At 37.6% G+C, this 72,089-nt stretch overlaps 2 long non-coding RNA genes across 3 annotated transcripts; both read left to right on the forward strand.

The window, feature by feature from the left end:
- The first annotated feature begins 1,187 nt into the window (after positions 1–1,187).
- Positions 1,188–58,675, forward strand: LOC117098085. Of its 2 annotated transcripts, none has more exons than XR_004443167.1 (6): positions 1,188–1,244; positions 2,375–2,527; positions 21,283–21,322; positions 50,479–50,525; positions 52,824–52,944; positions 58,461–58,675. It is a non-coding gene; the product is annotated as an uncharacterized LOC117098085 (long non-coding RNA). The 2 variants fall into 2 exon arrangements; XR_004443166.1 differs by lacking the exon at positions 58,461–58,675 and adding an exon at positions 55,933–56,048.
- LOC117098086 lies at positions 28,762–29,658 on the forward strand. The gene is made up of 2 exons (XR_004443168.1): positions 28,762–28,927; positions 29,269–29,658. It is a non-coding gene; the product is annotated as an uncharacterized LOC117098086 (long non-coding RNA).
- Positions 58,676–72,089: the final 13,414 nt, after the last annotated feature.

Below are 72,089 nucleotides of genomic sequence, written 5' to 3' on the forward strand. Positions count from 1 at the left end.
ACTTGCTCAACAGTATTGTAAGGATTTAATTTGGAGGTCTAACTCCTAGAGTATTGCACTTTGTCTAATTTTCTGTGGGTTTAATTCCTCTTTCCTCCTGCCCTCAGCAATATCCCTGCCATTTATTACCTGTGTAAAATATACATAGTGATTTCCTGCCTGCCTCAATGGACGAATGACTCTTCTCATTTATTGAGTTTCTTTTCTTTTTCTTCCTTCCTTTTCTTTTCTTTTCTTTTATCTTTCTTCTCTCTTCTCCTTCCTTCCTTCCTTCCGTCGTCCTTCCTTCCTTCCTTCCTTCCTTCCTTCCTCCTCCCTCCCTCCCTTCCTTCCTTCCTCCCTCCCTCTCTCTTCTTTCTTTCCTTCTTCCTTCCTTCCTTCCTTCCTTCCTTCCTTCCTTCCTTCCTTTCTCTCTCTCTTTCTCTCTTTCTCTTTCTTTTTCTTTCTTTTGTTCTTTCTTCTTTCTCACTCTCTCTCTCTTCTTTTTTCTTGTCTTTTCATTTTTTCTTTCTCTTCTTCAGCTCTCTAGGCCTAAAAAGTTCATAACTATTTCTTATGTCCCATGTATGTTACTCATGGTTCGTGCTTTATGACAGTCAGTGGATGATTCTTCTTGCATTTCTAGGAAAGCCGTGTTGCCATTATTCTATTTTTAAATATCCGTGAGTGGCAAACTTGAACTACTGAAAACCATGTTACCTACCCAATTTTCTCCCACCTGTGCTAAAAGACGTTTAGGAGGTAGAATATATGTATCAACAGGTAAAAATGTTAATATCATGATTAGCACATTTTATATTGGCAAGATAAGCTTTATGAATACTTACATGCAGTCAGATAGTTAAAAAAAGGAATTAAAATAAGTCAGACAAAGCTTCCTGACACTGTCCTTCCTGATGATTTGGTCTATTTCTCTCATTGCATGTGTTTTTTTAAACACCTAGCTGCCACCAATAATGAATAGCCACCTCTTTTTGGCTAGACTTTGAATATATTGCAGAACTAAACACATCAGGGTAGCTCCAACCCTCACTAAATGGAATTGAAAATACCAGAAACCCAAGATAAGCAAGAGGATTACTAGATAGTAACCTAGCAACACCAGTCAAGCAACCATACTCTAGTTACTTCTTATGTTTGTTAAACCTCCTGTGATGTCATACATTCTATGAATCATGTTGTACATACTGAAGGCGTGCACCTGTATCGACAACATCACAAAGATTCTAAGAAGGAAATCAGAGGTATGTGGTTGCATCGTCATTGAAAAATCATGGGTATAATAGTGGAATTGGAAACAATACATATAATTGCTTCTGCTGCACATTAGATGTGAATGGCCCATGAAGCTTGCCTGTTTAAAAGGGATATTTCTTTCCTGTATTTCCTCTATAAACCCACTGAAAGTTTAGTTGTATTTTATTATGAGAAACTTTTTAAAAACAATATTGAGTTAAGTGCTGAGGACTCAGATGGACGTAAAATCATTTTCAGGTTTGCCAAATTATATAACATGACCTTGTTGGAAAGATACCCAACCATTTTCTACATACAGGAGCATTACTTGAAGAGAAGCAAATGTGAATTTGTGAAGTGCTTTCACCTCTTCATTCATTCCTTCAACAAATACTTTTAAAGCACCTACTATGTGCCAGGAACTATGGAGTACTATAGAAACACAGAAGAAAGCAAGAAAAATTGCTGACCCAGCTCTCATGAGGATGAGAATCTAGGGGAAGAAATAGACAGAAACTAAACCAATAATAAAATGGCAAATATGGTGAGTGGAAAAGCCCAGACAACTCTCAGAAAAGAGGAGGTGGTGTTAGGAGAGTCTTCTCAGAAGTAATGGTTGAGCTAAAGGACAAGTTAATACATGGTAGATTAAGGGAAGGATGTGTCTAATGGAAGAAATGATTTGTGCAAAGGCATCGAGGAGATAGCAGCACTTTTGAATTATTTAGATAGCATGGGAATGCTGGAAGGGAAAAGAGATGTCAGGAAATTAGACGGAGAGGTTGGCAGAGCCCACACTATTCAAGGATTTCCTCATAATCCAGAAAAGTGGAATGTAGGAAACTCTTGCCTAGAAACAGAAAATTTATATAAATCCACCCAGTATAAATATCTACATGCAGAGTTATACATATTGATGGCACATAAAAAAAATAATAATATCCATCTCACCTGTATCCCTCTTGTTATCTGTCTGGGAATTCTGGAGACCTGAGAAAGTCCCTATGCAAAGCAAGAATTTGGGTTGGCAAAAAGGGTGATATTACTCTACACATTTGCAAACATAGTCTGCTTACCAGCATCTTTACACAAGTTCACCCAGTCAATAACTATTTATTGTATTTTGTCTGTGTATCAGATATAGAATGAAAGAGCTCTGGGCAGAAGAGAGGGCAGAAGGAATGAAACTGAGGGGCAGACAGATGGAAACTGACCCTGATATTGATCATCTATAACTTGCCAATCATTTCATGTACATTAGTTTATTTCATATTTCCAGAAATTCCTTGTGGTGAGTATTATTAGGTAAATTTTAAAGATGAGAAAGTGGACATTCATCAAGGTTAAAGGATTTGTCCATGTAAGTTGTGCAGCCAGGAATCTGATCCAGTTCTGAGTGACTCCTAACCCATTTCCCTTTCCATTTGTTGAAATTTAAATTAAGTGTTTTAAACCAACAAGTAAATATTGTGTATATATGTATATATTTTTGTATTATACTTTAAGTTCTAGGGTATATGTGCACAACATGCAGGTTTGTTACACATGTATACATGTGCCATGTTGGTGTGCTGCACCCATTAACTCGTCATTTACATTAGGTATATCTCCTAATGCTATCCCTCCCCACTGCCTCCACCCCACAATAGGCCCCAGTGTGTGATGTTCCCCTTCCTGTGTCCAAGTGGCCTCATTCTTCAATTCCCACCTATGAGTGAGAACATGCGGTGTTTGATTTTCTGTTCTTGTGATAGTTTGCTGAGAATGATGGCTTCCAGCTGCATCCATGTCCCTGCACAATCTCAGTTGCATCCATGTCCCTACAAAGGATACGAACTCATCCTTTTTTATGGCTGCATAGTATTCCATGGTGTATATGTGCCACATTTTCTTAATCCAGTCTGTCACTGATGGACATTTGGGTTGATTCCAAGTCTTTGCTATTGTGAATAGTGCCGCAATAAACATACGTGTGCATGTGTCTTTATAGCAGCATGATTTATAATCTTTGGGTATATACCCAATAATGGGATGGCTGGGTCAAATGGTATTTCTAGTTCTAGATCCTTGAGGAATCGCCACACTGTCTTCCAAAATGGTTGAACTAGTTTGCAGTCCCACCAACAGTGTAAAAGTGTCCCTATTTCTCCATATCCTCTCCAGCACCTGTTGTTTCCTGACTTTTTATTGATGGCCATTTTAATTGGTATGAGATGGTATCTCATTGTGGTTTTGATTTGCATTTCTCTGATGGCGAGTGATGATGAGCATTTTTTCATGTGTCTGTTGGTTGTATGAATGTCTTCTTTTGAGAAGTGTCTGTTCATATTCTTTGCCCACTTTTTGATGGGGTTGTTTTTTTCCTGTAAATTTGTTTGAGTTCTTTGTAGGTTCTGGATATTAGCCCTTTGTCAGATGAGTAGATTGCAAAAATGTTCTCCCATTCTGTAGGTTGCCTGTTCACTCTGATGGTAGTTTCTTTTGCTGTGCAGAAGCTCTTTCGTTTAATTAGATCCCATTTGTCAATTGTGGCTTTTGTTGCCATTGCTTTTGGTGTTTTAGACATGAAGACGTTGCCCATGCCTATGTCCTGAATGGTATTACCTAGGTTTTCTTCTAGGGTTTTTATGGTTTTAAGTCTAACATTTAAGTCTCTAATCCATCTTGAATTAATTTTCCTATAAGGAGTAAGGAAAGGATCCAGTTTCAGCTTTCTACTTATGGCTAGCCAATTTTCCCAGCAGCATTTATTAAATAGGGAATCCTTTCCCCATTTCTTGTTTTTGTCAGGTTTATCGAAGATTAGATGGCTGTAGATGTGTGCTATTATTTCTGAGGGCTCTGTTCTGTTCCATTGGTCTATATCTCTGTTTTGGTACCCATACCATGCTGTTTAAGTTACTGTAGCCTTGTAGTATAGTTTAAAGTCAGGTAGCATGATGCCTCCAGCTTTGTTCTTTTGGCTTAGGATTGTCCTGGCAATGCGGGCTCTTTTTTCGTTCCATATGAACTTTAAAGCAGTTTTTTCCAATTCGCTGAAGAAAGTCATTGGTAGCTTAATGGGGATGGCATTGAATGTATAAATTACCTTAGGCAGTATGGCCATTTCACGATATTGATTCTTCCTATCCAAATGGTATGTTCTTCCATTTGTTTGTGTCCTCTTTTATTTCACTGAGCAGTGGTTCATAGTTCTCCTTGTGGAGGTCCTTCACATCCCTTGTAAGTTGGATTCCTAGGTATTTTATACTCTTTGAAGCAATTGTGAATGGGAGTTCATTCATGATTTGGCTGTTTGTCTGTTATTGGTGTATAAGGATGCTTATGATTTTTGCACATTGATTTTGTATCCTGAGAGTTTGCTGAAGTTGCTTATCAGCTTAAGGATATTCTGGGCTGAGACAATGGGGTTTTCTAAATATATAATCATGTCATTTGCAAACAGGGACAATTTGACTTCCTCTCTTCCTATTTGAATAGCCTTTATTTCTTTCTCTTGCCTGATTGCCCTAGGCAGAACTTCCAACACTATGTTGAATAGGAGTGGTGAGAGAGGGCATCCCTGTCTTGTGCCAGTTTTCAAAGAGAATGCTTCCAGTTTTTGCCCATTCAGTATGATATTGGCTGTGGGTTTGTCATAAATAGCTCTTATTATTTTGAGATACGTTCCATCAATACTGAATTTATTGAGAGTTTTTAGCATGAAGGTCTGTTGAATTTTGTCGAAGGCCTTTTCTGCGTCTATTGAGATAATCATGTGGTTTTTATCTTTGGTTCTGTTTATATGCTGGATTACATTTATTGATTTGCATATGTTGAACCAGCCTTGCATCCCAGGGATGAAGCCCACTCCATCATGGTGGGTAAGCTTTTTGATGTGCTGCTGGATTCTGTTTGCCAGTATTTTATTGAGGATTTTTGCATCGATGTTCATCAGGGATATTGGTCTAAAATTCTCTTTTTTTGTTGTGTCTCTGCCAGGCTTTGGTATCAGGGTGATGTTGGCCTCATAAAATGAGTTAGGGAGGATTCCCTCTTTTTCTATTGATTGGAATAGTTTCAGAAGGAATGGTACCAGCTCCTCCTTGTACCTGTGGTAGAATTCGGTTGTGAATCCATCTGCTTCTGGATTTTTTTTGGTTGGTAGGCTATTAATTATTGCCTCAATTTCCGAGCCTGCTATTGTTCTGTTCAGGGATTCAAATTCTTCCTGGTTTAGTCTTGGGAAAGTGTATGTGTCCAGGAATTTATCATTTCTTTTAGGTTTTCTAGTTTATTTGCATAGAGGTATTTATAGGCTTCTCTGATAGTAGTTTGTATTATGGTATGCAGCATGATATTTTGACATATATATATATATATATATAAAAACATTGTGACATGACTAAGTCAAGCTAATTAACATTTATTATTGTACATACTTATCATTTTTTTGTGATGGGAACATATACAATCTATTCCCTTAGCGATTTTCAAGTGTACAATACATTATTATTAACTATAACCCTCATGATATACAATAAATCTTCTGAATTTATTTCTTCTACTTAACTAAAATCTTATATCCTCGAATATCATCTCCCCAAACCAACCCCACCTCTGCACCCTACTTCAACTTGCTGCTGGTAACCACCATTCCACTCTTTGCTTCTGTGAGTTTGACTTTCTTATATTGCACATATAAATGAAATTGTAAAGTTGTATGCCTTTCTGCACTTCTTATTTCACTCAGCATCATGTCCTTCAGGTTCATCCATGTTGTGGCACATGACAGGACTTCCCTCTTTTTGACAGCTGAATAGTATTTCATTGTGTGTACACACCACATATCCATTCATCTGTTGATGGGCACTTAGGTTGGTTTCATATTTTGGGTGTTGTGAATAGTGCTGCAATGAACATGTGAGTGCAGATATCCTTTAAGCAAACTGATCTGATTTCCTCCCTTCCCAATGACACTGTGGTCCTGCTGTTGAATTTTCTCCAACCTTCTTAATTAGATACTAGGACAACAATCATGGGTGCCTCTTGAGAACATGTCATCGGGCCAACAATTTAACCTTGTCAGAGTCTGGAGCAATTGGAGAAGTGGGGAGAAATCATAGGGGAGCACAAACAAACAAATGTACCAGTGTAGGAAGTGAGCGGGGTGGAACAGGAAGAGAAAGAGAGGGAAGGTTGGACTTTTACAAACTTTATGAGCCAGACAATGCCTCATAAATTAAACATAATAGTCAGATAAGTATAACTGAACAGGTAAATGGGCCCTGGCTGATTCCACGTTATATGCTACATATCCCAAGTCCCTCAAGGAAAGATCCTGATAAATAAGATCACAAAGAAGAGATCAGAAAGAAGGTAAGGATCCACTGAAACACAGTGAGTGCAAGATGAAGGTAAAACTGAGACATCAACTCATCATTCAACAAATATTGGTAAGCAAAGGTGAGAAGACCATGGATTAAAGAGAGGGCAATAGACTGGATTAAGAAAATGTGGCACATATACACCATGGTATACTATGCAGCCATTAAAAAGGATGAGTTCATGTCCTTTGCAGGGACATGGATGAAGTTGGAAACCATCATTCTCAGTGAACTATCACAAGAATAAACCAAACACCACATGTTCTCACTTGTAAGTGGGAGTTCAACAATAAGAATACATGGACACAGGGCAGAGACCATCACACACAGGGGCCTGTTGGGGGCTGGGGGGCTAGAGGAGGGATAACAGGAGAAATACCTAATGTAGGTGACGAGTTAATGGGTGCAGCAAACCACCGTGGCACATGTATACCTATGTAACAAAATCACACGTCCTGCACATGTACCCCAGAACTTAAAGTATAATAAATAAAAAAGAAAAAAAAGTGAATGACACAAATTTTGAAAACAGAAAAAAGGGGGCAGAATTCCTCCTCCCTCATTCTTTCTCCTTTATATGCTTTCAGCACAAAACTGAAGTGTAGAACAGGAATAAAGACATTTGAAATCTTGGAGGACTGGAATTCCTGGAAGTGTCTCTGAGCTGGGGTTAAAATGCAGAAGATGGTTAGTCTCTTTGGCATGGAAAACTCCAAACCTAAAGGGCTGATAGAAAGGGTGTCGCAGTCACATGAATGCCTCTAGGAACAGCTGGTAAACATCTATATGTTTAGAAATATTTTTCTGTCTAACTTGGATAAAAATAATCAGTCATTGGCAGAAAACATTTCAATTTCTTTCTGATTTTGTGCAAGAATAGCTTGGAAAGGCCCACACACGTGCGTGATATCTGCAGTTTGTAGAAGCCTTTCTTCCACTTCTCTGATAAAGTGAAATAGCCATGGTGATGCATATTGTTTATCTAGTTGCCATAAAAAGACTACTACATGATAGGTGGTGAGGCCTACAGAACTCAGTAAACAGACACGACCCGGCCTTGTGCTGCTCCCTGCCTTCACTTCCTGATGGTGCTGTGAATGAATGGCTCCAGGCCACCAAGCGCAAGAGTCACAGCTGTCAGTTCCACCCAGGATGTTTCTACTGTCTCTTTAGCCAATGAGCTTGGAGGGATTTTTGTTTTCAGTGTGACATTTGCATGCCTGTTGTCATTTCCATTCCTTGATTCTGAATCATCTGAATTTTCTTCTCTCCTTGAAGAAAAATGTGTGGGACTGCTTTCCTCTGTGATGTGTGATGTCAGAGAGGACTAAACTTAACCAGGCACAATTATCCATTTTGGGCACAGCTGTTGGCCAAACCCTAAGGAATCAGATGGCCAAAATTGTCTCAGGATGCCAATATTGCCTCTGAGGATAGCAAACCTTACTTTAGCATTTTAAAATGTCCTTGAAGCAGAAAAGAACAATTTGTTCTCCCAGGTAGGAAAGTCCATCTGCAAAGTTACAAGTCTTAAATTAGTGAGCTTTCAAATGTAGTTTAGAGAACTCTAGATATTTCTAGAAGGAAGCTGTACAAGAACATCTTGAAAAACTACCCCTCAGATCCTACCTTAATGCCCCAGTAGGATTTAAGTTTTATGGGAATAAAACATAAGATAAAAAATATTTTCAAAGCTGCCTGAAGATCTCCGGAGCTTGAGAACATCACTTCTTCTGTTTATTTCTTACATAATTCTTCAGTTATCTCTTGTTCAAGGTTCAAATTCATAGATTAAATGGACTCATGGTGTTGTTAAAGGGAGAGTAATTATTATCCAAGAAATCTATGGAATGTCAGAGGCATGCAGGTAAAAACACAGTATTGAACCTGGTTCTTTGATTCATAGTCCAAATTCAATTATTATAATTGCAGAAATAAGGCTGTAATATACCTGGAGAAAAACAGAAAAATAGAAAGGCTGTTGGTGATACTCATCTTCTAAAAGGAAATGTGATTTAATACATTATAAATTAATGTATTCCACACAACAAGCTGAAATACACGAAAACTTTTTATCCACAAAAATGTTTAATGAGTTGTTATGATACAAAACAATTGAAAACTCTAAATGTTCATCAATAATGGAATATTTCAATAAGTTGTAGCACTTTTATATGTTGGAATATTATTCAGCAGTTTATGATGATGTTCTCACAGTATTTGTAATCACATGGGGAAAATGCTACTATGATGTTTTGTGAATAGAAGTAGGATATATATATGTACACACACACATATATCTCCTACTTTTATCCTATATATAAAAATAGAATTTCGCCCTAGGTACCTAAATCTGTACATTACAAAAAGTATTGAGTGTTAAATCCAACAAATCTAGTTGTATCTTTTATTATCCAATTCTTTGGGATTTCCCATAAGGCAGATATACTATAAAAATGACTTTATACTAAAAAACAGGATATATTTTAAAGCTATTAAACAGCACTTTGTCAAGTCCTTTGCTCTTTCCCCTGTTTCACTTAGTCATTCATCAAGTTCTAAAGTAAAACTGCTTTATTAATAAACAGAAATTCTATTAAATGTACGAGTTTTCAATCAGGCAGCATTTCCTTTTCTGATGACTTTAATGTCTATGCATACATACTCTTAACATTTTTATTTGTAGAGTCCTATATCCTTAACATCTCTGAAATATTCCTCTTCAAGCAATTGGCAAAGCTAAAGGTTTTTTTAGGTTTTCAATTAGGAGATAAAGATTAAACCTTTAGCTAGAGTAACTAGCTGTCTCTAGCAAGTGCATTACTGGGCTCAAATGACTTGCTTAGGCTGCAGATTTCTCCCTGGGCTGAGTGAATTTTGATGTTCCCCGGGCTGTTCCCTGGGTGGCTGGCTCCTACCCACTCTGGGTCAAAAAGAGCAGACCCTAATCAAATCAACATCAACTCTCCCTGGGAAGTGATTTTATGGCTTCCAAAGGTCACATAAATTAGGAGGTTGGCTGAGGCTTTTATGTGGAAAACGGTGATATAATTTGAAAGGTCATATTTTCTCTAACCAGTCACCTCACATAAAATGTGCTTTTATAAGCTCTATTATAAAGACCTTGTGATCCAGCAGCATTAGAACCAGGCCTGGGAATTAAAGAACCAGGACTTTCAATCTGCCATTGTGTTGCTGGGTGGGTCTGAGCAAATCTTTTTTTTTTTTTTGAGGCGGAGTCTCGCTCTGTCGCCGGGACTGGAGTGCAGTGGCCGGATCTCAGCTCACGGCAAGCTCCGCCTCCCGGGTTGACGCCATTCTCCTGCCTCAGCCTCCCGAGTAGCTGGGACTACAGGCGCCCGCCATCTCGCCCGGCTAGTTTTTGTATTTTTAGTAGAGACGGGGTTTCACTGTGTTAGCCAGGATGGTCTCGATCTCCTGACCTTGTGATCCGCCCGTCTCGGCCTCCCAAAGTGCTGGGATTACAGGCTTGAGCCACCGCGCCCGGCCGGGTCTGAGCAAATCTAACCATGAGCAGCATCTCAATTGCCTTTTCTAAAAAAAATTGACTTACTATATTGTAACTGATAACCAGTGAAATTTTTCCAAGGGCCTACAAAACATAGTCTTATATGAATGCTTTTTAATGAGTATCATCTATGCTATATATTTGACTTAAACCATCTTCTGAAATACTTTTATAATGCTGTAGATAGGACCTATTTCATAAAGAGCCATTGCTTTGCCTCAAAAATATTTTCTATAATTTGAGTGCCCAGGAAGGGTCACAGTACTTTGGAATTAAAATTTGGTGTCTTAATCAAATGGTGGCTCACTCCTCTGGTCCTAGCTACTCAAGAGGCTAAGATAGGAGGATTGATTGAGCCTGGGAGGTTGAGACTGAAGGGAGCTATGATGGTGCCACTGCCCTTCAGCCTGGGTGACAAAGCGAGACACTATCTTAAAAAAAATCCTAATTTTCATAGTTAAGATGCTGGAGCCATTTGTGCACTTAGGAAAGATGGTATACTGTTTCAGCCTTTGAATGAAATGCAAACAAAAATGAACCACACTTGAAATGTACTAGACTTTCCCAGTCAAATGGGGGACATTTAGAATACATGTTGTCCCAGAGTTAATGTGCGGTATCCAAGTTTTTTATCATTCAATGTGCAATATTCCCGTACAACATTAGCTTGGCAAATAATCAGAGCAGCTGGTTAATCATTAGCCAGTATGCAGGCTTTGACTATAGACCTGTGTTGAAAAACAAATATATTTATGAAAGAAAGGAAAGGAATGTTGAAAGAGAAAGAAAAACGTTTTGCAAAATATCCTGTCGAACCATTTTTCTACAGCATCTTGGTACCTCTACAATGTCACTATTCAAAATCATTTTCAATGTGAAGGCTTGCTCCTAGAAAGCAACTTCTTGCATTTGTCTAATCAGTGGATGAGCTGGAACTGCTCTATTGGCACAAGATTAATAAACGCTTCCAAAAAAAGAGGTCTTTAGAATATTTCTTAAAATTTTTGTTCTTACAACAAAAAATATAATGCCAATAGAGGAAAATATATGTCTACATATGTAGGATATGAGTTTGACTTAAAATATGTATATATCCATAAGAAAAGATTGGAATGGAATATTCAAAATGTTAGTGGTGCTTGTCTCCAAAACATAGAGTTTATTGATGGCGTTAATTTTCATTTTAAACCTCTCCGTGGGTTTTTAAAAATTGAGCTATAATTCGCATATCATAAAATTCACATTTTTTAAAGTGTAAAATTCAGTGGTTTTTAGTATACCCACAAGGGTATCCAACCATCACCTCTGTCTAATGCCAAAACACTTTCATCACACCAAAAAGAAACTCAGTACCATTTAGCAGTCATTCCCTATTCCTCCTTGCCGCCAAGCCCCTGGAAACTACTAAGTTACATTCTCTCTCCGTGGGGTTTCCTGGTCTAGATATTTTCTATAAATGGACACAACATGTCGTCTTTTGGGTCTGTTTTCTTTCACTTAGCGTAATGTTTCCAAGGTTTTTCTATATTGTATCATGTATCAGTACTTCATTACTATTTATGGCTGAATAATGTTCCATTTGGATATAACATATTTTGTTTATCCACTCATGAGTTGATGAATATTTGGGTTGTTTTCACTTATTGACTATTATGAGTAATGCTGCTATGAACATGGCATGCATAAGTTTTTGTGTGGACATAAGCTTTCAATTCTCTTGGGTATGTGTTTAGGAGTAGAATTGCTGAATCTTATTATTAAACTCTATCTTTAGTTTTGAGGACCTGCCAAATCGTTTTCCACAGTGGCTGTGCCATTTTTACATACCCACCAGCAATTGACGATGGTTCCAATTTTTTCACATCTTCCACAGCACTTACATTTGTTCATTTTTCTTGATTCTAGACATCCTAGTGGGTGTGAAGTTGTATGACATTGTGGTTTGCTTTGCATTTCCCCTAGAGATAATGATATTAGACATCTTTTCATGTGCTTATTGGCCATCTGTATATCTTATGTGGAGAAATGTCTATTCAGATCCTTTGCCCATTTTAAAATTGGATTATTTATCATCTTGTTATGGAGTTATAAGGGTTCTGTATATATTCTAAATATATGTACCTATTAGCTCTATGATTTGCAAGTGTTTTCACTTTCTCAAAGGTGTCCTTTGAAGCTCAAAAGTTTTTGTTTTGAAAAATGCAATTTACCTATTTTATTATTACTATTATTATTCCTTGTGCTTTTGGAGTAATAACTAGAAATCATTGTCTAATCTCAGGTCATAAAGACTTAATGCCTATGGTTCATTTGAAGACATTTACAGTTTTGTCACTTACATATAGAGTTTTGAATAGATTTTTCTGTGGTGTGAAGTAGGAATCCAAATTCATTATTTTTACACATGGATATCTAATTATCTCAGCACAATTTGTTGAAAAAATATTATTTTCTAAATCAATTGTCTTGGCACCCTTGTTAAAAAATTAGCTGTAAATGGACTGAGTGTGATGGCTCATGCCTGTAATCCCAGCACTTTGAGAGATCGAGGCGGGCAGATCACCTGAGGTCAGGAGTTTGAGACCGGCCTGACTAATGTTGTGAAACCCTGTCTCTACTAAAAATACAAAATTAGCTGGATGTGGTGGCACATGCCTGTAATCCCAACTACTCAGGAGGCTGAGGCAGAAGAATCACCTGAACCCAGGAGGTGGAGGTTGCAGTGAGCTGAGATCGCACCTTTGCACTTCAGCCTGGGCAACAAGAGCAAAACTCCGTCTTAAAAAAAGAAAAAAAAGCTGTAAATGTAGCAAGATTCTTTCTTCTTTTTCTTTCTTTCTCTTTTTTTATTCTCAATTCTATTCCATTGACCTATATGTCTATCCTGGACGAGTAACACACAGTCTCAATTGGAAATAGAAACAGAGAATTATCCAAATTTTTTCTTCTTTTTCAAGGTTGTTTTGGCTTTTTGGGCCTCTTAAATTTCTGAGTTTGAGTATTAGTTTGTTAATTTCTCTAAAAAAGGAAGCTGGAATTGTGAGACTGATTGAATTAAATCTGTAGATCAATTTGGAGAATATTGCCATTTTTATCATATTAAATCTTCCAAATTATGAACATGGCATGCCTTTCCATCTATTTATGTCTTTTTAAATTTCCTTCAAGTTTTTTTTTTAATTTTTCAATGTAGAATACCAAACTTTTTGTTAAATTTATTACTAAGTATTTTATTATTTTTGATACGATTACAGATGCAATAATAGCTTTCTTTCTTAATTTTTTTCAGATTATTCATTGCTAGTGTGTGGAAAAACAGTTGATTTTTGTATGCTGATCTTATATCCTGCAATCTTGCTGAACTAATTTATTAGTTCTAATCGTGTTTTTGTGGATTTTTTAAAAAGAATTTTCTATATGCAAGATTATGTCATCGGGAAATAGAGATAGTTTTACTTGTTTCTTTCCAGTCTGTATTCCTTTCATTACTTCTTCTTGCTTAATTGCTCTGGCTAGAATGTTAAATTCAATGTTGAATAGACATTATGAGAGGGGATATACCTGTCCCATTTCTGATCTTAAGGGGAAAGCTTTCAGTCTTTTACCATTAAGAATAATGTTGGCCGGGCGCGGTGGCTCAAGCCTGTAATCCCAGCACTTTGGGAGGCCGAGACGGGAGGATCACGAGGTCAGGAGATCGAGACCATCCTGGCTAACACGGTGAAACCCCGTCTCTACTAAAAAATATAAAAAATTAGCCGGGCGAGGTGGCGGGCGCCTGTAGTCCCAGCTACTCGGGAGGCTGAGGCAGGAGAATGGCGTGAACCCGGGAGGCGGAGCTTGCAGTGAGCTGAGATCTGGCCACAGCACTCTAGCCTGGGCGACAGAGCGAGACTCCGTCTCAAAAAAAAAAAAAAAAAGAATAATGTTAATAGTGGGTTTTTACAGATGCCCTTTATCAAGTTAAGGAAGTACTCTTAGGAACCTGGGAGACAGAGCTTGCAGTGAGCCGAGATCGCACCACTGCACCACTTCAGCCTGGGCGACAGAGCAAGAGACTCTGTCTCAAAAAAAAAAAAAAAAAAAAAAAGGATTCTTAGGTTCTTGTGTGTTTTATCATAAAAATAAAATGCTGTTAGGTGTTTGTCAAATGTCTTTTCTGTGCCCATTGCCCATTGAGATGATCATGTGGATTTTGTCCTTTATTATATTACAATAGTTATGTAATACATTACTGTGTCAAGCAGCACACCAACATGGCACATGTATGCATATGTAACAAACCTGCACATTGTGCACATGTACCCTAGAACTTAAAGTATAATAATAAAAAAGAAGAACTGAACTTAAGAGAGCTGAGCTGCAGGGTCTAGGTAGCCAATTAAAATAATAAGCCAAAGTGAAAGTAACAGTCAAACTTTTAATCATTTATGGTGATAATATAAGCGAGAGGCTAAACAGGAAAAAGTGCTGGCTCTCTCAATGTTCCCTTTTTCCCCCGTGGAATGATGTTGAGAGGAGTCAGATGTATCATTGCACACATGGGGATTATCTCATTGCTAAGGGATTCCTCCCAAAAAGGCTCCTGCTGTTTCCTGACCCAGGGGATGGAAGGGGAAGAGACAAAAAGGAGTGGGAAAGTACTTAATACTAAGTCAGAGTAAAGAAAAGTGTCTTCAAGGTCCCCCAGGCTTAGTAGATGCACCTGAAAAGACCTTGGTCAAGGGCCTCCTGCTAATGACGCCTTTGAAGGGAGGATCCTGAGCTAGGAATGGAAACATGCATAAATGCATGACTAGCCAGGGGAAACTGAGTCTTTGACTGCAATTTTCACTGGAGCCTGCAGTGCACTAGCTGTAGCTGTACTCCATGTCTTGTGTAGAGAAGGTGGCTTTCCCCCAAGAGGCCTGCCAGGTAAAGCTTTTGAAATTGGTCCTGTGGTCAGACCTGAAAAATTGCACATAATATTTTGGGAGTCAGACTACTTATGTATTACATTGATTTTTGTATGCTAAACCAGTATTTCATTACTGAAATAAATCTCATTTAATGGTCATGATGTATAATTCTTGATATATGTTGCCAGATTTAGTTTGCTAGTTTGGTTTTGTTTTTGAGGATTTTTGTGTCCATATTCATAAGGGATATTCGTTTGCACTTTTTTGTTAGATATACTATTGTCTAGTTTTGGTATCAGAATTATCCTAACCTCATAAAATGAGGTCTGAAATGTTTTCTATTTTTTATATAAGTTTGTGAAGATCTGATGTTAATTCTTTAAACATTTGGTTGATTCACCAATGAAGCCAGTTGGTCCTGGAATTTTCTTTATGGGAATTTTTAAATTGTTAGTTCAGTCTCTTTTCTTGCTATATGTCTATTCAGATATTTTATTTCTTCTTGAGTCACTTTTGGTAGTTTATGTCTTTCTAAGAATGTGTTCATTTTGTTTTGATTATTTAATCTGTTACCATATATTTGTTCATGGTAGTATTCTTTTGGGGCCCAACTAGCAACAAATTCTCTGGTTCTATATACGGGGAATGTCTTAATTTCTCTTTCCTCTTTAAGAAGTGGTTTTGCTTAGTTGACAGTTTTTTTTTTCTTTTGTCACTCTGACTATGTGATTGGCACCATGGTTTCTAACAAAAATTTACTGTTAATTTAGAGGACCCCTTTTATATACGTGATGAGCTGCTTTTCTCTTGTGGCTTTCAAGATTTTCTCTTTGACTTTTTCAACAGTTTTATTATGAGTTTTGGTGTGAATCTTCTTATTTGTCTGCTTGGATTCATTCAGCTTCTTGAATGAGTAGATTGCTGTTTTTTAAACACATTTTGGAAAATTTTGGTCATTATTTATTCAAATATTCCTTTCTCTCCCTTCTGCTTTCTTTTTCTTTTGAAACTCTTATTACACTTATGTTGGACCTGGTATCTTGCAATGTTCTAAGGCTCTGATTTCTTTTTTTTTCCATTCTTTTTTCTCTCTATTCTTCAGAGTGGATACATTTGATTGATCTGTTTTCAAGTTCACAGATTCTCTTTTGCCAGTTCAAATCTGCTGTTGAATGTCTCTACTAAATTTTTCATTTCAGTTATTATACTTTTCAACATCAGACTTTCTGTTTGACTCTTTTTTATAATTTATATCTTTTTATTGATAGTCTCTGGTGAGATGTTGTTTTTACATTTTAGTTCTTCAGATACTATTTACTTGAGTTCTTTGAACATATTTAAAATAACTGATTTAAAGTATCTGCCTAGTAAATTCAACATTTAGGGCTTCCTCAAAGACAGTTTTCATTGATTACTTTCATCCTTGCATGTGGGCTGTATGTTCTTGTTTCTTTGTCTCACAATTTTTTGTTGAAAGCTGGACACTTTGAAAAATATATTTCAACACTAGAAATAAGAACCTTCCCTTTCTCTGAAAGAGAAAATTATGGTAATTTAAATCTCTGTGTATATGCTTACTTGGATATTGCCATGATTCTTTTGGAAAGCTGCAAAAGAAAGTAGAGAAGTGAAGTCTTCTGTTGAGCATATTTGGCCTTCACAAAACTCTTTTTAGTTTGTATTGCATTCTTGAAAACTTGTTGGCATGTTAGACAGCTTTACAGGCAGACAGAAAAGCAAGAATAAACTAAACGCAAATTTAGTAGAAGGAAAGAAATAATGAATACTAGAGCAGAAATGAATAAAATTGAGAATAAAAATAATACAGAAGATCAACAAATGAAACGTTGACTTTTTGAAAAGATAAAATTGACAATCTTTCAGTTAGACTAAGAAAATTGGAAAACTCAAATATATAAAATCAAAAACAAAAAAGGAGACATAACAATGAAGACCACAGAAATACAAAGAATCATTAGAGACTATGATGAACAACTATATGTGAACAAATTGGAAAACCTAGAAGAAGTGGATAAATTCCTGGACACATATAACCTTCCAAGATTGAACCATGAAAATAGAAAACCTCAACAAAGCAATAATGAGTAATGAGATTGAAGCTCCACCAAACATTTAAAGAAAAACTAGCACAAGGTCTACTCAAAGTCTTCCAAAAAATTGAAGAGGAGGGAATACTTCCAAATTTATTCTATGAGAGCAGCATTCCCCTGTTACCAAAATCACACAAGCACACAACAGCAAAAAGACTACAAGACGGTCACTGATCAATATGTATATATTAAAAAACCTCAACAAAATACTAGCAATTTGAATTCTACAATAAATTAAAGGGATCATTTATCAGGATCAAGTGAGATTTATCCCAGGATGCAAGAGTGGTTTAACATATGCAAATCAGTGAAAATAATACATCACATTAACAGAACCAAGAACAAAAATTGTACGATCATTCCAATAGATGCTGAAAAACACTTAATAAAATTCAACATTCCTTTATGATACAAACCTTCAACAAATGGGGTATAGAAGCAACATACCTCAAAATAATAAAGACCGTATTTGACAAACCCATAGCTAACATCATACTGAATGGGAGAAACATTGAAAGTTTTTCTTCTAAGATCTGGAACAAGACAAGAATGCCCACTTACACCACTTTTATTCAATATAATATGGAATTCCTGGTCAGAGTAATGAGGTAAGAGAAAGAAATAAAGGTCAAATCGGAAAGGAAAAAGTCAAATTAGCCTTGTTTCCAAATGACACGGTCTCACACTTAGAAAAGCCTAGAAAATCCACCAAAAAACTAATAGAACTGGTAAACAAATTCAGTAAAGTTGCAGGTACAAAATCGACATACAAAAATCAGTAGCATTTATATATGTCAACTATCTGAACAACCTGAAAAAGAAATCAAGAAAGCAATCTCATTTATAGTAGTTACAAATAATATAAAATGCTTAGAAATCCATCTAACCAAAGTGAAAATTCTATCAAAGGAAGGCAATAAAACACTGATGAAAGAAATTGAAGAGGACACCAAAAAAAAAAAAAAAAAAAAGGAAATATATTTCATGCTCATGGATAGAATTAATATTGTTAAAATGACAGTTGTTCCCAAAACAATGTACAGATTCAATGCAATCCCTATCAATATACGAATGGCATTCTTCACAAAACTGAAAAGAAGTTTTAAAATTTATATGGAACTACACAAACCCTAAATAGCCAAAGCTGGAGGCATCACACTACGTAACTTCAAAATATACTACAAAGCTATAATAATCAAATCAGAATGGTACTGGAATAAAAGCAGACACATAGAATAGAGAACCCAGATATAAATCCACACATTTAAAGCTGAACTCATTTTTGACAAAGGTACCAAGAACATACAATAGAAAAAAGACAGTCTCTGAGAAATGGTGCTGGGAAAACAAGATAACAATATGCAGAAGTATGAAATTAGAATTCTATCTGTCACCATATACAAAAGTCAACTCAAAATGGATTAAAGACTTAAATCTAAGACCTGAAATTATAAAACTACTAGAAGAGAACAATGGGGAAATGGTCCAGAACTTGATATGGGCACATATTTTTCTTGTGTAAGACTTGGGTAAAAGGACAGACCATCAAAGCAAAAATGAACAAATGGGACCATATTAAACTAAAAAGCTTCTGCACAGCCAATGAACCTATCAACAAAGTGAAGAGACAGCCTAAAGAATGGCAGAAAATATTCACAAACTCTCTATCTGACAAGAAATTAATAAGTGAAATATATAAGGAACTCAAGCAACTCCATAACCAAAAAAAAAAAAAAAATTCAATTAAAAACTGGGCAAAAGATCTGAACACGTATTTCTCAAAATAAGACATACAAATGGCCAATGTGTATATGAAAAATAGTTTGACATCACTAATCATCAGAGAAATGCAAATCAAAACCATAGTGAGATATCTCACTCCAGTTAAAATGGCAGTTATCAAAAAAACATAGAATAATGGATGCTGGTGAGGATTTGGAGAAAGGGGAATTCTCATACACTGTTGGTGGACATGTAAATTAGGAGAACTACTGTGGAAAGCTATATGGAGGTTTCTCAAAATACTAAAAATAGAAGTACTATGTGGTCCAGCAATTCCACCAGTGGGTATATACCCAAAAGATATCAATATGCTGAAAAGATATCTGCACTCTCACATTTATTGCAAGACTATTTACAGTAGACAAAATATGGAATCAGACTAACTGCCTATTAATGAATGAATGGATAAAGAAAATGTAGCATATATACACAATAGAATATTATTCATCCATTAAAAAGAATAAAATCCTGTCGTTGTAGCAACATGGAAGGAACTGGAGGACATTACATTAAATGAAGTAAGCCAGAAAGACATAACACACATACTCTCACTCATATGTGGGAGCAAAACAGAATGGATCTCATGAAGATGGGGAGTAGATTTGTGGTTACTAGAGGCCAAGGAAGGTGGAGGGGAGTGGGGAAAATAAAAAATACATAAACAGTAAAAATAATAAAGTTCAGACAAATAAATAACAGTTATTATGTAATAATATATAATAAGTATATATACTAATAAAGATAAAGTTCAAAGGTGTGCTATTTAAATCAATTCTCTACTGAATCCCGTTGCAAAGTGATAAATCATACCTATAATGATTTTACGTAAAATCAAACATTTCATACAGTAGTTCTATTGAAATAGAATGACATCTTCACCTCTTTCTGAAAGCAACTTTAAAAGGCCAAGTGTGCTTTTGGGTAAAGTATTATGTAGGTTTTATTCACAGGACTGCTGTAAACCATTGTTTACTTTTCAAAGTAAACTTAAACCAGATTTGAAATGGTTCCAGAGAAGTAGGCTGCCTGTTGTCTATCACCTTCATTTCCATGGGAGCTGCAAAGTACTCACCTAAGTTCATTTTCCAGGGCAGTGTTTACAGGGATCAGAAGCAATTCTAATTGTAGTGACCCAGACACTTCATAACCTCCACGCAGAGACCTCAGATCCAGACACTTGCTTGTCCTCAAGTTGAGTTCTCCCTCTCTCATAGGCATTGCTGCTTAATCTCCCTCTCTCACAGGCATTTCTCAGTGGGTAGAGAATATATGAGATGGACAGCACATGAAACTTTGTCCATGACTGCATTTTTTGGGATGGCCAAGCATTTACTGCATGCTTCCTCAATGCCAGCTACTTTTCATGTATTATTCCTTTTAATTCCACAAGCCTATAAGATAGGAACTGCTATTATCCTCATCTGTCAAATGAGGAAAATTAGGCTTGGGGAAGTTAAATAATATGTCCAAGGTCACTTGGGAATTGGTGCAAACAGAAGTCAAACCACTATTCCTCCTACTATGATATTCTGCTGTTAAAAATTTAGCGTCTTCCAGGGCAGAGAAAGACACAAGCCAAGAAGAGGCTTGACTATGACCTGGATTTTGGAGATGATGGAATTGTGACAGAAATGACTAAAGCTGTATAGTGCTTCCGTGTTACAGTAATGGCTCCACATTCCTTTTTGGACATTACGTACCATGTGGTACTTCCTGGCTGGCGTATTTAATTGTTGGTAGAAGACCTCCTCCAGTAACACTATCTTCTCTGGTGAAGTGATCAGCCATCTTGAAAATACATGTTGAAATGGAAGTAAAACAAGATCAAAAAGCCTGTCCTGGACATTCACCTGGACTAGCAGTATACACTATGAGAATCAGAAATAAGATTTTACTAAGTTAAAACTGTGATTTTTGGGGTTATTTAATATTACAGCACTGTCATTCTTATCCAGACTGATATGAGGAAGGTAACTGCTCCTTTTATATAGTATTCATTATTTTGCAACATAAAGTCTACAGAGCAAGCTTGTGATAACCTACAGAAGAATGTGAGAATTAGGGCCCATATCCATTGAGTTTTAATGTAAACACAGTTTTCATCTCCATTTTGATACTTAGGTGTCTGCAAATGTGCCTAGAATAGAACTGGGATTTCTTCTTTTCTAGATCAATAAAACCCTAATTAGTTGACTTTTCTGGTCTACTTCAAAACCTTGTTTTTGTGTCACATCATTTGTTTATTCTTGATTTTCATTTGCTTTTCTTTTACCCAAATGCTGTGGCAGAGGAAGCTTGCCATATGTTTTATGAATTAACCAATAAACTCATTTAACAGAATTATTATTTGTTCTTTATAGACAATCCTCATGAACCCATTAGGGCAAGACCAAGGGAAAGGTAAGCACAAATCTCAATTACTCTGCCTTGGCCCAAATGCCTTCTGTGTTCAATACCTTAGTGTCAACAAGTTATGGGGGGTGTGTGTGTGTGTTTTCTTTTTAATCAGTTTCTTTCTTTGAAATGGTTGGCTTTGCTTTCACACATGATCAAGTTGTGAAGTTTTATTTTCCATGAAAAGAAACTGAACTGAAACTGAAACTTCTCTATCAGTTATTCAAATGGATTATTTTATGCCTCATTAGCATCAATTATCTCTAGAAGGAAGTATGATAGGACTTTAAAAGGGTTACTGCACTACAACTGACAGCTGGAAACAAACTATGCTTCAAGCAAACAAATAAAAATAGCAAAGAGACTTTAATCTGGGAGCTTACAGAAAGAGTGATGAAGGGAGGTTGCAGACGAAAAGTCTTGTGGAGCAATGGAAGCAGTTCCAGTTCTCCACGGGGTCTAAGATGTACACCTGATAGAAGTGCTTGGCACCTGGTAACGAATTTTGTCCATTGATGCTGATAAGAAATGCTAATACATTTTATAGAAGGCTTAGCAAAGAATGCCTCATAAAAGGGAAAAGTGTCATTCTGTAAGTGTCATTCTTTTTTGTTTTAGACTATTTTCTGCTGCTATAACAGAATACCACAGACTGGGCAGTTTATAAAGAAAATATATTATTTGACTAATTGTTCTGGAGGCTGGAAAGTCCATAATGAAGGTGCCGGACATCTGGCAAGGGCTATTCCATGGTGCAAAGTGAAAGGAAGAACAGCCGGCAAGCGAGACTCACGGAGAATAGGGGCTGAACCCTCATGAAACAGACCCATTCCTGCAATTAATCCATTCATGAGGGCAGAGTCTTTATGACTGTATCACCTTTTAAAGATCCTACCTCTTAATCCTGTCACAATGGCAAATAAATTTCAGCATGAGTTTTGGAGGATACATTCAAGGCAGTGTTTTTTTTTTTTTTTCCCCGAGATGGAGTCTTGCTCCGTAGCCCAGGCTAGAGTGCAGTGATACAATCCGGCTCACTGCAAGCTCCGCCCCCGGGTTCACGCCCTTCTCCTGCCTCAGCCTCCCGAGTAACTGGGACTACAGGCGCCCGCCACCACGCCTGGCTAATTTTTTGTATTTTTAGTAGAGACGGGGTTTCACCGTGGTCTCGATCTCCTGAACTTGTAATCTGCCCGCCTCGGCCTCCCAAAGTGCTGGGATTACAGGCGTGAGCCACCATGCCCGGCCGGCAGTGTATTTTTTAAAAACTTGAACAGTGATTTTTTTTTTTTTTTTTGAGACAGCGTTTTGCATGGTAACCCAGGCTGGAGTGCAAAGGTGTGATCTCAACTCATTACAACCTCTGCCTCCTAGGCTCTAGATATCCTCCCACCTCAGCTTCTTGAGTAGCTGGGACTACAGACACGCACCACCATGCCCACTAATTTTCGTGTTTTTTTGTTTTTTTTTTTTCTTTTTTTGTGTAGACGGGGTTTCGCCATGTTGCCCAGGCTGGTCTCAAGCCCGTGGACTCAAGCAATCTACCTTTCCAAAATGCTGAGATTACAGGTGTGAGCCACCGCGCCCAACCCAGTGTTTTTTTTTTTTTTTTTTCCTCAAGTGCTTGACCCTGCCAGTTGCTAGGGATGTGGGGACAAATAAGCACATAGGTGAAAGATGTGTGTTGTAACTTCACAAAGCAATGTACACTCTATCAACTGGGTGTTAGTCAGGAAGCAGTTAGCATGCTCACATAGAGTTCAATAAAGAAACTATTTATAGGGGAGTCACCACAGTGAAGCAAAACCAAGATAATATAATATCCCAGAGCTAGTCAGAGCAGGACGTCGCTGCCAAGAGGAAGGAGTGGTTACTCATCCCCAGACAGTATATACAGTGCGTAGGGCACTCTGTGAAGACAGTCGTTTGACAGGAGCCATGGAGATTCCCAGAGAGGGAGCACATCTCCTGCTAGTGCCTCCATTTGCCCAAACAGAAGCCCAAGGATGAAGGAGCTTTGGTGGAGGTCCTCCAACTGAGCTTCATAGGACCCGAGTTCGGGGAAGAAGGCTGGGGCAGCGTGGATAGAGAGGGGCAAACAGAGCTGTCCAGGACATGGACATTAGCTCATGAGTATTTACAGTGGCCCCATAATAATAATTGTAATAACTGACCTGAATTGAGGGCAGTGTATCAGGGTTTTACATCTCATCAAATCTGTACAGCAACCCTGTGAAGTGGGTCTCATTATTCATACTTTCGTCAAGGAAGACTTCAAGGCTTGGAGACATTAATTTGCCCTTTCACCCAGCTAAAAATAGCAGAGCTGTGATATGACCCAAGGAGTTTATTGCTAGAGCCAGGATGCCTGACTGCCTGCCCATTTTTCACTTAGAGAAACAGAAGCTTGTTCGGTTTAAGGGACTGATTCAAGTTAACATGGCTGTGAAATGATGGTCCTGTGATAACTTCGGTTTTTCCTCTAAGGCTTACACTTGTCCCATGACATCTTGCAGTTATAAGGGAGGTGCGTGAGATGGGATCGTGGGAACACAAAGACAGTTTGAGCTGAACAGAGGGTAGTCTGAATTTGTCTGTTTTCTTCAGGCTAAGGGAGTAGCGTGAGTGAAATCAGGAAGGTGAAAGGTGTGGTTCTATCAGGCTAGAGTCAGAAGAGAAGAGGGTGGTAGAAAGGCTGCTAGGCACAGCCTTTAAGAGATCAAGGGAGTAAAAGATGCCACAGAAGCCAGCTGCCTAAAAGGGGAAGAATTCAACGAAAGGAGAACCAGGAGAGGCTTAGAGGGATTAAATTATATATCCAAGAAAATAACGACAGGAGCAGCAACAACGTTTATCTCACTTCAAAGTATTGTTCTTTTTGGGAAAGCACACAGCCTGCCTTTATATATGCCCCTATTCCACATCAGAAGTGCTGGAATTTTCTAAAATTGCACACCCTTCACTGACTCTCAGCAAGAAACCTGAAGAGGCTAGATTCTGAATTGTCCAATTGGAATGTTCCATTTTCCTGTGACTCCTCTAACTCCCCTCTCCCTACCTCCTCTCCCATCCTACCACACCCCCCTAATTGTATTTGACATAACTTCATTTCCTATGGGTGAGTATCCATTGCTCCACCTGATAGCTGAGACCCACCATGCTAAGCATTGTTTCTAGGTGCTGGGGATACAGCAGTGAACAAAATAGAAATTTCTACCCTCAGGAAGCTTAACTTCTTCCAGGAAGAAAAAAAAGTAAAATGTACAGTCTTCCAGCTAGTGATAAGTGCAATGGAGAAGAAAGCCAAAGGGAATTTTGCTGGAGGTTACAATTCTGAAGACAGGTGAAGAGATGACATTCAGAAAAGGCTTAGTAGATGGGAAAGGGGACCATGAGAATATCTGGAGAAAGAACATTTCTTAGGGAACAGCAGAAGCAAAAGCATAAGGACTCTGGCTTTTACTCTAATTGAAATAGGGAGACTTTGAGTTCTTTCCCTAGAGAAAATACATGACTAGAATTAAGTTGTAAAAGGCTCAGTTGTAGCTGTTGTGAGAATGGGCAGTAGGTGGGCAAGGCCAGAAACAGAGACTAAGATGCTATTGCAATCATGAAGGGGAGAGATTATGAAAGTTGTGTTGGATGTGGTAAAAAGATCAGCTTCTGGATGTATTTTGAAGGCAGAGATGGCAAAATTTGCCACCAGATAGAATGTGGGACAGAGAAAGAGGTGTCAAAGATGAGACCATGACTCTTGGCCAGGAAACTAGAAGGATGGAGTAGCTGTTTTCTGAGTTGGTGAACACAGTGACAGGGGCAGTTCACTTTTGAACATGTTAGGTTTGAACTGCCTGTTAAATGTTCAAGGAGAGATGCTGAATAGGCAGTTGCTAGATACAGGAGTCTCCAGTTCAGGAGAGGAATGCATCAGCATGTAGATGTCACTTAAAGCCATGAGGCTTCTTGAATGGGTGTACTTGGCTAAGTGCTTACTTGGAAGCACTCCTGCCTTCAGAGGCAGTGTAAATGAATGCAACAAGCCATGGAATGAGAGGTTTGGATAGCTGTAAAATAGAATTCACAAATCTTACCCAAAGGTGGCAGCTACCTCTCAGATCCAGCTGATTTCTGCAGTGCTAAATGCACAAGCTGGCCCAGTGGGATCAGAACTCCTCAACAAAAGATATTTTTCAGCCCACTAATTGGTGACCTCTGCCCTACAGGCTGGAATCTGAAAATGCAGTTTTGTGTTTATTCCTCAAGCCTATAGTGCCAATTGATCAGCCTCTTCTCTGCTCACAGGCTCAAGGTTTTCACAGTATGTAATGCTTGATGTTGTGGGCCTGTGTTCTCCTTTCATTCATAAATCTGGGCTTCACCTTCCAGAGGACCAGCGGTGAGCTGAAACTGGCTACTATTGGCTCATGTAAGCCAATCTTGGATTTTTGGGAATTTTGTAAAGATGGATGATAAACACAAACATTTAAAAAACTAAATTATATAAACTTACAGTTATGTAAATTTTATTAAAAACAAGCTCAAAAATACTCAAAACTTATCACTTACTACTTATTTTACTACATTTTATTATTATATATACTCCTGAGTTTTTTTGCTTTCAACTGTATTTGTGTTCTGGAAATACTACATAATGGTGTATCTCTTCCCAACTTTGCTTCCAAGAACTTTATGTTGATAGCTTGAAATGAGCCATGCGGAAGTATTTGCACCAAGGAAATTGTCAAACAATACGAATCAGTCATATTTTCCCCAGAGAGCCAGTTTTAAATCTTTACCAGCATACCACTATACAAATGTCACCTTTGGGACTGCATCACAGCTGGCTGATAAAAACTAGAAATGACAGTGGTAGACAGACACAGAGAGATAAGTTCAGATGTACAATTCCTAATTCCTGACAGCATATTTACCTGATGATTAAAAAAATAGGTCTAAGAAATTGTTACATGCATCCTCAGAGACTGGCTTTGAAACACAGCCACATCTACAATCTGCACCTCCTGCTTTTCCAGTAGCAGTGACAAAGATTGATGGGATAAACAACAGAAGGCCAAAAGAGCCATGCCCCAGGGAATTCCCTGGAGAAGAACTTGACATTTTGAGTCAGTGTTTTCTGACTTCCACCCAATGATATACCCCCTAATATAAAAATGCAATTGAAGAGTACATCGTTTTTCCTCAGCATTCAAGGAGCAGGTAGAGAGAGATAACGTATAAGCAGGACAGTGGAAAAATGATTCTTTAGGGAACAAAACATATATATTGCAAGTCAAAAATTCTGTGCCTTTGTAATAAATTTGTCTCCAACCATCAAGGAAGGCTTCAGGTTGGGCGTAAGATAGCTCTCATGTAGGTAAAAACAAATGAGGCTTACTTTCTCCTTCCAGGTTTCCTGAAGCTAACCTTTTTCCTTCCTTTTTGCATGCCCTCTCCACAAATAGAGTTGGTAAAAAGTATCTGTTACAATGACCCGGGCTTTACTATCCATGGCAAATCTCTCTAAATTATAGGCCTTTCCTCATGGAGACCATTTACTGTGGGCATAATACAAGGCTGTGTTCAACCGTGCCACTCTTTGAACTAGCTGCACCATGTTATTACCACACTAAACTGGAGTGGCCAGTTTTTCTATAAATAAATATTCTCCTTGCTGCGCAGATGAAAATCCTTAGTAGAAGTTCCTACATTATTGATTTGTTGGTTCCTAGCTTCTCTGCTGGGAATGTCTTTTGAGTTGTTTTGAAAAGAGAAGTCTTGTAAACACTTGACTGTTGCTGGACTCAAGAAAAATCCGATTAGCAGGGAATAAACAACATTATTACTCAGCTGGGTTCCCTGTAATTCCTCCGTCTCTGGGCCAGGTGGGTGGATGGGGGTGAAGAGGTTTCAAAGAGATTGCGTGTTCTTCCTGGATTCCATTTGTTTCTTTGCAACAGTCCTTTAATTTTTGTGGTGTTGGAAATGGAGCTAATAATGACTATTTGAACACAACTGGCTTCCTCTCTCTGAAGTATAACAAAGCAGAGATTGTTGGCTTTGACAAGACAAAAGTGGTTAGATGTTTAATCAGGCACTCTTTGAGACTCCCCATCACCCACAGAATATAAAGTCCAGGAACTCACTAGGAATTGGATAGCTCTTCACACAGCCTCCTAACACCATAAATACAGTTTATCTTCAGGGCAGTGGTTTTGTTATTGCTGTTTGTCTTGTTTTCTTTCTTTATAAAACACTATAAAGAGAAATGTATATTTGAGATATTAAAAGGTAGGATGTCTTGTAAAAGCCTCAGATGCCATCTGAATTCCTTCACTGACATCTCTTGGGTTTCTGCAGCTATATCCTCTGGCCCTGGCAACAACTTCCTGGCCAGGAGACCCTGGTCACAAACCTGTGCCACCAGAGTCAAATGAGCTCTGTGGATTACAGCTGAGTTCTAATCTTTCACACTCGTTCTGATGTTGCTGTCTTATATACTGGCTATCTCACACACCTCTAGGCTATTACCTGAATTCTCAGTCTGTTCACTCTTGCTTTAGGGCTTGACTGCATATGCTTCCCTAAGCTAGACTTCTTATGGCTGAGTTCCTGCTACCTCATAGCACCCTCTATTCCTGGTAGGGTCTACCTGCCTTACCGGGCAGCATGTGGCCACTGATGGCTACATCTTCTGCCATGTGCCCAACTGTTTGGCCTTTTACCCATTATAGCCTGATTCTCAGCCCTGCTACACACATGACTCACAAGAGAGCTTTTAAGAAATACTTATGCCGGGGCCCCACCCCTAAGAATTCAGAGTCAGTTGGTCTCATGTGATACTGATATTTTTAAATGAAACGTTCTTGCTATGATCTGAGCTATTTAGGGTGTTATCTCATAACACCCCTAAAATTCATATATTGAAGCCCTAACCCCCAGTGCCTCAGAATGTAACTGTATTTGGAGACAGCATATTTAAAGAGGTAATTAAGTTAGAATGATATTATTAGGGTAGACCCTAATCTGACTGATGTCCTAAGAGGAGGAAATTAGGGCACAGAGACAGACACATAGAAGAAATGTCATGTGAAGACAGTGAGAAGACTGCTATGTATAAACCAAGCAGAGAGGCTTCAGAAGAAACCCACTCTGTGAACACTTTAATCTCAGACTCCTATTCTTAAGCACTGTGAGAAAATAATTTTTATTTAAGCTTCCCAGTCTGTGGTATTTGTCATGGCCACCCTAGAAAACTAATATAGTCCTTAAATAGATTCAATAAGTAGCCAGGAGTGGAGACCACTAATCTAGTGGTTCTCAACCATCAAGTCACTTGGAGGGTTTGTTAAAGCACACATTATTGGATCCTACCCTCAAGGGGTCTGGCTCAATGTGTATCCTGGCCTGACAATTTGCATTTCTATCAAGTTCCCAGTGATGATGACATAGCTGATTCTAGGACCATATTTGCAAATCACTGTACTAACTTAGGTGTTGTAGTTGGTTTTTGAGTCTCCAGCTTCCCCTCTCAACTCCCAGTCACTTTATGGAACACCCTCAGTGCCCAGGGGTCTCTATATCCTTGGTCCTGGTTCTCCCTGGACTGGCTTGGTAAGCTACTCTTGATTCATACAAATACTTCCTTAGAAACATGGAAAATTTTTAATGAAAAAAACATATCTGGGAAGAGTTACGATCACAATAATCCTGTATATGTGTTTGTGAATTTATGTATCTTTCCATAAAGAGTCTCTGGCAACTACTAAAACTTGGATGAACTGGGTCACTACACATCTGAAGATCTGAATAAGTGTTTAAATCTTAATATCTTAATATTAAATGCATTTTATAGTTTCTGTGGGATTAATACTAGGTATGAAATTTTTTTTCTCGATTTATTAACATTTGCTTTGAAGAGCCAATAATAATAATAATGCTGTTTCATATTGCAGAGACTTTGCAATGTGCCAATAAGAGGATGTATATGAGACCCTTACTCATGTACTTTTCTCTTGTGAAGCTAATCACATTGGACTTTTAAGCCCATTCTTCCTGACTTCCAGTCTTTGACTCTGAATTAGCTGAGGCATGAGAACTTCACCGCAGGAAGGTCCTGCCCCTTGTTTGCTCCTAAAGGTTCCTTTAAAGTTCAACTTGACCAACCCACCATTGCAAGCACTTCAGAGGAGAAGACAGCCTTGCTGTGTCCAATCCACTTTAGTTTGCAAATTTCTTGTTGGTCACTTTTATGCCCCCACTGAATAGGACAGTGTGAAGCATGGATTAATTACGCAATAAATGGTTGTTGAATAAATCAGAAAATTATGGCATTCTGCACAGAATATGCTATTTCTCACCTTTGTGCCTTTGTGTGTGCTCTTCCGTTTCCTGGGCTGCTTGACCCTATTCTTTACCTAACTTGGACTTCAAGATTTAGGTGAAAAAGTTGTTATGAACAGAGCTTAGGCCCTAGCAGAGTCCCTAACTGTGCTCTTTCTCCCATTTGCTTTGAAATTCAGTGGCCATTGATTTAGTAATCCTATCAATAAGATAGGATCCTATCAATAAGATCAACCTTTAGAGAGCCCTGTGTAAAGTGAAGTCACATGGGTAATCTCATTTCATCTTCACAAGCGTCACCTGGTGGTGGCGGCGGGGAGGGGAACGCTTTTAAACGCTACACTTTTGAGCCCCACCTAAAACCGTTAAATCAGAACATCCAGAGTTGAGTGCTATAAATTATCATCTTATAAATGTCTTTGTGATTTCAATGTGCAGCCAAGATTGAGAATCACTGAATCAAAGGGTCCACATCTATGGCACCAAACATCAAACGTGAGTCTTCTTTTGATGAAATGAGCTCTTGCAACCTGGAAGAGATTTAAAAATAGTTTGGACAGTTCTCTTCCAATCTTGGTCTCTCAGCTCTGTTTTCATTTTTGTTTCATTTCCACTCCTCCAGGTTTCGGCTCTTCTCCACAGTTTGGAACCCAGTTCCTCCACCTGCTTCCTAGACTAAAACAATTTCAGTTCCCTCTTACTTCCGGCTATTCACTTCCCCAATTACCACGAGCTCTGCAAAACAGAAATAAAAACTATTCTCCAACCAGCTCTTGGGATGTCTCAGTCCGTCCCAACACTAGTATTTTAACTACCTTTTCAAAGAAAGTAAGTCACTTGAGAGAAAGGCTTGGCATGTCTTTTTAATCTTGGGTTACAATCATTCAACAAATGCAAGCCCATTACTTTCTCAGTGATAAGTCTGGAGGCATAGATGATGTAGGGATTTGTAAATTGGGTTAAATACTTTGTAGTTTCCTTATTGGGGGCCCTTGACACATTCTATACTGGGGAGATACAGGTTCAGAGAAGCATTTGCAAAAGATCACAAGGGCTGCAAATAAATTCAAGGAGACTAAGAATTAGGAGACTATTGGAGACAAAGATCGGAGTTGTTAAGAAACAAATGGGAAAATATTTTAGAGATAGCATCTATAAGGCAGCTTAAGATGATACAATACTCCGTTCTCTGTGTTGTTGCATTCCATGAGGGAATTAGATGTCACTGTACAGGGGACTTCCAGATTTTAAAATGTGTTATGAAATAAGAGTATTTTAACATCTTCTTAGAGAGTACAATTTATCACTTCTCAGCCTTGCTTTCCTTTTAAAATTAAACATAAAGTTGGCTCTTAAGCAAAGAATGGGAGTAGGGAGCCAACGGTAATTAAATATAAACTGGGTTTCTCCCTTTGATCAAAACTGGTTTCTGATGATGTAAGTGTTCTTTTTTTTTTTTTTTGCAAACACAGAAAATGTTTTATATCCAATAAACAGCTAGAGGTTTTAAGTCAGCTGGAAGTAAAAATTTAAAAAATTAACATTAATATGTCTCATCTTTTTCTTTACGCTGTTGCTTTGTGCATATCTCTGCATATGTTCATTATAATTTGAGATCTTAAAAGTTGTTAAATCAATTGACACCTGAAAGTTACAATGTAGTGAAACTTCTAGAGGCTGTACACCACATTTCATGCATAGATTACTGCTCAGGGTCCACTAAACTTCCCGGCATTCAGTGACTTTTCCAGTGAAATCTTAGAGGAGTTCGTGGAGAGCCCTGTGTAGCCATTTTTAGGTTGGCCATGTTACAATATGCCTAGCACAGTCCTAATTTATGCCTGTAACCCTGGCCTAGTTTTAACCTTGCTCCTGTCATTTTCAAAACTGTCCTGATGTAGACTATGACTCATTTGATTATCCTAGCTGTGAAGGATAGAACAAATGCTTGTATTGTGAATGGGCCAGGATTCTCTAAAAAAAGACAGTTCACTTTTCCTTTCCTTCATCACTCTCTGAGTAACTGAGCTGTGTGAGGCAGGGTCATGGGCTACAGAGAGTTGGGTTTGGGAATGGCCAAATGAAAGGAAATTGGGGTAGCAGGAGAAGATTAGAGTTCTAAGACTAGATTTCTGAAATCTCATAATACATGACAGGAGTTATAAGAGAGCAAGTGAAGTTTACCATTAATAATATACCAGTGGATCTGGGCAAAAATATTGAAACAGGACATTCACTTGTGCTGAGAACCAATCTTAACATCTCACTGGCAAACTGAGTTAGTACCTGCCTAAAATTCCAGCATATCAATGATAAAAATCAAGTCAGATATGGTGGCTCATGTCTGTAATTCCATAACTTTGGAAAGCTGAGGCAGGAGGATCACTTGAGGCCAGAAGTTGGAGAGCAGCCTGGGCAACATAGCGAGACCCTGCCTCTAAAGGAAAATTAGCAGAGCATGGCGGTGTGCACTATGTCTCAGCTATTCAAGAAGTTGAGGTGGGAGGATCACTTGAGCTCAGAAATTTTAAGGGGTCAATGACATTTCTGAAGGTGAGAAATCCAGAGGACAGGAAAGCCAAGTTGGATGGAAACCTAAGCAGGCAGGCAGCATAGGGAGAGGAAGGAACCGGCCTCAGCATCAGTGAGCTGGCTTTTATTCTCATGCCTTATCCTCTATAGCTAATGACTCCAGCAATCTTGAACAAGTGGACTAACCTCTCTGTCCCTTGATTTTCTGATCTGGGAAATGAGAAGGATCAAGCTTTATTTCACTATACCACTAACAGAGATACTGTTTTACTTTATAACTGGAAATCTTATTTCAGTATTTTTTTTTCTAGCCAGAAGCTTCTGAAAGAGAAGGAGCAAATCTGTATCCCTCAATTATTTATGGAGCATTTTCTTAGACTAGGTCACCCCTGGCTAGACTGAAACTTACTACTGCTTGTCAAAAAGAAACTTCAAAATTGTGTTGTATGTATTTTTGCCTTAAAATCCATTTTGATTCAGATGACATATGTATATACCTATACAAATAATGACATTATTTTATTTTTATTTTATTTTTAGAGATACGGTCTCACTCTATAGCCCAGTTTGGAGTGCAGTGTTGTGATCATAGCTTACTGCAGCTTCAAACTCCTGGGCTCAACTGATGTTCCCACCTCAGCTTCCTGAGTAGCTTTGACTCCAGGTACACAGCAGCATGTCCAGCTATTTTTTTTTTTTTTTTTTTTTTTTTTTTTTGAGACAGGGTCTCACTATATTGCTCAGGCTGCTTTCCAACTCCTGGCCTCAAGTGATCCTCCCACCTCAGCCTCCCAAAGTGCTGGGATTATAGGCATGAGCCACCATGCCTTAGTTGGTTTTGATTTTTGTGGCTTCACAGATTCATCTATAAGAGAAGAAAAGAATCCTATTGAACCCTTGAAAACAGACATCTAGATTCATTTTTTGTTACATAAACACAGACTTAACATTTGAGGAACTAACTAGTCTCAAATGCTAGAAGTCAGCGATACAAGAAAAATGTTGTTTATGTTAAAAAGGAAAGCATAACGAGTTTCTGAAATCAGTCTGATAAAAGATGTCAATACTGATATCCCAAAATTGGAGAATTTTTAGAAATGCAAAGTAAGTAAATATTCTTTTTAACTCCATTTTCTAAGGCAGTAGATCTTTTTACTCCTCTCCCCACTCATACTCCACAATATAGTGTCTTACGAACAAAAGCCTTGCTTCTCTAACGGGGTTCTAAAATTGTCCAACAACATGGATATTAACTGCGAGCTTGTTAGAAACACAGACTCTCAGACCTTACTCCAGAGCTACTGGATCAGAACCCACATTTTAACAACTCTCCTAGTGATTTTCATGCACAGTCAAGTTTGAGGAGTACTGCACTGGAGAACATTTGGCTAGAAATAGAAGAGATCATAAAAACAACCTTGTCAAATAGAGAAGTAAGTGAAATTAAACTGCTTTGTGCTTGCCACTAAAAGGAGAAATTGTATTAATCCTCTGAGGGTCTGTTTCTTTTTCTCCTGTGTATGCACTGATATCCATTTCCATCTTTCTTTGCCACTTGCTTATAATATCTTTCTCTTTTATACTATATATGATGCTTACATGTAATTATGCTTAAACTGTATAATTGCTATCACTTTGCAAAATTTCAAACTTCCTCTAATATTACTTCACTCTGAAGCCTAGGATATGCTGTGTTTACACAGCCTCTGTTTCCTTTTCTCTGACACTCCTTCCCCCATTAAAGCAGACATAATACAAAATAGAAGAATGGTTTGGCTTGGGAATGTACTGATTCTGGGAGTGCAGCCATGGAGCCAGAATTGGATGAATGATACGAGGGGTACAGTGAGACCTGGGATCTTCATGATCAAAATGAGGGGCATGTTTTAGTTATGGGTAACACAAAATTTTGCTGCGGTATAAACCATAGCTGATGAGAATGTTTGTTTTAATCTGCTTTTAGGGCTGAACTGTGGCATTCTCTTGGTTGTTAGTGCTTTCTGGAAGAACCATAAATGGAAGGAGAGGCTTAGAAATTTCTTTTTCTTTTCTACTACATTTCCAATGATACATTGTAAAGCTTCTTCCCCATTAAAATTCAAATAAAGGATATAAACCCATCCTGATTAACACAAAAGAGATGAAATAATATAGTTATAGAGTGGAAAGAACAAAAGCTTTAGAATCAGACTTACTGGAGTTGGCATCCCATATCTGTCACTTTACAAACTGTAAACTGGATCAAATTCTTGACCTCTTTGAGCCTCAGATTTCTCATCTGTGAAATGGAGATTGTGATCCTTATTTTGAAGAATTGTTTTAGAGAATGAAAATAAATAATGTATTGGAGGCCCTGGAATAGAAATTGATATTTAATCATTCAACTAATATTCATTATCTTCCTTTCTTCCTATTCTGAATCAGTGGGCAGGATTGTTTAATATGACTAGCTAAATAACCACTGAGAGATAGTCATTGCTGTGATTGAAAGCCAAATTGGTAAATGTGATCCGCACACAGAAATGTTATATACAGATGCATGAATATTGTTTGTGTGAGTTACACTGCTGTGCTGAGGGAATAGGGCTGATTAATTTGAATAAACTTTAAGATTGGTATAGTTCTACAATTCTTCTGCAGTCTCCAAAAGGAAAGAAAGAACCATAGAAATCTTCAAATATTTTCCAATGTTTAGGTGGGACCCTTCCTTTATACTGTTTCACTTTTGAAGACTATGCAGGAAGTATTTTTAAAAGGAAACATTACTGAAATGTATACATGAATATAACTTTTCTATAAAAGTCATTGTTGTCTCATATATTGAGGCATAAGTTTAACATTTAACTACTTATTGTGCCAGAGTACTGAGTTAGGTGTTAAGGATACATGAGTCAACAAAAAAGACAGTTAATAAATAAATATAATTGCAAATGTTGGTAAAGTACCAAAGAAGAAAAAAGGATATTGTCACAATGTAGTTCCGAAGCCTATAACCTTAGTCTTCCTATCTGGAAAAAAGCAGTCCTTTTTTGCCCCCCTTTTCTCTTTACACAAGTTTAGCTTGGGTTCATATATCTCTCATACTTTGTAAAAACACAGCTTTTAAGGCATATTTTTCTTGGTGTTTGGGATTAAGTTTCATTCAGCTTCAGATTCCTTAATTCTACTAAATCTCTTTTTAATTTTTCTTCTATAACCTGATTCTAAGTGCAAATTTGCATTATATGGGATTTTTTTTTTTTAATAGGAAAAGAGAAACTGAGACTAAATTCTAGCTACTTTATCCTTGTCTACGATAGGTCTACTAAATTGTTCATGTTCAGAAAATGGGAGAGCAGAACCATAATCCAGGGACAAAGAAGATTTTGTTTGTCAGTTTACAGCTGGGCTGGCCCCATTAGCAGGCAGTTTGTTTAACCAAGGTAAATAGGATTTCAGCTGGATCCTGAAGTGAGCATATGTAGATGGGAGAAAACATTGTGGTAGATGATGACTCAAATTGTCAATGCCTCTCTATATCCATACCCTTTGACTTCCCAGACTCCCATTAAGAGGTGGAAGTTATTTTACTACCTCTGAATCTGAGCTATATTTGTGACTTGTTTTAGTCAACAATTAGGAGGAAGTGAGTTTTATGCCACTTCTAAGCCCAGGCTTCAAGAGGCCTTGTATTAATCTTGCCCATAGCTATGAAAATGAGCTAAGGTATCCTGTTGGTAGATGGATACATGTGGCTCAGCTACCTCTATCACCCCAGACAACAACCTGACTGTTGCCAGACATATGAGCAAAGCCATCCTAGACCAGCTCGTTGATTGTGAATGCATGAGTAAACCCAGTCAAATCTGGGTCAGATGAGCAGAACTACATAGCTGAACCATAAATTCAAAGCAATAAAAAAAATTCTCAGTTTTAAACTTCTGATTTTGAGGTGATTTGTCTTGCAGCAATAACTGCTTATAAATATTTGCTACTTGAAAAATTCCATGGTTTCCTAAGGTGATGTCTATTTTTCCTTTTCATCATCTCATTTTTGTATGAATTCCAGCCTTAGCAAAATTATTTTATCCTTTGGTTGGTAAGAAAATCCGAAGGCAGAAGTGTGCAGTGAATGTTTCATAATAAAACTTTTAGGAAAAAAGCATGTGTATGTGTACATATCTGTATACGTAAGTATACATATATATACACATATTTGTTTATTATACATTTTACATATAAAGTTTATAAATGTAATATAGTAAAGTATAATAACACAAATTTATAAATAGTAAAATATATAATACCCTTTTGTAAATTCCACATATCAATTGATTTTAACAGTATACTTTTGTCATTTTTTTTTAGAACTCCTGTATGCATAACCAACTTATGGTTGCAATGCTACCATGATTTCACAAATGATTAGATCCCAGTCTGCTACCTCTTTTCCCAATAAATTTGTTACCATTAAATCCTATACATGATTTATTGTTGAACTATTGCTAACCCTTGTGCAAAGTTATGTTCATTAAATTGAAATCTCTTTCGGCTTTAATATTAGGCGCAACACACTGTTAAGTTTAACTGGCATTATTAACATTCTCTCCATCATTTTCTTTAGTGTAAATAATCAACAGAACACTAAACCAAGTCCTGATTTGTAGTGTTGGCTCCTTTCTTTTGTGAAGCATTGCCATCATGACCATTTTCAAGCTACTAGGTTGATGTGACTGAACACAGAGTGGGGAAGAGAAGCACAGTAGTACACCATCATATAATATTTCTGCCATGCTGATACAATAGAGTTAAATAGCCTCAAAAGCATAAGTATTACAAAATATAGTAAAATAATTAAAAAGTGAAGAGTTTTGGGTACTTATAACCCTTATTTTTAATATAATTTATTGAATTATAAGTTTATATAATTTTTAATGATGGGCATGTTCAACAACTGACTTGTTAAATTTCTAAAAGTGTTAAAATGACAATCTGGGATGGGTGATTAAAAATTAATACAAATATTAATAGTCAAGTGAGGTGGCCTTAGCATACCCCTGCTGAAGGACATTGGAAACACCCAGTGGTTCTAATTATAATGATAACTCCCATGCATCGAATGCTCACTAAATCCCAGATACTGTTCTAAGTACTTTAGTGAGGTGATCTGGAGGAGTTGACAGGGAAGATGGAAATCTAGATGACATGAGCTTACATACAAAAGCGATATTCAGCGTTGATGGTGGAACAGTGGTGTGGAAACACCTTGGTGATGCCAAGATTTCAATGTTTAGAAACTGAATGTGGAACAGAATCTGTAACCTCCTCCAGAGAGTTCCCAAATGAAATAATATCAATGGCAACAAATTTGACCTTTAATTGGAAGCAGTTTCAGAATTCTACATAGATGGATTTAATGGCAACAATATGGCTGGAAGATAAATTGCAGACTCATCTGGAAGCTGAGTTTGCATCACAAGTAATGTTTTTACTTCATACATGTTTTGGGTCAATAAAAATAGTGAGTTTGTAATGTAGTTTATGTTCATGCTGCTTGAGTTTGAGAAAGGATCAACTTTCTAGAGATTATTATACTGTTACATTGGTGTAGCTATAGGATCACTGATAGAAATTCCAGGGGCCAACCACCCATCTCCATCAACCACTTGGTGTTACTGGAATGAAAGTGTGATTGCCTTCATCATTGTAGGTGTGTGATAAGACTAAGAAAACAGTGTCAGTGACATAAACTGATGACCACTTGAGGTGTCTCCTTTCCCTTTTCATAGTCTTGGTTTCCTGTGACTGAATCTTCCCAAAGTCTTTTGTGAAGCCACAAGTTACCCAAGGCAGTACAACGGGCATGCGTTAGCATCCATAAAATTGGCCTCTTGAATTGTTTTCAGGTTCATTGCTCCTCTCATCTTCTTTTAGTCTCATTTTCTTTCTCAATAATACTTTCAGCTGGTGTTGGAAAAACAAAATGATGACAAAGATGCTCAGGAAACTCCAGAACACCTGACACTATGATTCATTCCCACGTTTTAAATAGTTTTTTTTTTTTTTTTTTTTTTTTTGAGTGGCCTCAGAGGGCATGATTAGTCACAAGTGAGAGGTACCGATGAGCGTTGTCTAGTGTGGGGAAATGTGTTAGCATATTACATTTAAAAACTCTTCAAATTAATTTATGTATCACTGTTATGTGTGACTAAAGTAGTACTCAACGGTGGGTTGTAGGAAATTTGGAAGATTAATCAACATATAATTTTTGAGCTCCTACCACAGGAAGGACATTTAGGTAAGTGTTGTGATGAATAAAAAGCTATGTAACACCATTATACCTGCTTTTAGAAATGTTGCAGATTAACTAGGGAGAAAAGATGTGATTATGTGAAAAATCAGAAATAATAAAAATGAAAACATAATAAGTAGCACAGAATAATTATTGTAGAGGAATTGAAGAGATGGCTATGGATTGGGGCTTGGGAATGATATCATTGAGAAGGCGAGAGCTGAGAAGTACTTTGAAGAATGAATGGGGATTTTATAAGATTAGATAAAGGAGCAGGGTATGGGTTATGTGTACATAAAGTACACAAAGAGAATTTGGCACCAGGGTGAATGTAAGAAAGTTTGAACCTTATCCTGTAGGCAATGGGCAGCCATTGAAAAGTTAATGTCCAAAGTTTTAATGAAAGATGCTTTTCCAGGGGACCTAGAACATTGGAACTCAAGGGAATAAGGTAAAGGAAGATTGCGCGTTGGAAGATGTGATGGAATGATGAGTAAGGAGTGAGAAAGAGAAATAAGATAAAAAAAAGATACTAGAATTAAGCATTAAAATAGGAACCGACTCACTGGGAGAAAGCATGAATCTAGAGTTGGAACTGGAATAGAACACAGAGCAAGACCAGCCATTGTAAAGTCAAGTCTTCTCTTTTCCCTTTTAAAAATTGTATTAGTTTTATTAAATGTTCCATATATCTGAAAATATTTACAAAATATGCATAAGGTATAAGAACAGCAATCAGGTATAAGAAAACGATCCAGATTTTATGAAGTCTACAGTTTACTTAATTGACAAGACCTTCTTTAAAGAAAAGAAGACAAAATCATGAATACAAAATGGGTTATAAGACTGTATATTTCTCTAGAGTTGGAAAATAAATTACAAACGTTAAAAAAAAGAGTTACTAGAAACTTTACAAAATCCCAGAAAATATAATTTTAATTTAGTTATTTATTTTTGCTTTATTTTTAGTTGCATAATGGGGGAAAGGTGTAGAGTCTCATATCCCTTTGATGGTTAGAAGTTGTAACGAAAGAGTTTGCTGTAGCCATGAATATGATTTTCTGAGACCCAGTTGTGAAGAGAAAAATGATTGAGGAGAAAATGGCAGAAAGTATAGCCCCCCACCAGACTACTTCTCATAATACTTTATATCTGTGTCAATTAAGCAGAATAATGTGGGATTCTGAGATTTAACCTGAACAGTGCACTGTTTATGCCTGGAAATCCACGCTGCACTGTATAGGGTTACTCATGTCATGCATATGTACTTGCCAGTTGTGCTGGAGTGTGATGATATACACTGTAGGTAGGAAGCATAGGCAGGGGAGTACAGGAAGGAGGGAAAAATTGAGGCATAATTTTTGGGGAGTCTTTGATGATGCAATCTTCCTTCATGTATTTTCTAGATAGATGGTAGTGAAAATTTAAGCATATTTTGCAACAAGAATGTATTTGTGCATATTTATGCAATTTAAAATGATATATAACTTTGGCGGAGGGAGAAAATGATGTGGATTTGTATGTTCTCATACGAAAATGTGTCTGCCTTTTAAATTTTTATCTTTTCTATTTTTAATTTTTTTAAAATCAAAATCAAAACTGCAATGAGATACCATCTCACATCAGTTAGAATGGCAGTCATTAAAAAAATCAGGAAACAACAGGTGCTGGAGAGGATGTGGAGAAATAGGAACACTTTTACACTGTTGGTGGGACTGTAAACTAGTTCAGCCATTGTGGAAAACAGTGTGGCGATTCATCAAGGATCTAGAACTAGAAGTACCATTTGATCCAGCCATCCCATTACTGGGGATATACCCAAAGGATTATAAGTCATGCTGCTATAAAGACACATGCACACGTATGTTTATTGCGGCACTATTCACAATAGCAAAGACTTGGAATCAACCCAAATGTCCATCTGTGACAGACTGGATTAAGAAAATGTAGCACATATACAACATGGAATACTATGCAACCATAAAAAAGGGTGAGTTTGTGTCCTTTGTAGGGACATAGATGCAGCTGGAAACCATGATTCTCAGCAAACTATTGCAAGAACAGAAAACCAAATACCCCATGTTCTCACTCACAGGTGGGAACTGAACAATGAGATCACTTGGACACAGGAAGGGGAACATCACACACCAAGTCCTATTGTGGGGAGGGGGTAGGAGGGAGGGATAGCATTAGGAGATATACCTAATGTAAATGACGAGTTAATGGGTGCAGCACACCAACATGGCACATGCATACATATGTAACAAACCTGCACATTGTACACATGTACCCTAGAACTTAAAGTATAATAAAAAATATATATATATATATATAAAACCTAGATTACAGAACAAGGTGAATAGAAAAGACTTTAATTTGCATTAAAAGAAGTACCCACATAACCACCTACCCACCCAGAAACCAAACACACACACACACACACAGACACACACAGATGCCTCATAAAAACATGTGAAATAACACACATTAAACCATTTCTTAATAGCTGTTAAACCACAGGACCAGAGAGATGAGATTGGTATTGGGGAATAAGAAAGTTTTTACTTAATCTAACTCTTTTATTTTTTACTTTGTACAAAGACTATCTATTTTAGTGAAATAAAATTTAAAGACATGAGCCAGAGATACAGCAGTGACTGAGACTGATTGAACTACAAAAACTCAAGTTTTTCTGAGCCATATTCAGTTATCCACATTCTGTGTCTTAGTCTGTTCAGGCTGCTATAACAAACAACATAGACTGAGTGGTTTACAAACAACAGAAATTTATTTCTCACAGTTCTAGTGGCTGGGAAGCCTAAGACTAAGGTACCAACAGATCAGTGTCTAATGAAGGTTGTTTGCTAGATGGCTAATCTTTTTGCTGTAGGCTCATATAACCAAAGGAACAAGGCAACTCTGATAATGACACTAATCCCATTCAGAAGGCCCTGCCCTCATGGCCTAATGACCCCAAAAGCCTAAGCTCCTAACACCATTACACTGGGGAGTAGACTTCAACATACGGCATTTGTGGGGACACAAACATTCAGGTCAAAGTAGTTTATAGTTTTGCTAGTCACTTTTAGTCAGCTCTGAAAACTGACATGTGCAAGTGGGTTCTACAGTTTCAAATTACAAGAATGTGAAGTGTTGCATGGTACTCAAAATTTTATTGTGGGGGTACACAAAAGCCTCCCTGGGTTATTAGAAAAAGAAAATAGACTATTGTATATACAAAAGATTTTAAAATGAAAAGGGCTATGAAAAATAAGTGGCTTTGTTACTATTGCTTTAATAATTACTGTCCTCTATAAGTAAGTGTTATGTTCTGTTTAAAGTCTTGAAACATTCTAATTTTATAGAAGCGTATACAACCTTTTTCTTCTGTAAAATTTTTACTAAATATCTTTTTCATTTAGTTTTTTCTAATGGCTTTGTGCTTAGAAACCATACGGCATTATTAGACAATAGAATCCATGTCCTTAGCTAAAGCATACTTTAAACAAAATGGTATGGCCTATCCTTTACCAACAATTCCAGTGTTAGATGAAGAAACCATATATACATATTTCTATGGTTTGGAAATGGTTTGTTTGGTCCTTTCAAGTTTCATGTTGAAATCTGATCCCCAGTGGTGGAGACAGGGCCTGGTGGGAGGTGTTTGGATCATGTTGGGGGGAGTGGAGTGGATTTCTCACGAATGGCTTGGTATCATTCTCCGGAGAGAGAGTGAGTTCTTATTCTTAGTTCTTAGTTCTTAGAACTGATTGTTGGAAAAAACCTGACGCTTTCTCCTCTTGTTCTTCCTCTCTTCACCATGTGATCTGCAACCACCAGCTCCCCTTTGCTTCCATCAAGGGTGGAAGCAGCCTGAGTCCCTTGCTAGAAGCAGATGCCAGCACTCTGATTCTTGTACAGCGTGCAAAATCATAAGCCAAATAAATATTGATTTTTTATAAATTGCCCGCCCTCGGGTAATCCTATATAGCAACACAATGGACTGAGACACACTCATATAGATAGATATAAATATTTAAGAAAGAGCTTATTTATAAATTTGACTATAAAACAATATAAGCATATAATAGGTAACTTGGAAAATACTAGCATAAATAAGAAAACATTTCTCAAATTTATCAATTATATAAGCTCTTAACTAATAGTTCAGTATATCTCTTTTTAGTCTTTAAATTTTTTTACTTACACATGCACACACATATCACACACACTTTTTCTTTTCAAAATTGAAGTCATACTCTTGTCATCATTATATATCCTTTTTTCCTTATTCTGAGCATTTTCTTATAAAGTTAAGTATTTGTAAAATATGTTTAATGATTATATAATATCTCATCATATGGCTATATTAAATATAATTTATTCCCATATTGTATTAGTCAGGGTCCTATTAGAAAATAGGTGACCCACCCAAATGGTACAACCAACAGGACTTTATAAAAGGATAATTCACAGATGTATGGGCATGGTCAAGGATACCAAAAGGCAATGATAAAGCACTGGGAGTCATTATCATCCAAGCTTGAGAGGGAGTGGGGTAGAATGGTTGTCAGAATCCTCAGAGAGGTATAGCTGTCAGAGTAGATCTCTGGTACAAGCTTGGCAGGGAGGGAACAAGGGAAATATACACCCCAATTTCTCTCTGCTTCTGCCTTCCAGTCTCCTGATGCTGCTTCTCCTTGGTCAAATTCAGTTTGTCAAATTCAGTCAGAGTGCAAAGAAATCTTTGACATAGAGCCCACAGAGGTCAGCCATCCTTGGAAGAGAGTTCAATGAAGAGGGTGTGGAGTATATCTAGACTAGGAAATAGCCATCACACTTTTTAAAAAGTATTTCCCCCTCTACGTTTTCACTATTATATAAATAAGATTGTGAGAAATGCTATTGCACAAAAAACTTACTATCTAATTCTCATTACAGGGTAAGTTTAATTACAATATTAGGCAAGTATCTTGAATGAATGAACAATCAGCCTGCTCTGTTGATCATGAGATACAATGGAAAAATAAACCTGCTTCAAGCATCCCATGAATGATTAAAATCATGTTATCTAATGAAGAATCAATAGTCCTTGTTTTGCTCCATAGCTGACATTAATAAGGCCCACAGGGTAGGAATTTTGATTTCCTATCTAGGAATCCATTCCATACAGCCACACCCAAATGGCATTTTATATCAGTTAGCAAAATGAGGCAAAGTCACAGACTACTGACCTCAAGCTATTTCTGTTGTCCAAAGAAAATCAGAGTTGGCCGGGCGCGGTGGCTCAAGCCTGTAATCCCAGCACTTTGGGAGGCCGAGATGGGCGGATCACGAGGTCAGGAGATCGAGACCATCCTGGCTAATACGGTGAAACCCCGTCTCTACTAAAAAATACAAAAAACTAGCCGGGCGACGAGGCGGGCGCCTGTAGTCCCAGCTACTCGGGAGGCTGAGACAGGAGAATGGCGTGAACCCGGGAGGCGGAGCTTGCAGTGAGCTGAGAGCCGGCCACTGCACTCCAGCCTGGGTGGCAGAGCAAGACTCCGTCACAAAAAAAAAAAAAAAAAAAAAAAAAGAAAATCAGAGTTAAAAAAACAAGTCAAGACTTCTAGGAGGACAAAAGAAAGAACCCAGGTTTTTATGTTCATACTTTATTCTGTTATTTTTCTTAAAAAGAACTCAGTATGAAAGGAAACTCAATTGTAAAACCGTTTAATCTTTATAGCATAGGTCTTTAAAGCATGGTTGGATTTGGCCCTGGCAATAGCTTATAAACAGTAGCTCAATACACTCTTAGAAACGAGCAAGATAAAATTATGCCTCTGTCATTCACTTGTCATAGAAGGTTGACTATTCAACAAATCCTGTGCTGTTATCTGAGGTGCTACTTACATGAATTTATATGACCTCTGCTGAAAAGTCTTTTGACAAAGATATATTAAATTACCTATTTTTCTTTATGAGAGAAAAAGTTATTTTTAAGTGTAAATAAGAGAATGTTGTTTCTTCTTTTAATCCATCAAAATAGCAGGGTATGATGGAGAATTTCCTAACTAAGGATGTGAGAACATGGCAGCATGAGAGTTTTACATCCATCCCAATACAGGGCTAGGGTTTGGGAAACATTGGGAAACTTTTATCTTTTACTTCTTTGACTTACTCCAAAGAAACTCTTAAGTAGGCTGGGGTGGGTCTCTGGTGGTGGTTGTTGTTTTCTGTGTGTGTGAGTGTGTGTCTGCTATTGAGCTATAGGAGTTCCTTACTATTGGATGTTAGACACTTTTTAGGTATATGGATTGCAAATATTTTATCTCACTCTATAGGTAGCCTTTTCATTTTGTTGATCGTTTCCTTTGTTTTGCAGAGCATTTTAGTCTGATAGAATTCCACTTATCTATTTTTGCTTTTGTTTCATGTATTCTTGGTGTTATATCAAAAAATAAGTATTGCCAAAGCCTACCTCAAGAGCTTTTCCCCTCTTTTCTTCTATGAGTTTTATGGGTTGAGGTCTTCTGTTTGAGTCTTTAATCCATGTTGTGTTGATTTTGTATATAGAATAAGATAAGAGTTCAATCCCATTCTTTTGCCTGTGGCTATCTAGTTTTCAGAACACCGTTTGTTGAAGAGACTTTTTCTTATTGCATATTCTTAGTATACTTATCAAAGACCAGTTGTATGGCAGCATTAAGTAGAGCATAAAACTCTTTTTGGAAAAATAAATCTCAGTTGACTAAATATGTGTAAATTTATTTCTTGATTTTCATTCTGTGTCATTGGTTTATATGTCTGTTTTTATGCCAGTACCATGTTACTGCAGCTTTGTAATATAATTGGAAATCAGGATGTGTGATGCATCCAGCTTTGTTCTTCTTGCTCAAAATTGCTTTCGCTATTCAGCATCTTTTCTGGTTCTATGTGCATTTTTAGGGTTGTTTTTTCTATTTTTGTAAAAAATTTCCGTGGGATTTGATAGGGATTACATTGAATCTGTAGGTCACTTTAAGTAGTATGGACATGTTGACAGTATTAATTCTACAACTCAGTAGCAAGAAACCCACAAATAATCCTGAATAGACATTTCTCCAAAGAACACATACAATGGCCAAAAAGTATATAAAAAAGTGCTTAGCATCACTAATCACTAGGGAAATGCAAGTTAAAACCTCAATGAGGTGTCATTTCCCATGTATTAGGATGGCTATTATCCGAAAAACAAAAGATTACAAGTGTTGGTGGGGATGTGGAGAAAAGGGAAGCCTTATACACAGTTGGTAGGAATGTTAATTGTGCAGCAACTGTGAAAAACAGTAAGGAGTTCCTCAAAAAATTAAAAATAGAACCACCATATGACCAAACAATCCAACTTTTCGGTATATATCCAAAGGATATGAAATCACTATGTCAAAGAGATATCTGCACTTCCATGTTCACTGCATTATTATTCACAATAGCCCAGTTATGGAATCAACCTGAGTCCATACATGGATGAATTGATAAAGAAAATATAACATGTATATACAGTGCAATAGTATTCATCTTTTATTAAAAGGAAATTCTGCCATAAGTGACATAGATGAAACTGGAGGAAATGATGCTGAGTGAAACAAGAGAGGAACAGAAAGACAAATACCACAAAATCTCACCTACACGTGCAATCTATCAGACTTATAGAAGCAGAGGGTAGAACAGTAGTTGCCTAGGCTGGGGACAGGGGGAAATGTGAAAGTGTTGGTCAAAGGCAACAAAGTTTAAGTTATGCAAGATGAATAAGTCTTAGATATGTACTATGCAGCATGGTGCCTGTAACCATAACTGTATTGTATAATTAAAATTATGCTAGAAATGCTGACCTTATTTTAAGTGTTCTTCTTGCACATAAGACTAATAAAGAGAGCAAGAAGAAACTTTTAGAGGTGATGGATATGTTTATAGCATTGATTGTAGTGATAGTTTTCAAACTCATTAAGTCATAACATTTAATACATTAAATATGCACAGCTATTTGTATTCAATCATACTTCAATAAAGTGTGTTTTTATTTTAAATAGGATATATAGAAAGGAATGTTTCCAACAGGATCATTTTGTATCTTGTGCCTCAAAAAAATCTGTACAATCATAGCACAGCATAGAAACCTGGTAATTTGATTCTCTTCTTTTGATATTAGGCGCTGCCATGACAAAGAAAACCCACAACAATATTCATCACCAACATTCAATTTACATAACAAACCTTTCATAATATCCACAGTTAAAGAATCAGAGAGATTGACTTTATATGGAAAAATCTCACTTCTTTTTTCCTTCTATACCAAAAGTGAATCTTAGCTTTTGTTTAATTCAGTAAATATTATTATTGAGAACTTTACAATGTGTTAAATATTTTATGTATTTTTAATATTTTTACCTTCATTTTATATGCTCAGAGAAGTTAAGGACTGCATTCACCAAAGTGGAAGTGGTGGAGGAAGTATTTTATACCCTTTCACTCTTTTGCAACTAGGGAGGATTTACGAATTTGAGTTAAATGAAATTAACTGAACAAACATCATTGACTATAAACTATGCTGGAATAGTGTTTTTTACATTCAATGTACATGGCAAATATTCAGATATACTAAGATACAAATTACATAGTCCTTGTCTTCAATAACCTTAAAATCTAGTAGAGTAATAAGATAAAAGCTGAATTTTTTAAGTCTCTTGCAAGAGGAATGAGGTACTTTAAAAGAGAGAGACAGAGAAACAGTAAGAGAGAGAGAGTGATATCAAATGAAAATTGGAATGGGAAAATGGGCCAAGTCATAGGAAAAGCGTCAAGTAAGTGAGACCATTTCATAAAAATTTGGAAGGTAACAGTCATATTTTTAAAAAGTGTTATTTTAAAATAGTTCTATACTCATGAGAAGTTGCAAATGAGTAGAGAGTTCTCATATACCCTTCACCCAGCTTCCCCAGTGGTAACATCTTACATAATCACAGTGCATTTTAATCAGCCCAGGAAATTAACATTGGTACAATACTGTTAACTGAGCTGCAGACCTCATTAGAATTTTTACCAGTTTTTATGTGCATTCATTTGTGTGCATGTGTGTGTGTGTAGTTGTATGACATTTTGTCACATGCATAGATTCATGTAAACATCACCACAATCAGCACATAGAACAGTTCCGTCACCACAAAGAAACTCCTTTGTGTTACCCCTTAACAGTAACACTCTTCTACCCAATTCTAACCCCTGATCTCTTCTCCACCTTTATACTTTTGTCATTTCAAGAATGTCATATAAATAGAATCAAATAATATGCAAGCTTCTGTGACTGGCTTTTTCATTTAGGATAACACCATGATGACCCATCTAAGTAGTTGTACCTACTAACAGTTCATTGTTTTAAATTGCTGAATGGTATTCCATTGTATGGGTAAATCACAGTTTGTTCACCTATTCACCTGTTGAAAGGAGTCTGGCATGTTTCCAGTACTTGGAGATTACTGAAAAAGCTGCTATGAATGTATACAGGTTTTTGTGTATAAATGTGTTTTTATTTCTAAGACAAACACACCCAAGAGTGTAATTCCTGGGACATAGAGGAAGTGCATGTTTAGAGGTGATATTTTAATAAATTTGCAGTTCTTAACCAATATAAACATCCTTATATATCCATTATTTGTGAGTTTTCACAATTCTTTTTAATAATAAGAATTAGAGTTGCTATGACAAGGCTATAGGCATATTTTAAATGTCCTAATACCTATTTTGTTCTCAAGAATTCATGCTAATGTCTACTCCTTCCCACCATAATTATATGAGCAAGTCTATTCTCTAATTGCTCAATAGTGATGAATACCTTTTTAATTGTTGCTGATCTGAAAATCCAAAATTCGTGTCGTGTTTTAAGTTGCATTTTGATTTCTTATAAGTAGAGCATTTCTATGGAGTATTTGCATTTCTTCATAAATTTTCTATGTATGCCTTTTGCCCACGTTTGTATGCAGATTTAAAAATTTTCCTTACTGATTTGTTTATGTGTGTTTGTGTGTGTGCATGTGTGTGTGAGTGTGTGTAAAGGAAAATAATATAGTACCATGTATGCTGCAAATATTTTTAAAGTTTATGCTTTGCCTTTTAACCTTTGTAAAAAGTGCTTTTTGCCATAAATATATTTCAATTGTCCTACAGGCAAATCTAACATCTTTTTTTCCCCCTTAATATATGTAAGTACTAATGACATATAATTTCTGCTAATTATATGTAAATCAGTTATGAAGCATCCCTTCATTCTCTATTCTCTGAAATAATTTAAGTAACATTAGAGTTACTTATTCAGGAAATATTTGAGGGAAAAATTCTACTCATACATCCAACTGGGTAGGGTATCTAGAACAAAGAGAGAGTACTTCTTTGGTATCTCTCTTCATCTCTTATAGTATGATTGTTTCTTAGAACTTTCAATCTCTTCTTTAGCCCATTTTGCTATTTTGGCTCTACACATTTCCTTAGAAAATAATCCATTTTCCTTAGGATTGTCAAAGTTATTGCCATAGAACTGCACAAAGCACTACTTATGATTTAGTGATTTACATTATTCATGAGAACAATTAGAACCACGAATTAATGTTTTTCTTATCTGAGTGTTATGCAAATAAAAATAAAAAGAAACTACTCTTTCCTTAAATTTAGTGAAAATTTTCTTTTTTTCCCCTTTTCCACATTTTCCTCCAAAGAGGGAACATTTAACTCACATCCATTTCCACACACTTTTTTTTTCTTAATAATAATTTCTTTCACATCCTCTTTTCTCTACTTCCCTTTAATCTGAATTAAGTTTAGCCTTTTTTCCTTCTCTCCTTCTTCAAAAAACAATTACGACTTGGAAAGGATTAAATTTAACATATTCCCACATGCTTCAGTTAATGTACTCCTCCCAGCCTGAGTAGAATCATAATTCCCATGAAGATGGTATGCGATTTCCAAGAACTCTACAGTCTGGCTCAATAAGAACTTTTCAGACTGCCACATGTGTCAGGAGTAGCCTTGCTTACCAAACAGAAGCCAAGTGGGGTAAGATTACTCATGAGAAGTATATTTCTGTGGATGAAATTCTGTCTTACAACTTCAATTACACTTAGCTAAAGAAATATGGACAGAAACAAATAACTTGAATTAAAAGATGAAAATGTGGTTCCATGCTAATGTACAAAAGTTGTACTCTTGAAGAGAACCTCACACTCCAGGAAAGTACTTGGTTATTTCTTACGATAAATTATCATAAATCTTGACACTCAACTACTTTTCAAATTAGGGACTTTAAGGTACCAGGAAAATAAATTTAGCTCAAGTCATGTTAAGAAAAAATGTTTATTGAAGGAGATAGCTGGTAGCAGAACTAGAAAACCACCAGGGCTGAAGTAGGAGGATAACTTTTTGCATACATTGTTTTCCTGTGCTCCCTATAAAGGTCACGCCTTAGTAAGCCACCCAATTCCCTCCAACATTGCCTCTGCTGCTTCTCCACCCAAGCAATGCATGATGTGATTGATCCCTAACAACAAGAAGCTCGCAGTCAGACTACATAACCTCTAAAATAGGGATGGCCTCATCGTTGCTGTCTGCAACCCCACAGTAATGGGGTCACTAATTCCAACATTGTTTAGGGGAAGGATGCTTTGTATCTGGTGATTAGCTTAGGTAGGGACAAGCAAAGCAAAATTAGAAATTGTAATAAAAAACACAAAATGAATAGTTTTATTTAATCTATGTTGCATTTTATTCTTTTTAAATCTTAGTAGCTGACAAATAGTTCTTTTTCATCCCTCCCTCAGCTTTCAGTGCCAATTAAAGAAAACATCCCAGGATTTGTATTATTGTGCTCTAATTATAGTTGAGGGTACAGTGGCATGTGATTGTGGTATAATAACTAAAGCCCTGGAGTGCCTTTTATTCCATTAAAAATGACCTTAGCCTTGGATCACAGAGCTTTGCATTGATTTGTCTTTTTGTGGTTTCCTCTCCACAGGTCTGCTTCCTCAACCAGGGTGATGCATTGAATTGTGACACATGAGGGTCAGTGAAATTAACTATCTTTCCCATGAGAAATAATTTATCATTCAGCATTTGCTATTAATGTGCCTCTGCTGCAAGTAAATGAAGACATATAAAGTGTATGGAAACTGAGGAGCAGATTAACACTGCATAAATATCCTTTAATGTTTATGATGGGGACAGTAATTTTCTCATCTTTAAATGGGAGGGATTTGGGCTGCAGAAAAAGAGATGCTGATAGATTTGATTGCTGTAAAAAAAAGTCTGTAATTTCTTCTATAGAAGCTATACCTGTTTGGGTCTAATTTGAATTTTGTTTTCTGCCTGTTTCAATGAGGCCTTTTAAAACTTACGATTACTGTTGGATCTGATTGTGTCTGTGGAAAGACTTCCCAGCCTTCTTTAGAACTTAGGAGGTGCCTCTGTTCTCAGCATAGGCAGTATTCATCTCAGCTCACATTGTCTCTGGATGGGATTTCTGTTTGAGAAACAAGAACTAGAACGGACAAGGTGAGCTTTAATTATTCAAATTCATCTAAAAAGTATCTCCTGAAAGCTTATTGAAAGCCAGATATTGTGCTGGACAGTGTGCGAGGGATACAAAATTCATGAGAAAGCCAGTGATTCTCACTTCTCCATCTTAGAAAGTGTACTTGAACCCAAGGGGGCATGTACCAAAGTGTTCACTGATATATTGTTAAAAATAGTGAAAATTCAGAAATGACCTACATGCCCATCATTAAGAGACTGGCAAAACCAATTCTGAGATATTCATACAATGGAAAACCATCCATCATTTGTAAAGAGGGAGGTAGATTCACAAGTGGAAAGGTCTCCAAGACATGATGTTAGAGAAAAAATAACTATATAAAGTGATACATCCAGTATGATACTCTATGTAAATGCATAACATACACAAACACACAGTCACACAAATACACACACACACAGACTCTCTCTCTTTCTCTATTATTTATTTTCTCCATAATCACTGTGATGCATAGCAATGACCCTGGAACAATACCCTCTGACGTAGGTCCTCCCACTGCACAGTGGCAGGAAGTGTTATTCACACGGGTGATGGGTTGTTTAGTGACAGTCTGGCAGCCACGGCTGATAGCCCCACACCAATATGATGACTCTTGTTAACTTGGAGCTGTGAAGGGGACAAGGATTAAAAATAGTTGTCAAAGAGAGTTTTAACTATTAGCTACAATGATATAATTTGCAAAGGAGATTATATTAATGAATTAAATGTATATCAACTATTAATTTTAAAATGAGTAATCTGTAATTCGTGCATTCTTGGTGCTAACAGTGCAGAGGAGAAACAGGTACATATTCAAATAATTCTGATGTAAAACACATAGTGTGGTCAGTACTAGCCTTGATAACCATGTATGATGACACCATGAAGGAGAGGAGTCTGTATTTCTGCTTCTTGGACGAGGAGAGAGTTATTGTAAATCTCCGTAGAGAAAGGAAGACTTTCTATTGTACAGGATTCTGGCCTACACATTAAGCAAGGCTAGGCAGCTGTGATGTTATCACTAGCTGCCTTCTAGCAATTCAGTCATCTTAGAAGATTTAATAAGAGGAGGAGAGCAAGGCCCTAGAGGGAGAGCCAGAGGGAAGGTTCTAGCCTGTATTCCCTAGGAATCATTTGTTTGTAACTAAATAAACTCACTCTGGCTATCTAAAGCTAGGGGAAATGAATTGGTGGGAGATGAAGGGTTCACAGTATCAAAAAGATGCTGGAGGATTACATTTGGATAATATAGTTTGGGTACCAAAGCACCTTGAGGCAGTGGGAATGATGTTGGTGGAGGACAGACCCAAATCTCTTGTGTAGCAGAGACAGCCTGTCCGTGAATAAAGCATAGTAACTCCATCATCTTTGCATCATAGTTACCCTGATTGGCCCAGACTAGGTCACAGTGCACTCATTTTTCATAGTGGATGGCAGAGCATCAGTAAACAGAGCACTGTGGGAGTCCCCCAAAATGGGAATAGAGTGGTCAGGGTAGATGACGGAGAACCAAAAGAAGTATTGGTTTTATCAACAGGGTACTTACTTACCAATTACTGAACTAAGTACTTTATAGGGACATTATTTCATTTAACATTCACAATAACTCTATGAATAAGGTACTATTACCAGTATTATTATTCCCATTTTACAGATGGAGTTAAGTAACTTTCTCAGGATTGCACTTACCAATTTAGTAGTTTGGTTCTGAGCCTGTAATTTTGATGACTGGCTATTGCAGACATCCACTCTACATTCCCTGTTACCTTTCTTCTCTCCATTTTCCATAGGAATATGGAACATTTTAAAACACGGAATAGAAAATGTGTAAGATACATTATTCTTAAAGCAAAGCAACTCAAAGGGCTTTTACAGCATAATCTCAGTTATTGTCATACCTCCAAATATAAGGTGAGAAAATAGTTTGATTTTTATTTTTCTGATAATAAAAGGAGGCAATTATGAATTATATGACTTGCCAAATGATCTCTCAGTTGAAAGCTAAATTGAGACAAAGGATCAGGGCTGTTGAATTGATAAAGTAGGTAATTCATCCCTCTCTTCAGAAAATTGTGACTGGACCACCACTGAGGTTTCTGGCATCAGTCCTTATTTTTAAAAAGACACTATAAACCACAGATCAGAATAAGCCACCCAACCCCCATTATTTAAAACACAATGGCTCCCATCACGTTCAGAGTGAAACCTGAACTCCTCCCCACAGCTGTGAGGCTTACAGGAGTCCACCTCCCCTCTTGAAACTCTTCCACTCTCGCCCCCATTCATTGTCTTCCTTTTGCACCCAGATACTCCAAACCAGTTTCTACCTTGGGCTTGAACCACTGGTCCCTCTGCTTGGAATTGTCCTCCCTTAGTCTTCACATAGCTGGCTTCTTCTTGCCCTGCAGTTCTCAACTTAAATAACATCTTGAAGAGAACTTTCCTGACCACCCAAACTAAAGTAACCCATTCTTTCATATCCTTTCATCATGTGTTAGTTCCCTCATAGCACTTTTCACTACCTGGAATATTTTTCTGTATTTGTTGGTCTATATCGATTGATGGATTCTCTTCTCTAGATGACAAACTCCAGAAGGGCAGAATTCTTGTCTGTCTTGTTCCAATCATTATCCCCAACTAGGACCCACAACTGTATGTGGCACACAAATATTCACTGAATGAATTATTTTCAGTTTACTGAACCATTTAGGTTTTTCTTTTATCCCTCAAAGGCCAAGTAATTGTAGGGTAGTAAGTCTGGATAAGCCTTTGGAAGATTCGCTTAGTTTTATAGTTCAGAAAACTGGGACAAAAAGATGCATAACTGCCCAAGATCATAGCAAGTTAATAGCAAACATGGATTAAAATCTGTGTCTTTTTCACTTACAGAATAGAGCTCTTTCAGTACATTGTCCTGATCATACTTTTAACATGGTGCTGAGGTGACCTTTGATTTATGACTTCTGTGGTCATCATACATTAGAGATAATAGAGTCACATATAAGTGTTTTTCTGAAGATAAATATATTTATCACTGGGCTTGTTGGGCACCTGAGCTGATTATAGTGACAAATACATGTTGAGCACTTTCCATACGCTACACACTATTTTAAGAGCTTAACATGCATTATTCGATATAATCCTCATAACATCTCTACTAAGTAGGTATTATTATCATCTCCATCTATAGATGTGGAATTTGAGGCAAAAATGGTAGGAAACTTGCACAAGGTCACATAACCAGTAAGTTGTGGAGCCAAGCTCCAAACCCAGGCAGTCTATCCAAACGCCACCCGCTTTTCACCATTAATGCTGTTCTGCCTGCCCTGACCATGAGACACAGTTTATCCTTTAAAACTCTATCAGACAATTTCCATTAACAGGAAATAGGGAAAAATCCTGGGTGACTCATGAGGCAAATGAGAATCAATAGTGTAGTTTCCACCAATGTAACATTGGCAGAACTATCTTTTTTAAGCTTTAATTTTCCTTGTACAATGGTCCTCCATAAACAGCAATGAAAAAAAAAAAAAAGAACAAACAACATTGAGTCACCAGCTCCCAAGGTCCTGAGTGGTGCTTTACTGATGGTAGGTGTATGGAGCTTCCTGGAACATGTTGTTCACAAATAAAGATGTCTTTCTGGCCTTAACAGAGTGTGTGGATACCACTGGTCTGGGAGCATGACATATTGAATAACTGATTAAAAAGGAATTGCTTTGCTGCTCTTCCATGCAGGCCAGAGTGTTTTACTAAAGCTGCTCTCTAAGTTGGAGATGGCAGTTGGGTTAGGGGATAGGCGCTGGGCTGGGGAGAGACTCAAGCAACAGAGAACAGCACTTCTCCCTCCTGAATGGAAGCAAGCATCTTCCTTTAGATTAAGTGCTCTCTATTTCCTGAGTGAATAGGGACAAGTTTCCTAAGCTAGAACCTTTCTCAATTCTGGTAAGTTTGAGTTATTCACTTTCCATTCTGATTACTATTAAAATTTCTTTTAAAATAAATCAAAGGTAGAGTCTAGTAGAATATAGAATCTCAGATATAAAAAGAAATAAACTGTCTTGGGGAAGATTAGAGTGCAAAGTGAGTATTTAGATATTTTATTTGACAACATGGGCTAATGATGTATCTTCCTCATCCCCAGTTTTTAAACCCTATATGTTTATAAGTTTTGGAAGTTTCTGTGGAAATATTTACTTCACAGTTTTAATAAGTATCACAATTAATTAATTGAACTCCTGCTATGTAGAAGGAAAATAATATTAAATAAAGTCACATTGTCATGAAGTATTTTCAAACTAGTTAGTAATTATATAAAATTCAAACCTATTTCCTCCTACTCCACACTCCATACTCCCACATAAAAGCTACCAACAACGACAATATTCATTGCAAGAAGCACATTTGAGAGACCATATTAAATTGTCCTTCTTATTGGTCTAAAAATATCCTAATAGCATAGAAATTTAAAAATGGCTCAACCGAAATAGTACAAATAATATGGACTAGGTATTAGGAAACCTGGATCTTCCTCTAATTAGCTGTTTGCCCTTTTGTGAGTCATTTAGACCTTCTGACTGACCTCCACTCCTCTTTGCTCTAAACTGGGATTAACAGTGTATGCTCTCTGCAAACCTCTTAAGGTTGCTGCCAGTTTCAAAGCAATATTTGTAAACCAAAATATACTCTACAAATTCAGGGTATTATGAACTTTAAATAGCTAAGCTCTGTGTCAAAGTTTTGTCCTTAGGGCATCATATTTCTCTGAGTAGAAGTGTGTGAGCTATAACGCTATGCTGCTACTATCAAACAGCCGATTTTGTCTTTCAGTGGTTTTAAATATCAGCCTGAGATTTAAGAAAATAAAAATTGACAGACCTGTTGAGTTTTTATTTTCAGATTCAACCTGAGAATCAGTTTCTGGGACTGAGTAAACACTACTTATGCTTGTCTAGGAGTAGATTCAATTCAAATGGCACTATGTCAACTTTGTTAACGTCATCAGCCACAGACCTTTTCTTATGCTGCCAATAATACAATTTATTGCTGTTTTTTAAAAAGTTATAGGATGACCATTTTATTTTCTGCTAAAGTTTCCCTTGTCATTCAGATTCTTTGAGGTAAAATGAAGAACTCGGGAGAACCTATTTTGGGGAGACATATAAAGAAGCAATGTTGCTCATCATTAGATAAATGACAGGACTTGCCTCATACAGTAAAATATGAACAAATATTTGAAGTTCTTTTAAAAATCTCATTGAAATTGACATGAATGAATTTTGAACAAGGCAAAATAATAATGGCCACTGGGCAAGAAAAAATTATTAGAAAGCACACATACAAAAAATCACACCTGAGTAAAGAAAGCAAAAAGCATCTTGAATGAAGTAAATACAGTAAAAACAAAAAGGAAATTGCACTGACACAATTACTCTGGTATGTAATTTGAAAATATTATCAATTTCCTAAAAATGAAACTGAAACTAAAGCAGAGAAATATAAAGCAGCAGTGAATATTTTAATAATGTCTGCCTCAGAAAATGTAAAATCATAAAATTTTAGGCATCAGAGCAATAGTTGAAGACTAAATGCAAAATGAGACAAATTATTTTAGAAAAGCCAATTAAAAAGTAAATCCATTTTGCTGTCTACATAACTCATCTTCCCCAGAAAGCATAAAGGTCAAAATTTTAATAAATCCTGTTAAAACAGTTCTTCAAGTTGTCATTTTGCTACACAGAGGGTCATAGACTATATACATAAACTCCATCATAGGACCCATTGTCTTATTGTATATTGCAGACTTGCCCAGGCGAGCCATCAGACAGACAGATTATAAAGTGTCCTTCAGAGAAGGTGGCTCTGGTCTAACATTCAACTCTTTATGGTAGCTAGGAACACCTTAACAGAAGTCCCTTTTGTCAGAAGGCTACCCAAGGTGGTGGGCCCAAGGAGATGTCCTCATTATTCCCTGAAATGGTTCAGTGGAAAGATAACTTGATTCAGATTCAGAACCTGGGTCTGAGCTCCAGCACTGACACCACAAGCGGAATGACCTCAGGCAACTCACCGAATTTCTCAAGGCTGGGCTTTGTTCATCTGTGAGTTGTGAATAATAATAGCCTAACTCATAAGATTGATGTGAAAGTCAGATGAAACAAAATGTATCTGTGAATGTGCTTGGTAAACCATGAAATGCTAATAAATGCATGGCATATATGGTTCCTGACAGAGTAGTTCAAGTACAGTACTTGCTTTGATTTCACAGAATTACTTAGATGAAAAACTCAGTGAAGTGTGAGCACTTCTGCTCTCTCTTTTTGTACAATGGATTTCATGTTAATTAGTTCTAACCAACTCCACGTTGGGGAAATGCATTTAACTTTGGAAACTGCCCCATATGATATTACAAATATTAAGTGCCTCCACATTGTTTTCACTGCTGGGATTACTGCCCTGTGCAATAAGCAGTAGAAGTGGCAGAATGCCATTATGCGTATCTAGATGGTGACGAGACAGTGGCCACTCTTTCACAACACTTTCTACCAGATTTCCATGTATCTGCCCCTGCCCCAGCCAAGACTATTTGCTTTCCACCTTTCTCATACCATTTGATTGTTTCCACTTCTATGTTTTTAGAAGCTGTTTATCCTCATTTTTCTACGTTGATGTATTACTCTTACCATCTTAAAGATCTTAAAGATCTACCTTTCTGGAAACCTTGCATGGTTGATCCCATTCTGCTTTGTTAATTCTAATTTCAATGCCACTTAATAGAGAGTTGTACAAGACCCCATATTTCAGTAGATGTTAATGGAGTTTTAGGATAGTGTATGCAACTAAGACTGGGTGTGCATAATGAGGATGGATCAATTCAGTCATTTCATTGCAGCTTTAAAAAAACGGAAATACAAAACTGGTCCATCCAGTTTCCATTTAGGAAGAGAAACTGCCATTAATCAGAGTATAAGTGATGTTGGTCTCAGTTTCTTTCACACTCCAACTTAATGTGTGTATGCCTGAGTGTATATGTATATGTTTGTGTATTTGTGACCTTCTCAGCGGCTTAACTCCTCAATTGCTTAATCAGTACAACATAGAGAAAATTCATTAGATAGGAAATTGTAGTCTGTGCTGCCATTAATTTGCCATGGGTCTTAACCTTCCAAAGCTCAACCTCTCCTGTAAATTGAGTATGTCACACTAGCTGATCCAGAAGGTCCCTCCAAGCATATATGACTTGTAGACAGGGAGAAATCTGTAATATATCTATGCTAGGTCATATCAGAAAAATACCTCGCCATTCTCCACCATGACATTCACAGTGAGTTTAAAGTTGCTATACTTTATATGAATGTTATTTTATGAGACAGAAAAGAAAATGAAGTAAAGGGAAGGAGCATGGAAAATACGCTTCTCTCTTCTAGGCTTTTTCAGTGGGAGTATATTGTGGACTGACATAGTAAGTCCAAATGTTACAGCTTGTTCCTGTGTCTGGTGCCACTAGGAGCCTTGCAGAGGAGTGCCGTCTCCTCCATGATTAAGTTCCAGATACCTAACAGCGTATTGCCCTTTACCAATCTGAGTCCCAGAGTCTGCAGATTCAATATCTACACTAATTAAAAGGCTCTTTTATTCTGTGGTGATTGTTTGGCTCACTCATACTGTGCTAGAGCTTTGGAATGGAGTAGGAAACTGTACAGGTAGCTCCTTGTAGCAGCCCTAAAGTGGAGTTAGGTCTACTGACTACTGTTGCTGCTACCCTGGGCAACCTGACCCAGGGTTCCGGATCATCAGGTACAAAGAACAGCATCCTGAGTCTGAAATCAAATTACTCCCTTTGATTAAAATACTCCAATGGATCTGTAGGCAGTTGATGGATGACCTGGGAACTTTGAAACTTTGGTCGACTTTCTAAGGTACTGAGGAGAACCAATATGCTATGTGTCATACTGAATAAATGCTTAGTATTTATTGAATTACTAAACCAGACTAAATAACATTTTAAAGAAAATTTTCCGCAAGCTGTGATGATAAGTCAAAATCAGGAAGTTAAAATTATATGGAAATAAGCATCGCGTTCTATTCTTAGGTTGACAGTAATTAAAAAAAGATTTTATGTTTGTATAATTACAGATTGCAAATCATTTATACATACTTAGTTCATTTAATGACTACCAAAAATGCCACATTTCTATATTAGGATATTCTTATGATATTCCTATAAAGATTTTTTTTAACCAAGTGTGACACAGACAGTATAAACAAATTTCCTGAAGTCACATATCTAGTAAATTGCTGATTGAAATCAAGGTCAGTCTTCCAATTTTAAGTCCGAGGCTCTAAGGTGCTGCATGCAGCTAAGGAACTATTTGTTTAGTCTCTACTACCTCTTAGTCCACTATCGGTACCAATCATTTGTGTTTAGATAGAGGGAGCCCTGGCTTAATTAAAATACCTTTGAAGAGCAGCAATCTTTCTTACCTTCATGAATATACATCATCTAGAGCAAGACTAACCATCCTACTCAACTGTGTTTTGGCCAGGCCATATCTGGAGCATATATTCTATTTTGAGTATTACATTGAAAGATTTGAGATTTATGAAGAGTCAGAAAGTGGAGAGCTGAGGGAATTCTAGTGGTTAAAGTTTTTAAAACTATGTCTTACAAGGAGCAATTGAAGAAATTTGGGTGTTCAGCCTAGAAAAAGGAATATGGAGGTTGAGGTGGGGTAATATGGGAGAGAAAATATATTTATTGTCTTGTCTGAAGGCTATCACATCAGAGGGATGAGACCTGTAGCTCTAGAGGTCAAAAATAGCACTGGTAAACAAAAGTTATAAAAGGCCATTTAAAAATTCAATATAAAGGAAAATTTCAAAAAATAAAAATCAATACATACTAAAAAATTCAATACATTTTCTTGTGAGGTATAACTTGTAAATGATCAAGCAAAGATGAGTAGACCATTTTCTGAGGATGATATAGTCATGGGTTTACCACTAGGTAGGAGGTTGAAATAAACACTCTTTAAGACCTTTTCTAAGGGCCTCTAAGATTCTGTGATTTAATCTTTCTCAAAAATAATTAAGCTTAAACAGAGGGCAAAAAACACATCTGTTCTCATAACCCACATTTCTAGTAGTACCTAGGTTCCACTATCAGAGCCAATGATCATCCCAAAATTTAGCAGCTTAAAACCTATATCTTGTGTGTCAAGATTATGGGGAGACCTCTACATTGTTTAGTGCTTAACTGGGAAGACTCCACAGCTGCTGTGGGGGTGGAGGAGAATTTGATGGCTGAAGGCTGGAATTTTCCAGAGCTGTGCTGTCCAGTAGAGAAGGCAATAATCATACATTGCTATTGAGTGCTTGAAATGTGTCTAGTCTGAATTGAGTTGTGCTCTAAGTTCAAAACACGCACACACACACACATATACGCACATCCACTATTTCAAAGACTTTGTATGAAAAATAAAATAATTTTAGCTATCTTGTTAATAATTAATATATTGATTACATGTTGAAATAATACTTTTAGATATAATGGGTAAAGTAAAATATATTAACAACATCAATTTCACTCATTTAATTTTTAAAATGTGGCTAATAGAAAATTTAAAACTTCATATGTGATTAATATATTCTTATTGAACATGGTTGATCTCATGGAATTTTTCATTGATGTATACTGTAGTTGATGCTGAATATGGACTGGCTCTTCAGCTGGTGATATGGTCTGGCTGTGTCCACTCCCAAATCTCATCTTGAATTGTAGTTTCCATAATCCCCATGTGTCGTGGGAGGGACCAGATGAAGGTAATTGAATCATGGGGGCAGTTTCCCTCATCCTGTTCTCATGATAGTGAGTGAGTTCTTTTGAGATCTGATGGTTTTATAAAGGGCTTCCCACTTGACTGGGAAGTGATTCTTCTCTGTCCTGCCACCATGTGAAGAAGGACGTGTTTGCTTCCCCTTCCACCATGATTGTAAGTTTCCTGAGGCCTCTCCAGCATGTCCTGAACTATGAGTCAATTAAACATCTTTCCTTTATAAGTTACCCAGTCTCAGATGTGTCTTTTTTAGCAGCATGAGAACACACTAATACAGCTGGGCAATTTATGGGAACACCAACATGTGGTCTTTTCATGTGGCCTAAGCTTCCTCCTAGTATGGTGGCTTCAACATAGTTGAAATTTTTATGTAACAGCAGAAGGCTCCAAAAACAACCTTTCCAGTGAGCAAGGTGAAGACTGCATTGACTTTTTTGACTTAGGCTTGGAAGTCATGAAGTCATGTTGCATCAATTTGCTGCGTTCCATCTGTTATCAGCAAATCATAACATGGCACAGATTCAAGAGAGAGAAACACATTGTAGTAGAGCATGTGGAACACGAGCTGTTTTTGCAGACATCTTGGAAAATATAACATTCCACAACTTATTACCAACATAGGCCAACAGAGTTATGGAATCTCCTTCTTAAGATTAAAAGGGCCATTCCTGAAGTCTAAGTAAGTCCTGGATTGTGAGATTGCAGTTCTTCTAAAGACACCCTCAAGTCTTACAATTAAGCAAGGATAAACTTTAGGAATGTCATTGATAGTCATTTTTAAGTGGCGATGCAATTGAAAGTGCAAACTGTCCTCTAAGTGTTTTAAAAACTGCCTACATGCTAATAAAACAATCATGAATCCAGTTTCCTGGTCACAGATGAATCACACAACACAGAATACTCCCAGTTTTTTTTTTCTTTTTTCTTTTGGTTTATTTATAGTTAACCAATAGAAAGTATATTCCTAATTTCTGAGAGGTACATGTTCAAAACTGACTGGCAGAAATCTTTCCTTTTTCCAAATGTTTTAATTTCTTTTTTTTCATTTAACATCAATTAACAATTTATATACAATATGATGTGAAGATGTATGATGTATGTCCATTTGGGAATAAGTGATTTTTGTCACAAGCATAACATTTTTTATGAGGTTATTTATTTAGCATAATCACCCTGTATTTGCTTTTTTAGAATGGGTAATGGGTGGGAGGGATGTGTGAAGCTGCCCCAGAGCACAAAATATCTTGAAGGTTAAATCATCATTTGACTTTCATCAAACAAATGTAACTGGCCCAGAGGGCCTAGTAAAGATGGAATTCCGGAAATGAGTGACTGTTGATTTTTGTGTGTTTTCTTCCTTAAATACTAATAGGGAATTGTCCATGTGGAGTTACTTCAGAAAATCAGTTTGCATTCTTGTCTTTAAGCTTCCTCTTTAGAGTTTTGATTTCTCAGATGATTGGCACTTTGATATTAATTTGGTAATAATTATTCATTTATAATGAATTTAGTTATTTATCAATCATTGAATAACCACAATTTAATTCTAATTTGCATTTAATATTAAATAATCCTCAGAGTGTCAGTGCTTGAGTCTATTACATTCCCCTAGGTTATAAGTGGAAAGCACGGTCCTGCAGCACCTTTTGATATGCCTCACCGAAAGATGATTTGATGAGCAGTTAATTAAACTGAGCAATAGAAGAGGAGAGATTACAAAACAACTAAAACAACATACAAAACCAAAAGTAGAAACAAACAAGCCAGCATTATTTGCAAATGTTAACAGAATTCTGCACTGCCTTCTAATTCCAACTGGCATTTTATTCCTCTTCATACAGCAACTATTGAACGGTTTCCCTCTTCCTTCGGAATGGTGGCTAGATTCACATCCTTGACAAGCACACAGATGGGGACTGGATTTTATGGCACACACAGAGGAAGTTCAGCTTTTCTTCCTAAATAACGAAGGCTCTTGAAAGAAATCATAAAGCAGAAAATAAGTTTTAATGCTTTTACCAAAGATTTTCTTTTTTTTATTTTGAGATAGAGTCTTGCACTATCACCTAGGCTGCAGCTCAGTGGCACGATCTCGGCTCACTATAAGCTCCACCTCCCGGGTTCAAGCCATTCTCCTGCCTCAGCCTCCCGATTAGCTGGGACTACAGGTACCCACCACCACGCCCGGCTAATTTTTTGTATTTTTAGTAGAGATGGGGTTTCACCATGTTAGCCAGTATGGTCTCAATCTCCTGACTTCGTGATCCACCTGCCTTGGCCTCCCAAAGTGCTGGTATTACAGGCATGAGCCACCACGCCTGGCCTACCAAAGGATTTTTACTTCAAAGAGAGGCTCTTTAGCCTATGGGACTTTTTGCTTTTATTCCTTGTTTTTATGTAAATAAGACCAATAGATAGCATAGAATACTAATGTTCTCAATGTAGTCTTATGGAGATGAGTACTACTCAGAGAATTGACAAGAGTGCTAAGTGAAATAACCCAAAAATAAAGCCCTTGGGTTGTCTATTTATTTAAATTAACTAATAAATCTGGTACATGCAATGTTATTAATGTGAAATTTAATAACATGGACTGACTTATACATACATAGGCCATATGAGTTTGCTCATCTGTAAAATGAGTATAAAAACATTGAATAGGATTTTTGGAAAGATTATATAGGATAACTTTATGGCTTAACAGAGCACACAGTGAGTCCTCAATGTTGTCATTACTATAAGACAGTAAAATAGAGCAAAGAGCTCTGAACTGGAAAATAAGAACCCCAACTTTTAATAATGATTTTCTTACTAATTAACTGGATGACTTTAGTACTTTAGTCATGTCTCCTAATTTCTCTCAGTAAAATTCGGGGATTTATTACTTGGTTCCTATATTGTGTACCTTAAAAATAATATGATTATGAATAAACAAGACAATTGCCAACTGTTGTGTGTGTGTGTGTGTGTGTGTGTGTGTGTGCTATGCTATATATACCTAAACTAAGGGCTGCTGGTTGCCAAAAGAAGACTTTTAAATTGAATAAAATAATCGTGGGATAATGGTTTCATTTTGTTGGTTAGTCAATATCTAGAAACTAAGGACTAGGCAAGTGGTGAAGAGGCTGAATGTGTGCTCTGGATCCAGAATGCCTGAACTTGAATCTAGACCTATTATTTATCGTTTTGTGATCTTGGGGAAGTTAGTTTCTTTGCCTGTATGATTAAGACAATGAGTATCTTACATCAGAGTGTTGTTAGATGGAATGGATTCACATGAAAAAAACCCCCTTAAAACAATGCCTGACAAGGGTAAGAACTCAATAAACATTGGCAATAATTCATCTGCCTCAAGGTCTTATTCTCTCTCCTATTTTCCTTTTGATAATTTACCATTTAGAAATGAGATAACTTACCATTTATTTATCATTTATTAATGAGATAACAAGTCTTTAAAAGTAATAATACATTTTAAAATACTACATTAATATTTTATCATTACAATCTCTTAAAAATATACATGGCAAAAATAAAAAAAGAAACCCTGGCTTGCTTATTTCTTGAGGTAGAATTAACCTAACTGACTTCTCTGAATTCTCTTCCCACTGCCTCAGCTGTTACCTGAAGAACTGTGGTGAAATTTAAGGCATAAAGTGTGGCATCTAGTTTCACTACCTAAAGCATTTTTTGTTAGAAATCTCCAAAACCAGGCCGGGCGCGGTGGCTCAAGCCTGTAATCCCAGCACTTTGGGAGGCCGAGACGGGTGGATCACGAGGTCAGGAGATCGAGACCATCCTGGCTAACACGGTGAAACTCCGTCTCTATTAAAAAATACAAAAAAAACCAGCCGGGCGAGGTGGCGGGCGCCTGTAGTCCCAGCTACTCGGGAGGCTGAGGCAGCAGAATGGCGTAAACCCGGGAGGTGGAGCTTGCAGTGAGCTGAGATCCGGCCACTGCACTCCAGCCTGGGCGACAGAGCGAGACTCCGTCTCAAAAAAAAAAAAAAAAAAAAAAAAAGAAATCTCCAAATCTCCAAAACCAGTTGGCCTTAGCTCCAAGTTTCATCAAAATCTGGCGTAGACTCTATTGATATATTAAATTGAATTTTACTCACTTTTTAATCTCTAATTGAAATGCTTTTTCTTTGTAATTAAAGGAGTTTCTAGCATCATCTGAACAAGTGGAGTAGAAGTGGCTCTAGTTGTTGAGTGTTTACTACGTGTCAGGCTATTATTCTCCATTTCGCAAATGTTCCCTCACATAATCCTCACAACGTGTTAAATGAATATCATTCCCATTTTATAAGCAAGAAAGACTCTAGCAAGTAGAAAATGGTGAAGCCAGGATTTTTAACCCAAATTTCAAATCTTTTACTCTTTCCACAACAAATAATATGAATAGAGGAGAAGGCGAAAGGGTGAAAGAAAGGATGGAAATAAGTAACTTCCAGGGTGCTCTGAATCATGGTCCCTTTACTATCTTTACATTCTTTTTTTTTTTTTTTTTTTTTTGAGGCGGAGTCTCGCTCTGCCGCCCAGGCTGGAGTGCAGTGGCCGGATCTCAGCTCACTGCAAGCTCCGCCTCCCGGTTCACGCCATTCTCCTGCCTCAGCCTCCCAAGTAGCTGGGACTACAGGCGCCCGCCATCTCGCCCGGCTAGTTTTTTGTATTTTTTAGTAGAGACGGGGTTTCACCATGTTAGCCAGGATGGTCTCGATCTGCTGACCTCGTGATCCACCCGTCTCGGCCTCCCAAAGTGCTGGGATTACAGGCTTGAGCCACCGCGCCCGGCCTACTATCTTTACATTCTTATAAGTCCCCCAAATCCTTAGCATTCATTTTCCTCTATAGTCTTTGTCTCTGCTCTTAGTCCAGTCTTTAGAGAATCAGGCTCCAACCTAAAGGGGAGTGTAGAAGATGTGGCTTTGGGCAGCCTGGTGGACTTTTTATCCTGTGCCTTGGGGCATAAACCACATTTTCACATAACATCTAGGAATTCTCAAAGTTCTTGCCACATATGATGTCCTGGAAAATCTATTTTAAATAGTCTCCTAAATTGTTTTATTTGGGGGCAATGAAGACTGATGTTTGCAAATAGAAAACAAACAAAACTCTCTGAGAAACACTTTAGGATTCTGATGTCTGGCTTAATTCAATTATATACTAAATATCAGTTAAAAGCAAGAAAGTGAGTAGTAACGAATTATATGTGAGATGAAAAGGAAAAATCTGAAAAGCCAGTCCTGCAGTTAAAACTCTCCTTCAAGTAGGGAAGCGTGATTGGCATCTGGTGACAGTAATGGAGCTCACATTGTCTTTGTCCTTACCACATTGTTGTGACATATAAATTTTTGCCATTCCAGGTACCCAAAGCTATTCTCTCTGATTTACAGGCAGGCAAAATCATCTCTGTTCTACCAGAATCTAACCCGACCAGCCCCAGAGCCCACTGGAAGGAGTGGGAAGGGGATGCCAGAAAGTCTGGGCATGCAGGGGAAGTTGTGCCTGCTGAAGTCTGCCTGCTGGGTCTGTATAGTGTCAGTGCCCTCACAAATGCCAACTTCTTTTGACACGTTCTATGCAGCTTCTAGAGGACTGGTTGATACGGTGTGTATATTTATTCTCTTTAAATCTCACAGTGAAATGTGATCAGTGTTGGAGGGGCCTGGTGGCATGTGTTTCAGTCATGGTGGTGGATCCCTCATGAATGGCTTGGTGTCCTCCCCACTGTAAGGAGTGAGTTCTCACTCTGTTAGTTCATGGGAGGTTTGGTAAAAAGAGTCTGGGACTTTCTTCTCTCACACTTTCTTGCTCCTGATCTTGCCATGTGACACACCTGCACCCCTTCACCTTCCTCTGTGATTGAAAGCTTCCTGAGGCCCTAACCAGAGACATATGCTAGCACCATGCTTCTTGTACAGTCTGCGGAACCATGGGCCAAATAAACCTCCTTTCTTTGTAAATTACCCAAACTCATATTGATGTGGTTTTACTCTGTGTTCCTACCCAAATCTCATCTTGTAGCTCCCATAATTCCCGTGTGTTATGGCAGGGACCCAGTGGGAGATGATTGAATTATCGGGGTGAGTCTTTCCCATACTGTTCTGGCAGTAGTGAACAAGTCTCCAGAGATCTGATGGTTTGATAAGGGGAAACTCATTTCACTTGGTACTCATTCTCTCTTTGCTTGCTGCCATCAATGCAAGACATGACTTGCTCCTCCTTGCCTTCCACCATGATTGTGAGGCTTCCCCAGCCACATGGAACTGTAAGTCCAACTAAACCTCTTTCTTTTGTAAATTGCCCAGTCTCAGGTATGTCTTTATCAGCAGTGTGGAAACGGACTAATACACAGATATTCCTTTATAACAACACAAAATGAAGTAGTGACACACGGGCACACACATACACAAGTCAAAACCAAAATCTCACTCTGGCAGTTGTATGTATGTATGTATGTATTTTGAGACGGAGTCTCACTCTGTCGCCCAGGCTGGAGCCAGGCTGGTGTGGCTCACTGCAACCTCCACCTCCAGGGTTCAAGCAATTCTCCTGTCTCAGCTTGCCAAGTAGCTGGGATTACAGGTACCCGCCACCATGCCAGTACTCTTTCCTCTCTTTTTATATCTTTTCTTAGGCGACCTCTTCCATTTCCATGTATCTGAAGGCATCTTTACCTTTTTTCTGCTTCTACCATCACCACTTTTGTCTAGGCCAGTGCCTTTTTGATGACTATGCAGAGTAACAAATTCACTTCACAGTACAATCCAGTACTTTTGTGCATATATGCATGCCTATACACACAAAAATCTGAGAGGAAATGTTATGAAATGATGTGATGGCCTCTGATGTTTTCTTTCTTTCCTTCCTTCCTTTCTCTTTCTCTCTTTCTCTCCCCTTCCTTCCTTCCTTCCTTCCTTCCTCTCTCTCTTCTTTCTTTCTTTCGTCTTTTTTTTTTTGACAGAGCCTCACTTTGTCACCCAGGCTGGAGTGCAGTTGTTCAATCTCAAGTTTATTGCAACCTCTGCCTCCCAGGGTCAAGTAATTATCATGCTGCAGCCTCTCAAGTAGCTGGGATTATAGGTAGACGTCACCACACCCAGCTAATCTTTGTATTTTTAGTAGAGATGGTGTTTCACCATGTTGACCAGGCTGGTCTCGAGCTCCTGGCCTCAAGTGATCCACCTGCCTCAGTCTCCCAGTGTGCTAGGATTATAGGAGTAAGCCACCATGCCAGACCTGGCAGTTTTAATGTATTCACATAGTCATGATCAGGGGCCTAGGCTGACATGATATGTTTCACATTTGAAGAATGTTGTCCCTCAGAAAATCTTTGATAATTGGCCATTTGGCTCTAGCCTCTTTCTCCTGATGTGACAAGGGAACCAGATTTCTCTGAAGGACTTGGCCTCTGACTGGAGCACACACATCCCAAGTCCTGGTTGACTTTTCATCCTGGCCACAACCTGGCCTTGGAGTCACCAGGTTACTGCTGTGAAAAAGTCCCCCAGTGTGGAGCCCCTCACTGTGGGCCCCATTGGGAGGTTCATCCACAGGAACAAGGTGACCAGGTCAGGACATGGAAGCCTAAAAGGCTGCTTATTTCTGACTTTCCAAGAAACGGACTTCTCTTATGAAATAATTTCTTCAATGCCCTCAATTCAACAGTGATCATTGTAGGCTGTTTCTTTTACTAGAAGTGTCTTTCTCCCAAGGAAGTCTACCTATCCCTCAGTCTCAGCTCAAAATTCCTCTCCTCAAAGTACAGTAGTCCTCCCATATTCTTGGGTTCTCTTACATACAGTCATCCTTGGTCTGAAAATACTACATCACTACTCTTGCATTTAGGGGCCACTACTAAGTAAAATAAAAGTGACTTGAACACAAGTGCTATGACACCGACAGCCCATCTGATAACATGGAAGGCTACTAAAGGCAATGCAGGCACAATGGCTGGAGATTTCATCATGCTACTTAGGATAATACAAAACTGGTAACTTATGAATTGTTTATTTCTGAAATTTTCCACTTACATCATTCACCTCACTTCATCTCCTCACACAGGCACTTTATCACCTCACATCGTCACATGAAGAAGAGTGAGTACAGTACAATAAGATATTTTGAGAGAGAGATCATTTTCTCATAACTTTTATTACAGGATTTTTAAACAATTGTTCTATTTTATTTTTACTTATCTGTTGTTACTATGTCTAATTAAATATTATCATAGGTATGTACGTATAGGAAAAATCATAGTATATATAGGGGTTGGTACTATCTGTGGTTTCAGGCATCCACTGGGGATCTTGGAACATAGCCCCCTTGGATCAGCGGATACTCTAGTCTCTGCTTGGGTCAGGTCAAATTTGGAAGGCTGCTTCTGGCTGATCAACTCCTAAAATCTATATAAATCTTTTAAATCTTGTTAAAGGCACTTGAGAGAGCAGAGGTTACAGGTCAGACAAGTTTGCTTTGTATCTGGCCCTTCCACATCTCAGCAGAGCATCTTTGGGCAAGTTACTAAAGCTTCTTGTGCCCATTTCCTCATCTTCAAGATGCAGAGGGATAGAAGCCCTTACTTCATGAGGTTACTATGAAAGAATTCTAAGTGAACTCATGTAAAGTCTATAGAACAGCACCTGGCCTAAGTCAGCATTGGAACTGATAAATGTTACCTATTATTCTCATCTAGAAGTCTGAGAATTTAGTTCACTTCTGATAAAGGTTACCTATTATTCTCATCTAGAAGTCTGAGAAGTTAGTTCACTTCCTAGAATGCTAGTGGACTTGACAGTCTACTTCCCAAAGTTCCAGTTGACTCTTTAGAATCGATCTGATCCTGGAAGAATGATATGGGAAATAACATAGAGCAGTGAAAGAGGAATCTTGCTTTTGAGTGCCCTGGAGATGACTGAAGATCTGAGTCATAGGGAAGGCTCAAATGGAGGCTCTAGGGAGTAGGTTCTGACTTCCAGAAACTAAGACAGGAATAGCATCAGTGGGCTACAGATCTTTGGTATCCCAGGAGCAATTACACTCCTTTAAAAGGTAAAGGCAATATAGGTAAACAAAGTGAGAGACAGCAAGCTATATTTACTTGAACTGTAGTTTCTCCAAGGGCCAACCTTGGCTAAACAGGATGAAATTAACTGTGAATTCTTCCCAGTGAGCTCCCATTAAAGGGGTGTTGAGTGGTTTAGTGAATGATGAACAAACAGCCCCAGGTCCAGGTTGAATTTATTTGCTCCATAAACCTGGCTTGGTTAAATCCAATGATGGCCTTTAGAGACTTCCAGGGACTCAGCAACGCCAGCGTGTGTTCTTCTTCCCCTGGCTGATTCAAGGTCTACCACAAAAAGAGAGAGAGGGGGAGAGAGAGAGAGAGAGAGAGCTTAAAAAAGTTTAATCTAGTATAGGACAAGTCATAACTGTGTTTTTATAGTTCCATCAAGAATGTGCCACACTTTCCTTGGGGTCAGCTAAAGGGATCTGTGTGTGTGTGTGCGTGTGTGTGTGTGTTCGAGTGGACATCCATGCAAACTTTCTTCAGAAGGCACTTTTTGTTTAAAAAAGTTTTATCTTTTTCTGTCTGAAATGAGATGCTTTCAACTGGAATTTTAAAAAAATTATTAACATCCTTGCTGATGTAGATAGGGAAGAGATGATCCTTAAGAAAAAGCCTTTCCAGATTGTGTTTATTGCAGCATATTTTTAAATGAACTGAATTATTTTTTTACAATGTACTGCATATAATTTGACTCCCATAAAAATGAACTGCCAAAGTGGAATGTTTTAGTAACAATTAGTAAATTGAAACAATACAAACTTATGCTAAAAAACTAGTGTCTTTCAAAAATGGAAATAACAATAAAAATTTTTAATAACCCTATCTGTGCCAGAAAATAAATATGAAGTTAAAAAAATCACTAAATAGCACACTTAAATCACATCTAAATAAGAAAATTAGAGTTGGTGAAAATGTACTTACTCTCTTTTAAAAAATAATTATCAGTTAGCCTTTTGGCATCATACTGCCTTAGTATCAAAGACTAGAACAAAGATCAGCATTTTTTTTTTCTGTAAAAGGTGGGTAAATATTTTAGCATTTATTGGCCAAGAAGCTAAATTGAGTATAAGGTGCCTACTTATATAGCAAAAGAGAACACACGTTTCCACAATTTTAATTGATGAAATTAAAAATATAATGGAGTACAATTTTCTGTAATACAATTTTGCTAAGAAGAGGAATTGATTTTTTTAAAATAACATTTTACTAACAGATGTTTAACGTTGGTGTTCCATATCCTCTAATGGATTGTAAATATTTTTCTCTATAAACCTTTCATAGCTCCTGGACTATACAGAAACAGGCTATTGGCTAGATTTTGCCTGTTGGCTATCATTTGTTGATCTTGGGCTAGGTACCCAAGAGAAGACCAGCAAAAGCATTGTCCACAAAAAGAGCAAGCAATAGTTAATCAGTAACAGCTGCTGGCTACTGCTTCCTACGTATGGGCTGTTGCTGGGATCCTGGGTCTTGATAGCGGCACTGTGCACTAGTTTTAAATAACAGAGTCCTTCACGTAAATTTGGAATCATTGTTTTAGCAGGTATTGGGAGTAATGTGAAAATGACAGTAAGCGTCCTCATATAAGAAAAAGAACCAAAGGCCGGGCGCGGTGGCTCAAGCCTGTAATCCCAGCACTTTGGGAGGCCGAGACGGGTGGATCACGAGATCAGGAGATCGAGACCATCCTGGCTAATACGGTGAAACCCCGTCTCTACTAAAAAATACAAAAAACTAGCCGGGCGAGGTGGCGGGCGCCTGTAGTCCCAGCTACTCGGGAGGCTGAGGCAGGAGAATGGCGTGAACCCGGGGGGCGGAGCTTGCAGTGAGCTGAGATCTGGCCACTGCACTCCAGCCCGGGCGACAGAACGAGACTCCGTCTCAAAAAAAAAAAAAAGAAAAAGAACCTAGCACAGAGCAGTGTGAGCTGAGAACATACAACACAGAAGGGGAAAGAAGAGGCTTTCTGAATGGGCAAAAGAAGAGGAATTCCTGTCATGTCAGTGGCAAAGAGTAATATAGCCTATTTCTCAATGAGGAGGAACTAGAAATTTAAATCGGATCTTATCTAGAATTGTGTATGTTTGTGTTCATGTTAATTGTTAGTAAAAGAAAGTATCACTATTATTTCAGAATATATGGTGGCTTCA

This window comes from Trachypithecus francoisi, unplaced genomic scaffold (assembly GCF_009764315.1).
Source record: "Trachypithecus francoisi isolate TF-2019V2 unplaced genomic scaffold, Tfra_2.0 Lachesis_group15, whole genome shotgun sequence".
NCBI lineage: Eukaryota > Metazoa > Chordata > Mammalia > Primates > Cercopithecidae > Trachypithecus > Trachypithecus francoisi.